General features: G+C 44.7%; 1 protein-coding gene and 1 long non-coding RNA gene across 3 annotated transcripts; one reads left to right on the forward strand and one right to left on the reverse strand.

Annotated features, from left to right (window-relative positions):
• The first annotated feature begins 21,486 nt into the window (after positions 1-21,486).
• LOC147869071 (uncharacterized) lies at positions 21,487-28,009 on the forward strand. Of its 2 annotated transcripts, none has more exons than XM_087326276.1 (12): positions 21,487-23,374; positions 23,452-23,626; positions 23,711-23,766; positions 23,851-23,911; positions 24,014-25,390; positions 25,487-26,053; positions 26,148-26,309; positions 26,415-26,683; positions 26,773-26,884; positions 26,967-27,224; positions 27,321-27,367; positions 27,448-28,009. In XM_087326276.1, exons 1-12 carry the CDS (start codon positions 22,398-22,400, stop codon positions 27,509-27,511), a joined length of 4,125 nt encoding a protein of 1,374 aa, XP_087182402.1. In that variant the 5' UTR covers positions 21,487-22,397; the 3' UTR covers positions 27,512-28,009. The 2 variants fall into 2 exon arrangements, with proteins under 2 accessions (XP_087182402.1, XP_087182408.1); XM_087326282.1 differs by having other exon boundaries at positions 23,464-23,626.
• A 2,632-nt stretch (positions 28,010-30,641) lies between these two features.
• LOC147869072 (uncharacterized) lies at positions 30,642-40,394 on the reverse strand. Its single transcript, XR_015531598.1, has 3 exons — positions 40,173-40,394; positions 30,843-30,879; positions 30,642-30,728 (listed from the first exon to the last, which is right to left on the reverse strand). It is a non-coding gene; the product is annotated as an uncharacterized LOC147869072 (long non-coding RNA).
• Between the last annotated feature and the right edge of the window lie 31,695 nt (positions 40,395-72,089).

Genomic DNA, 72,089 nt, shown 5'->3' on the forward strand with positions numbered 1-72,089 from the left:
GGAGGAGCTTGTCTATTTCTTCCTTGACGTTAGCCGCATAATTGGGGTTCATCCGGTATCATCTTTGCTGAATTGGCCGAGCGTCCGGGAGAAGGTGGATCTGGTGTTGGTAGTATTGTGGGTCCAAACTCTTCATATTCGTGTAAGACCATGCGAATACATCCTGGTAATCGGTGAGTAAGTGGATGAGGGATGCTCGTTCGCCGGCTGGTAAGTTATTAGCAATTTGTAGGGTCCGAGGGGTCTCGTCCGAACCGAGGTTCAGTGTTTCAACCGTTGATGCCTTCATGCGTTGGGAGATGGCGAGTTCACGTTCAAAAGTGTCCCGAGCGTGTCGTAATTCGGCAATGGTAATGGGATCAGGCTCATCCTGGGGAGGTGTATTCACCGTGACCTCCTCGTCTAGAGGTGTGCCGATGGCCGACATGGCGTCGATTTCAAAGAGAGGTATGATAGTGGGATGGTCTTCTAGGAAATCGTCCACCTCGTCATCGGCTAATCCGTCGAGCATGTGCACCCCTTCCGCGTATAACGGCGAGGTGTTGTGGGGCGTGGTTACGCGTTCTTCGGTTATGATCCGGACCTTGGTCATTCCTCGGCGAAACGAGATCATGTTGCGTTGCCAATGTTGTTTGATATTGGCTGTGCGCAACCATGGTCTGCCCAGTAACATTGGGTAAGCCCCTTGTGCTTCAAGTCGTAAGACAACGGCCGAGATAGTGAACATGTGGCCTCCTAGACTAAAGTCGAGGTGGCGGATTAATCCGATGGGGAGAACCGATCGTGTGTCGACCATCCAAAGCCAAAAGGGGCAAGGTTCCCATTGATTCAGTCCAAGTTTACAACAGGTAGCCTCGCTGATGACATTCACGCCAGAGCCGCCGTCTGTCATGATATGGCAAGAATCGAACCCATGACCTTATGGTATATAGGTCGAGCTCTTAACCATCACACCATTTATTGTAATTCATAGGATATTATTTTCATTTATGTTTTATTATAAGAAAGTAATGTATATTCCAGATTTCTCTGGAACATTCTAGAAGTTTCAGGGTTACTCCTGACAACACTATAAAAGAAGGCACTAGGCATTATGTGGAACCAAATTGGTTCAACGCCAGTCTTAAGCCTCTCAACCGCTTTGTACTTATCTTTTCACATAATATATTAGCTGTTGTCATCATCTTTCTCTCTCTCTCATCCTCGCTATCTCTCTCTCTCTCCTCTTCTCATTTCCTCTCTCAGGAATCTTACGCAATCCCGTCCTCTTAGTACTAATAGTATTGCTCTTCTTAGTACTAATTCCATCTCTGTTTTAGTACTATTCCTGACACCGTCGATTATGCACCCGTGCAGGTCCTTCCCTTTAATCATAATTTTTATGGCTGGATTCTACACATCCATGAGAGGTGGACCTATTCCTGGCTCAGTCAGGTGCACAGGTGGTGCGGTGGACTGGTTGTTGGCCATGAGTGAAGCTAAGGTGTCCCGAAAACGCAGCATGAGTGGTAAGAGTTTATGCAGAGGTAAGCATATCCTGGAATTGGTAAGGGCGTCCCACAACTGGTCATCTTCTGCCACCGTGGATGGAGCCGAGGACTATGTTGCTCCGATGGTCGCACCACATTGTTTTTGTTGGCCATATCCATCCATTCTTTGGCTGCTTGCCGAACTTAGTCTTGAACTTGCCATGGGGTAGCCTGGGCTTTGCTGCATGTTGTGACGTTTTGTACATCAGCCATAATACTATTCACGGTAGGAGCCTTTCTGCGGTCTGTTGTTGGGCATTGCGTAGCGTAGTGACCGGGTTGGTTGCACTTGAAGCAGGTAACGTCGGCCGAGTTGTTGGTGCTAGCCCGATCCGTGGGGTGCGGTTGATTCCCGGCCTCGTGTGTTTGTGGGTTGGTCTAGGGCGCGTTCGAGCATCGTGGTTCATTGTAAGGTGGATCCCGACGACGATTGTCGTTATTCCTTCGGTTATTGTGTGATCCTCGGTGAGAGTTGCGCCAATCATTACAGAAATTTATCTGATCGTAACGATCATCCCGATCCTCTCCATTCCGATCATAATCGTCGTTTGCCCGATACTAGTCATCGTGGTAGCGATCACGGCGGTCGTCCGATCTCCGTCGGTTGTCGTTTCGGTAACGGTCATCGTCCCGACGGTAATCGTCGTTACGGCGCCGTCTATCCGGCGATCACGTTCGTTGGTTATCCTGGTTCTGGTAGGATTGGCGTTCGTCCTAACGAGAGTATGTATCCCGAGGCTCGATCTGGCGAACCGGAGCCATCATTGTGCGGTTGAGCATATTGTATTCGCAGTGTTCGACAGTGTGGGATCGGGACTGGCAGATCGGACACTGTGGTCGGTGAGGACATTCGAGGGCCAGATTGCCCGATCCCGAACAAACTGTGCATTGGAGAGCGTGGCGGAAGCGATTGTCCTCCTAGGGAAGGGCGCTTTGTAGTGAACTCATAGTGAAAGTCGTGCTTTGCTGAGTTCGATCGAGGGTGAGGACGCGCGCTATGACTTGCTCGATCATTTGGTTATCAAAATTAGTAAGTTCAAGAGTCGTTCGTAGAGGCTCCCGTTGTCGCGTTGTTACGCGCGTGCGTGGAGAACAAGGCGGGACCACTGGGGTCTTGGACCGAGGAATAGGTGAGAAGAGGGAGAGAGAGAGCGAGCGAGAGAGAGAGAGAGAGACGCTCACACACGTATAGACAAAGAAGCGCACGGGGACGCGGCCTAACAACACAAGAGACACAAGTTGAGAACACTAGTGTATGTATATAAATGTATGCAGACGACTCGAACGGTTACACCCGACCAGGTCGGCGAGATGGATGTTGGCGCCTAATCACCCATGCACACAAGAGAGCAAGATGGAGATTCTGCCAGAAGCACACGGGCGTTCCACGGAGCAGGATCAACCTCCTGAGAACCTGCGCAAAAGAAAGCTATGGAGAACGACAGAGAAGAAGAGCTCGGTCCCAGTCCGACAGCACTTCGTCCCCTCTAGCGCGCGATACCTTCTCTCCCCTATCTCCCTCTCTTTTATAGCTCAAGGAGGGAGGCCGTTTCACCCGTTTACATCACATTAATTCTCTGTCCTTTCGGACAGAGATACTCCTCGATTTCCCCTATAGAATATTGCTACCTAGGATTTGACCTTTGTGCCTACCTATCTACTATACAACAAGGGGCGTGCCCACGTGTAAGGGCCGGTTTGCGCCTGGGGACGGTTTTCTTCACGACATCCGCCCCCACCTAACCGCGCATCCACCGGTATGCGCCAAAATTGGGTTCCTACGGGAGAAAACCGATCCTTGCTTTTATTCCTCGTTTACCGGTTCATCCTCCGCCTCGGGCTGCTCGTCGTTGTTGTCCATGGCCCCTAGCTCCGGCTCACCGTCGTGTCGTTTCTTGAACGCTTTGATCCTCTTCCCTGCTACCGGTATCTCCATTCTCATACCGTCGAGCTCCGCGAGATGGTACGTCCCATTGTCGTTGGCGCCTGTTACTACGTAAGGCCCGAACCACCTCCTCGCAAACTTCCGCGTGGCCATGTGCTGATTGTCGAGGCTGTTGTCGTAGACTAGCACCCAGTCGCCTTCCTCGATCTTCGGTCGGTCGAACCGGGCTTTGTTCCTTATCCTCGCTACCCGAAGTTTCTCCGCGGCTCGCTCTACGTCCTTCGGTCTCCACTCGAGCTGTCAAATCCGCGCCGCCAACAGTTCCTCCCGGCTCATCTCATCCCTCCAGTCAACCGTGGCCCACGAGGAGATCGTTCACTCTGTTGGCATGATCGGCTTCTGTCCGAACATAAGCTCGGCCGGCATGAACCCGGTTACCAAACTGTGCGTAGTCCGGTCCGCCCACAAGGCATAAGGTAGCAGTTGTGGCCAATTCTCGACTTGGCCTCCGCACACCCGTACTAGCGCTTTGACAATTGGCCCGTGTCCGCGCTCCACCTTCCCGTTCGCCTTCGGATTGTACGTTGTGGTGAGCAAAAGTTTGACTCCTAGCCGGTCGAACAACTCTTCGGCCTCTTCTGCGTCCAACTCACCACGGTCAGCCACGATCTTCCCTACGCACCCGTATCAGCATACCACGTCCTCAATCAAAAACCAGCATACGGCCTTCAACCTGGTTTGTTAGATCCTCCCGTGCCAGCACCAGATACCGCATCTGTCCTACCCCCATTGGCATCGTCACCAAATCCACCATCCACTTGAAGTGGACGGTCGGAGGGTAGGTCGGGTGAAGCTCGTCCCGGTGTTGGATCATGGAGTGCACCTGACAGCTTTCGCAAGTCGTCACGAACCGATGCATGTCCCGGTATAGTCCCGGCCACCAGTACTTCCCCTTTAGCTTTTCGAACGTGGCCCACGTTCCACGGTGTCTAGCCCAAGGACTATCGTGGTACGCAGCCAGCAAATCCTCCTGTTCCTCCTTCTTCGCCACCACTCGGAGCGGGATGTCGTTCCTCTTCTTCGGGTGCTTCCATATGTACCCGTCCCGGAGGAAGAATCGGTATGCTTTCTTCCGAATCTGATTGGCCTCATCCCTTATCCATGCCCCGTCCGGTGTCATCGTTTTCAGGAACCTGCCGATCTGCAGCCACTCCCCGTTGTACTTGCTCTCGTCGAAATCGTTAAGCGTTGGAGAGCATTCCCTGTCGGTTGTTACGTAAGCCGCCTCAAAGAAGTCAACGCCGACTTCCTCGTCCTCCGAAACCATGCCGCCCTCATTTTCGAACCTCGCCCTTGAAAGCATGTCGGCCATGGCATTGTCTTTCCCGGAAATGTGTCGTATTTCCGGATTCAGGAACTTGATGTATGCTATCCACCTGAGCATTGCCAGGTCCGGCGTCGCGCATCTGGAAACCATGCCAAGAATTGGCAGGCAGTCCGTCTCGATAATTACCTCTGTCCCGATTAGGTAGTCTTTATCGGCCTTTACCGCCGAAACGATACCCCAGAGCTCGCGTTTAACCTAGGCGTATCCTCGCTATCGCTCGCTGAGGACCTTCGCGCCGAACCAGATCGGGAAACGCATGTCGTCCTCGTCCTCTTGGTTGACGACCCATCCGATCCCGGTCGGACTCGTGTCTATCGTTACGTAAATTGGAGTGTCCTTTCCGTAGACAGCCTTTCGGAGTGCCGGAGCTGCGGCAAGTGCTTCCTTCATCTTTCGGATAGACTCCGTATGCTCATCTTTCCACTCGAATTTTCGCCCCTTTTTCAGCAACCCGTATAGCGGCTCCGCGACGTGGGCGTAATGCGGGATCCATATGTGGTAGAACGCGCATGCTCCCAAGAACCTCCGTGACCGACCTACAGTCGTGCTTCATCGCGGAGATGGCTTCTACCTTAGCTGGAGACGGTTTCCGGTCGTACGACCCGCATAGGTGTCCGACGACCATGATCTCTGATTGCCCGAAGGCCGATTTTCCCCCGGAGAAGGTGAGCCCCGCGCCCTCCAACCTCTGCAGCACCTTCTCACAGTCATCGATGTGCGTCGCCACGAATTTCCGGCACCCGTGCGGTCCGATCGTCTCGTCCCTTTCCTCCATCGGGCATCCCTTGATCGGGACGTCGTCCAAAAACAGCATGGTGATGTCCGGGATACAATCCCTCAGCACTTTGTTCATTGCGTTCACCATGTGAGCCACCGAGTTCATCCCTCCTTGCGGTAGGGTACACATCCGTACTGGGCCGAGAGGAGTTCGCATTGTCGTGATGTCTCTGCTCTCTATGGCTAGCTGGAATTGATCGTACCCCGAGTAGAGATCATCGATCGAGTAAATCGACCTTCCGGCGAAGGCCTCCGCGAACTCGTCTATTGTCGGTCCGATTCCTGCGTTTCGAATGGTCACCTTGTTGACCGGTTGCAGGTCTTGAATAAAGCGCAGCGTGCCGTCCTTCTTCGGCACAGTAAACCACAGATTCGAGTATGGGGCACTCAACGGTTCGAGGATTCCCATCTCGACCTTCTGCTTTAACAGCTCCATCAACTTCGGGATGTGAGCTCTGGGTACTGGAATCGGTTTGAGACTCCACGACACATGCGGTACCGTGAATATCACCATCGGTTCCACGACTGTCGGGTCTACGTACCCGATCTCCTCCGGTGAGAATGCGAAAGCCTTCCCGTGCCTTCCGAGCATTCCCCAAAACCGGCCCTCCTCCGCCGGCAGTAGGAAGCCGCCCCCACCGACCTTGAGCTCCCGTAGCGTTATGTCAATGAACGTGTGTCCTATGAGGGCCGAATTTCGTAAACTCGGGTCCGATGCAACCCCTTTTATTCGCAACTCGCTGCCCTCCGGCAAGGGAGCCGCGATTGGCCTCACCTTCCGGTCCACAGTCTTGTACCTCGTGTCCACCCGGGCCGTCCGATCCGAATCGAGCCCTCTACTGAAGTCCGCGATGACTTCGTACATCCTTTCCGAACATACCGGAATCGTCCGAAGCTCTTTAAGGACTCCTCCGACTACCTCTCGCAGCTCCCCCAAGGTATCGTCGAAAGAGACCGCCTCCACGGCTCCGTTGATTTCCTCTCCGAGGCCAAGGATACCACATGCCTGAAGTCGCTCCTCCGCCCTTTTCTTCTTCCGCCCAACAACGTCGACTATCGTACACCCTCCGTTGTCGGAGAACCAAAATTTCCTACTTATAGTACAGGTCTTCTTCGCTATCGTACACTTGTGGGGTTTTCCCGGAGTGTCCAGACTATCGCGGCCCCACACCTTGATAGCCCTCTCTAAAAATCCTCTCGGCTTTAGCCCCCGAGGGTCTCATGGTTCGGTCTCACCGTCAGGAACTGGACCGAGTGACACTCATCCTGGCTCTTGACCCTTGCATAGGCCGAGCTGTTGTCCAGCACCTTGGTCTCCATCCGTGTTGCCGTGATGTACGGTTCTCCTAGTATTACCGGATGTGATGACGTCTCCTGCACGAAGAAGTGTTGGTCAATCTCGACATCGCCGATCTTTACTCATACATTCGGGCAAGCTCCATGCAGTTCTTCGGTGGCACGCGTCGCTGCCCGTATTTTCCACCCGTGCTTGGTGTTGATCGGCCATTTCCCCTTCTTATAGAAGTCCATGGACATCAAATTGATTTCTGAACCGTGGTCCACCAACGCCACCACCGGTTCATGAACATCTCCGATCTTCACGGGGGTCTCCGTGGTCGCCCTGGCCTAGTGCGGCCTCGAATAGTGGCTCTCCGCCAACTCGTCTTCCAGCGCCATGTCCTCTATGTGCGTCGTCCGCACCTCCACCGGCTTCTCCGGTTCTGTCTCCGTCGACAGCCTCTTCCTCTTCACCAAGTCTACGATAGAGTCGTGGAACTCCTTCTTGGCGATCCCGAGCACTTCCCTTAGCGATAGTTCCACCTTGCTATCGAGGATTCGTTCTTCCAGGACCTTTCGCAGGTCCGTGGATCTTTCGATTTCTGTGCCCAGCCGATACCCGCCCCTCTTGGGATTATCCTGGGCGCCGGTTACACCGGCCTCATTTCGTCTTTGCCCAAATCGAGTTTCATATCGTTGTGAGGGCCCGGCCCCTCCGGTTTTCCCTACCCGCTTGTCCTCCACCAGAGCCTCGTAGTTTTGACAAGCGGCTTCGACGAAGCCCGTCTTTTCTTCCACCGGGTCACTCCACCGGGTCACCTCCCGGACCCGTTTTTCCGCGCGGTCCACCTCTTCTTTCCTTAATCGTGCGCCGGCGAGGCCTTCTAGCATCGTCCGCCAGAACCCGGTTTTGTTCGTCTTCGGGGCCTCGCCACCTCCGACCCAAATACCAACTGACGCCGAGTAGTGGACGGTCTCTGCGTGACGAGCCGCCACCTCCTCCATCAGCCTTTTCATACCCCCTCGCCCGACGTTCAAGTCTAGGGGCCTTCGGGTTTCACTGGCGTGCACCCAACCGTTCCACAGGTACACCACGTTGCTTCTCATCGCCTCGGCGAAGTCCCCGTAGTCCTTCCGGATGTGGCCAACCACGTCACACCACATGCACCTGTTTCCAGCCAGAGGTCGTCGGTCACGGCCCTGTTCACTACCGTCCCTTCGTGCCTGGGCGATCTGGAGATCCTTTACCATCCGCGTCAATTCCTCCAGAGCTGCTCCCCCGGACGAGCCCTTGACCATGCCGGTCGAAGCCGATCCGGTCTCGAGCCAATCTCGGGTCTCTTCCCTTCGCGTTGGTGGTGTTGGCTCGAGCTTCCTCGTTGTGACAGAGCCCGCCCCTATCGATCCTTTGTCAACCCATTCCCTCCGTTTGTCGAAACGGCCACAGACCCTTTTCACCACGGCCCAATCGGCCGTCAGCCCGTCATCAGTCTCCAATAGGAGGCCTACCTGCTCCCGATCCCGCTCATCAACTGACTTAACAAACAATAGGACACGGCTTGTGTCCAGAACGGTTCGGTCAAGCACCGAGAGGCGCGCGAAGCGTTCCTCAAACTCCCGGAGGAGCACTGACGCGTTCCTTCCTTTGTTGGGGGTCTCCACCCACTCCATGAAGTCCCGCTTCGAAAGTCGAAGCGCATCTTCAAGCCTGTATTTTTCGAGGAGTTGACCTTCGAACTCCTCCCAGGTCAGGCTCTCGGCCCGTACCTCGAGTACCTCCGTATGGATGCCCGACATTGCCACTCGAGGGAATCCGGCTAGACGCCTCTCTTCCGGAATGTCCCTCATTACCATCTCAGCCCGGTAGGACGCCAAGTAGCTCGTGGCATCCTTCCCACTAAACCGGCCGATCGTACCAACAACCGCCTCGATAGCCCTATCAAGGGCGTCGGTGCCTTCGCGCGCACTCACTATACGGTCTACAGCCGAAGCCATGGCTTCTGCAAGGTCCGACCCCCTCATCTTCTACTCCTCTGCCGCCTGTTCACGTCGGGTTCACCAAATATGTCGCGTTGTTACGCGCGTGCGTGGAGAACAAGGCGGGACCACTGGGGTCTTGGACCGAGGAATAGGTGAGAAGAGGGAGAGAGAGAGCGAGCGAGAGAGAGAGAGAGAGACGCTCACACATGTATAGACAAAGAAGCGCATGGGGACGTGGCCCAACAACACAGGAGACACGAGTTGAGAACACTAGCATATGTATATAAATGTATGCAGACGACTCGAACGGGTACAACCGACCAGGTCGGCGAGATGGATGTCGGTGCCTGATCACCCACACACACAAGAGAGCAAGATGGAGATTCTGCCAGAAGCACACGGGCGTTCCACGGAGCAGGATCAGCCTCCTGAGAACCTGCGCAAAAGAAAGCTATGGAGAACGACAGAGAAGAAGAGCTCGGTCCCAGTCCGACAGCACTTCGTCCCCTCTAGCGCGCGATACCTTCTCTCCCCCGTCTCCCTCTCTTTTATAGCTCAAGGAGGGAGGCCGTTTCACCCGTTTACATCACATTAATTCTCTGTCCTTTCGGACAGAGATACTCCTCGATTTCCCCTATAGAATATTGCTACCTAGGATTTGACCTTTGTGCCTACCTATCTACTATACAACAAGGGGCGTGCCCACGTGTAAGGGCCGGTTCACACACACTATACACGGTTTGCGCCTGGGGACGGTTTTCTTCACGACACCGTAGGTTGGACAGGAATGCGTCCGGAATTTGTTGTGCAAAGACATCGTTGGCCACTTGTCTGTAGAGATCCCGGAACCGGATTGTGAACTGTGCGACCGTCTCGTGCGGTTCTTGTCACATGGAGAAGAACTGCCGGAGCAATTCTCGTTTGGGCACCTCACGATGGAATAGTTCTAGGAAATGTGTGCGAACGTCGTGGAAGGTGCCAAACTCCCCTGTGTCGAGGCCAAAATACCATCGCGCAGCTGGTCCATCGAGGGATAGCGTAAACTCGGCAATTTTTGAGGCCTCGATTTCGGCAGGTGAGAGGCGTTGGGTTGAGTGGTTGGCCTGCCAGGTGGACATGAAGGCACGGACATGTGACTCCGTGTCGGGGCTGTCGGTGTATCGTGGGTAAGGATACGGCATGGTGTCGAATTCGGAGTCTTCTGGTAAAGTCGGAAAAGGGTTAGGGTTAGGGTGGGTGACCTCTGGAGGGTTTGGTGGGGAGGTTGGTGTGGACTCGACTCGCGACCAAGTAGCAGGTGGCGAGGATTGCAACCAGTGAGCCTCCGATGTTTCTGGGAAGGACTGGTCCATGACCGCCGAGTCGGAAGTGCCTTCGACTGGCTTAGGGCGTTGGCCAGATGGCCGAGATCGCTTGATGCGATTGGGCGCCGTAATGGCAGCTAAAGGTTGTCTTCAACGTAGTTCGCTGTGATCTCACAACTGTAACCGGGCATGCCAAATTGTGTTAACCGTTCTGCCGGAAACACCTTCGATATGCCTACAAGCTATCGGTATCAAGGGAAGTGTAATCGTGAAGACTGGTGCACGGAGGTGTCGTTAGGGGGAGAACACGGAGAGCATACCCAGAATAGAGCCTGGGTCGTATACGTAGTTGAGACCTTAAAAGTGACGACACATAGATGAAAACAACAAGAGTTATAGATATGTATTACTGCAATAGTTAGCGATGATTACAAAAGAACACGGCCCACAGCCGGTAGCCTTACAAAGCTCTTATAACTATGAACCGACCTCCCTTGGCTCTGGATATCTCTCCCTTGTTGAGGTACGCAGACCTCTGTTTATATACTTCTTTTCCTTCATACAGCGTCGAGCGGTCAGCTAACTGTGAGGCTCGAAACTCAGCGTTTTACCTAATTCTCCCTTACCTACTCGCCTTACTTCCGACGTATTATATTTAACTAATTTCTATTTTTGGCCTATGGACAATAGAAGATCAACGACATCATCAATCGGGTATTGATCATCGATATTGCCTAGACCAGCAACATGGTAATGGCATCGTTGCAGCGATCCCTACCAAAATATGACAAACTATGATTTCGCCAAGCAATACAGTGCAGGACTTGCCTGAACTCAGGCCATTCAGCCGTCGAATGCACTTTACGGATACATTGTCTGATCTGCCACTCGAGAGCTCATACACTCGAGTAGTGCGAATAAATTGTTGGGAATATAGAGTGGAATCGGGATGATTAAAATTTCAAACACAATTAACACTTGATAAACAATAGATGAAACCACAAGATGAAAATGAGAGAGTACACCGAGATTTAACGTGGAAAACCCAAAATTGGGAAAAATCACGGAAACCTTAGGTTCCAAAACAAATTCACTATTTTCTGAGTATACAAAGGTGTTGACAGCCTCTAGAGCTTACTCTAGAGATATGCACATATATTTCAAGGCTATCACCTTGGATACAATATTCACCCTACCAGATAGGATAAACAACAGAAAAAAAAACCAAAAACACAGAACAAATAAACTTGTTACAAGGGGACAAAATAGTTTCTATGACTCTTTTGGGTAGTCCAGACAGCACCTCGCTAGATCTCCGTCTTTACACTTGCAACGAGTTCTCGCTCTCAATCACCCTATTCTCAAGCTCTAACACTTGTTTATGTTTTCTTGCAGAAGCTTTGTTGTGTTTTTCTCACACACCTCTTCTTCTCGAATCTTTGTTTTTCTAGCCTTAGTTCTATTCACTCATGTGCAATTTTTCTCTGTAACGCGCTCTGTTTTCTCTGTCTTTCTCTCAGTTTTTCCCTCTGTGCGTTTTTTTTTCTATGCCTTCTTTTTATCAGCCTTTTTGGAGTAATGTCTCCTCTGTTTGTATCTACATTCACACATAGACATACAAAAAACATACACACACAAAAGAAGGAAAAAAGGACACATAAAAAACGTACATATATATATATATATTAATAAACATATAACTTTTTCCTTTCTTTAGCTCTAAGTCGATTCGGCGTCCAACTGAATAAACGCTCAACCTGAATCGGTACCTAGCCGATTCGACATTGAGTTGGTAGTTGGCTCTCAGCCAACTCCATGTCATGGGCTCCACTTGAGTGGATAGACCCAACATAAATCTGTTGAACTGAGTCGTAGCACCGGTTCAACAAATCGACCCGCAACGGAACAGACTTCGAGTAGACGACCGATTTCGGCACCCAACCAGATATAGGGATGAGGAGCAGCTCCGTTATGCTGAAAGACCACGACAAGAAGAGGATCGATTTGGGAAGAGGATTATAGGCGTGATCGGGACCCGTATGACTATGCATCCTGATACGGTTGCCGCTCGTCAACCAACAACCCGTGAGGCTTTGTTGAGTCGAGCACTTATGGGGAACCCCATAGGCCCCAAAACCAACGTTGCATGGACAACAACCAAGAGGAGTATCACCAACCACCGCCTATAAACAAACAGAGGGATAATCATAGACGGCCTCGACACACGCGGCCATATCAGTACAACCTTAGGATCCAAGAAGAGTTAGACAACTAGGCCACCACAAATGGCAGCAATAGAGCATGGGTAATCTAGCACGACGACAGGGCTTCATTGTTTTACCTGCCGACAACCTGGCCACTACGCAACATAGTGCCCTTGACGGAACAAGGGCAAGGAACTAGTCGTGAACACAATCACGGTCGAAGCCCAACAAGTCACCACACGAAGCAAACTGAAGCAGTCAGACTAGGAAGTGCAAGATGATGACTGGAAGGCGGTGAAAATATGGGTCGAAAAAGCGAACGGGGCCAACGCCCAAATGCAACAAGAGATGAAGGAAACTCCGATAATCAACTAATTGCCCTAGCCTCACTGTTGGCCGAAAACGAACCTCAGGACGCCTCGATTTGGCAAGCGCTTGCAGATTTCCGGATCACAATGACCATGAGCAAATTATTGATTCTGGGCAATGGTAACGAAAATGGTTTGGAATGAGGAAAGACCAACGCTACCAACTCACCTGGCTGAAATGACTAATGGACTGGTCGTCATGGACCCCCAGAACCCCACCATCACAACAATAATCAAGGGACAAGTAGCCCCCGGTTGCATAATCAATGCTAGATCGGGAGTCAACGTTGTCAGTAAAGCCACATGCAATCAACTAGGTATTAAGCAGTGGGAGGTCTGTCCATTCTAGCTCTGAATGGCTAACACAAGCTCTGTCCGCCCCCTGGGAATTATCCAGAATCTAGAACTCATCATCAGAGGTTACCCATTTGAGATTTCAGCAGTAGTTCTGCAATTGGACACACCATGTGTGTATCCCCTCTTGTTAGGACGACCGTGGTTGCAAACAACAAACATAAAACAAAACTAGCAACACAACAATATAAGCTTTCGAAGAGGGTTTAGGGTTTAGGGTTTAGGGTTTGTATCTCGTGTTAGGAAACACGTCCCTCCGGATGGTGCAGACCCGGTGAGAACCAGATGAGGAGTACCCGGCTACGGAGAGCCGGATGGTGCAGACCCGGTGAGAGCCGGATGAAGAGTACTCGGCTACGGAGAGCTGGATGGTGCAGACCCGGTGAGAACCGGATGACGAGTACCCGGAAACGGAAGACCCGGTGAGAACCAGATGAAGAGACATATTTGTAAATATGTTTCTGAGAGTCCATCGGGGCTATATTTGTAAATAGCCGAAAAGTCATATTAGTATAAATATGACTTAGGGCAAACAGAATATATAGTTGTTGTCATTCTTGTTGGTGCAAGACTTGAGAGTGTGTAACAGTGTATAGAGAGAGAGAGAGAGAGAGAGAGAGAGAGAGAGGAAGAGGTCATTGCCTCTGTTGTAACCGCCGCCTGTGGCGAAGATCGTGAGCACGAGGTCGTTGCCTCTGTGAGCTCACTATTGTACATTCTGATATAGTGATAGTTTGCAGTCTGTGGGCTTCCGTGGTTTTTTCCCAAGTTTGGGTTTTTCCACGCTAACATATTGTGTACTCCTCTCTCCATTGTGTCGTGCTTTCATTTCCCGTTTTTCTGTGTATGATTCTAAGCTCGGTTGTGGCCGAGCGTTGCGCATAGGGAGCGTGCAGTTCCTGTCAAAGTGGTATCAGAGTGAAACGACACAGAAAATGGACGATTCGTTGGGAGGCATGTTCAAGCTCACCGGCTCCAACTATTTGGTGTGGAAGTCGAAGATGAGGGACATGCTCGTGGTTAAAGATCTTTGGTTGCCGGTTCAATTTGGGGATAAGAGACTTAACAAAATCGACGCCACGATATGGGAGGTGATGCACATGAAGACAACAGCGTACATACGGTGCTTCATCGATATGAGCCTATACAACAACTTCAATGAAGAGAGCAAGGCTCATGAGCTCTGGGAGAAGATCGGCATTATGTTTCAAAACAAAAATGTTGTTAATCAGGTTTCGGTATTCCGGAAGCTAGTAAGACTTCGGTACCAAGATGGCTCCAGCATGGCGGAGCACATGAATGCCTTCCAGGGGCTGATCAACCAGGCAACATCATTGGAAGTACCTCTCGCCGATGAGGTACTAGTGCTACTCCTGCTCGGTTCCCTCCCGGATAGCTGGGAGATGTTGGTTGTCACCTTGGGCAACGTCGGGCCAGAAGGGAAACGGTTATCCCTAGCAAGAGTGAAGTCGAGCTTGCTAGATGAGGAGGCGCGTTGGAAAGATAAGGATACAAGCTCCGACTCCAAAGCGCTCCTTACCGAATCGGAACGTGGAAGACAAAGGAACCGTAGCCCCCAGAACCGGGAAAAGTCGGGGACGCAGTCTAAGTCAAGGGGGAGGCCTACTTGCTTCTATTGCGGCAAGCCGGGACACTTCCAGAAGAACTGTCGGCATTTCCGTAAAGACAAGGAAACTGACGGTACCGATTCGAAGCGGACACCAGACCGGAACGGTAAAGACCGGAGGGGGCCGGATCGGAAGGGAACGACGGCAATCGTGGCAAGCGAAGAAGAGTTGATGCTCATCACCGAGGAGAGTGAGATAAACTTTGCCAGCGACGAGATGACCTGGGTGGTCGACTCCGGAGCGTCATTCCACCTTACCCAGGATCGGAAATGCTTCTCGTCCTACTCAGCCGGTGATCACGGTTGTGTCCGGATGGGGAATGAAGGTACGTGCCGAATTGTCGGCATAGGAGACGTGTGGTTGACAACGCCAACCGGATGCAAGATGATGTTGAAGGATGTCCGACACGTTCCGGAGGTTCGTCTGAACCTGATATCAGCCGGTCGGCTAGATGATGAAGGCTACATGGGTAGCATCTGGAACGGTGTTATGAAGTTCATCAAAGGGAGCCTGATTGTGGCTCGGGCCTTGAAGGTAAACACATTGTACCTGATGAATGCCCGGTTATGTCCGGAGGAAGTGAACGTGGCATCCGACACTATCGGTGAGCTGTGGCACAAGAGGTTGTGTCACATGAGCGAGAAGGGGATGAAGAGGCTTGCAGACGACAACCTCATTCCAGTGAAGAACGTGCACTTGGAGAAGTGCACTGATTGTCTGGCTGGTAAGCAAAACCGGACCTCCTTCCGACCAAGGCCACCGATGAGACGTAATGCACCACTGGAGTTGGTGCATACTGACGTGTGTCAAGTGGACACGAAGTCACATGCAGGATCGCAGTACTTCGTGACGTTCATAGATGACCACAACCGAAAGCTGTGGGCCACACCGTTGAAGACGAAGGATCAGGTGCTATCCGTCTTCAAAGAGCTCCACGCAAGAGTGGAAAGAGAAACCGGCCGGAAGCTGAAGGCGGTTCGAGCAGATAATGGAGGTGAATACCGGGGGCAGTTCGAGGAGTATTGTCACTCGAAGGGAATCCGGCTTGAATTTATAGTGCCGAAGACGCCGGAACTAAACATAATGGAGAGGGTCCGGAGTATGCTGGCCGAGAGGATGAACCGAACCATAATGGAGAGGGTCCGGAGTATGCTGGCGCATGCAAAACTACCCAAGAAGTTTTGGGTTGAGGCACTGTCGACGGCGACATATGTGATAAACAGATCACCCTCAGTACCCTTGGACAGAGACACGCCACAGAGAGTCTGGACCGGTAAGGAAGTGTCCTACCGGCATCTGAAGGTGTTCGGGTGTCTCGCGTACGTGCATGTAGCTAAGGACCGGAGAGGAAAGTTAGATCCAAAGACCCGGCCATGCATATTCCTCGGTTACGGCAACGATGAGTTCGGCTACCGAGTGTGGGACCTGGTCGACAAGAAGGTATTCCGGAGTCGAGATATTATATTTATGGAGGACAAGACGCTCGCCGACTGGGAGTCGGAGAAGAAGATAATGAACTCCGAGTCGACCGGTAAGGATCGATTCTACGATGAGCAGTCCCAACCGGCAAGAGACCGGTTAGCACTCAAGGAACCAGCCAGTTACAATGAGGATACCGAACCAGCAGAAGAAGAAGTAGAGAAAGCTAAAACCGGAACCGGCCAAGATCCCGAATCGGATTCGGATGAAGAGCAAATGGAGGAGCTGGTTACCGAAGCCCAAAGACGGAGATATCCTCTTAGAGAGAGAAGGGCCCCCCAGAGATTTCCGGATGCAGAGCATGTGTTGCTAACCGATGAGGGGGAGCTAGAAAGCTTCGTAGAGGCGAAGGATGACACCCACAGCCGCAAATGGTTAAGTGCCATGCAGGATGAGATGGATTCCCTGCATGAGAACCATACGTATGAATTGGTGGAGTTGCCAAAAGGAAAGCGGGCACTCCGAAATAAGTGGGTGTACAAGTTGAAACCGGGAGATGCCGGCAACCCCCCGAGATACAAAGCTAGGATCGCGGTGAAGGGGTTCTAGCAGAAGAAGGGCGTGGACTTCGACGAGATATTTGCCCCAGTATTAAAGATGACCTCCATCCGGACGGTGCTGAGTATAGCGGCAAGCATGGACCTCGAGGTAGAGCAGCTGGACGTGAAGACGACATTCCTTCACGGCGACCTCGAAGAGGAGATCTACATGCAGCAACCGGAAGGATTCGTGGAGAAAGGGAAGGAGCACCTGGTATGCCGGTTGAAGAAGAGCATGTACGAACTGAAGCAGGCTCCCCGACAATGGTACCGGAAGTTCGACTCCTTCATGACCGATCAAGGGTACCACAAGACGCAGGCCGATCACTACGTGTTTGTGAAGAAGTTCGAAGGAGGCGACTTCCTGATACTCCTTCTGTACGTGGACGACATGTTGATCGTCAGATGGGACCAAGCCAAAATACGGATGCTGAAGAAGGCTCTCAACCGGACCTTCTCAATGAAGGACTTGGGTCCGGCAAGACAGATGTTGGGGATGCATATTATCCGGAACCGGCCATCGAAGCAATTGTGGCTGTCACAGGAGAAGTACGTGACAAAGGTGCTTCAGCGGTTCAACATGTCAGATGCGAAACCGGTTGGATGGACACTTCCGGCAAACTGCAGGTTATCCGGTAACCAAAGCCCGAAGACGAAAGCACAGAAGGCGGATATGATGAAGGTTCCATATGCCTCTACCGTCAAGAGCTTAATGTACGCAATGGTTTGTACCCGACCGGATATAGGATACGCAGTCGGAGTGGTGAGCCGGTTTATGAGCAATCCCGGCAAGGAGCACTAGAACGCGGTCAAATGGATACTCCGGTACTTGAAGGGCACTTCGAATATGTGTCTCCGATTCGGCTCCGGAAAACCTCAACTTGATGGTTTTACCGATTCGGACATGTCGGCTGATGTGGATACCAGCCGGTCCACATCCGGGTATATAATGACATATGCAGGGGGAGCTATTTCGTGGCAGTCGAGGCTGTAGAAGACAGTTGCGTTGTCAACCACGGAGGCGGAGTACATGGCGGTTGTGGAAGCCGGCAAGGAAATATTATGGATGAAGGACTTCATCGGAGAGCTCGGTATCCGGCAAGATGAATACCGGCTCTATTGCGACAGTCAAAGTGCCATCCACCTTGCTAAGAATGCAGCCTACCATTCCCGGACGAAGCATATCCAACGTAGGTATCACTGGATCCGGGAAAGAGTAGATGACCAGGAGTTTGCGCTAACGAAGGTCCACACGGCCGAGAACAGGTCAGATATGCTGACCAAAGTACTGATACTCGACAAGTTGGATGCATGCCAGAAGCAGATCGGACTAATAAGACATCCCATGTCGGAGTGAAGGGGGATTTTGTTAGGAAACAGGTCCCTCCAGATGGTGCAGACCCGGTGAGAACCGGATGAGGAGTACCCGGCTATGGAGAGCCGGATGGTGCAGACCCGGTGAGAACCGGATGAAGAGTACCCGGCTACGGAGAGCCGAATGGTGCAGACCCGGTGAGAACCGGATGATGAGTACCCGGAAACGGAAGACCCGGTGAGAACCAGATGAAGAGACATATTTGTAAATATGTTTCTGAGAGTCCATCGGGGCTATATTTGTAAATAGCCGAAAAGTCATATTAGTATAAATATGACTTAGGGCAAACAGAATATATAGTTGTTGTCATTCTTGTTGGTGCAAGACTTGAGAGCGTGTAACAATGTATAGAGAGAGAGAGAGAGGAAGAGGGCGTTGCCTTTGTTGTAACCGCCGCCTGTGGCGAAGATCGTGAGCACGAGGTCGTTGCCTCCGTGAGCTCACTATTGTACATTCTGATATAGTGATAGTTTGCAGTCTGTGGGCTTCCGTGGTTTTTTCCCAAGTTTGGGTTTTTCCACGCTAACATATTGTGTACTCCTCTCTCCATTGTGTCGTGCTTTCATTTCTCGTTTTTCTGTGTATGATTCTAAGCTCAGTTGTTCCTATCATCGCGTTACATAAGGATCTTGTTGTTCTTCAATACCTAAATGTTGTTTCTGTTTCCACATTGACGACCTCATCTCCAACACACTCGCAATATAAAATGAGGAAATTGTGCATTAAGAGTATGCTCTCGTCCCCATGTGGCATCATCAATAGGGTTATCCATCCATTGGATCTTGAATTGATGAATCTCTTTAGAATGTAAAAGTTTAGTTTGAGAGTCAAGAATTCATTTTGGAACATTTATAAATACGGTTGTTCATTTTTATCCCAATCAAGGTGAACAACACTAGTTACGAAATCACAATATCAATTATTCATTCACTCTCAATATCTTGTCTCCTATCGCAAATTCTTGTCTTCTCTTTTCGCTCTTCTCTAGCTATTTATGACATGCATGCCTCGATGAAGGATTGACTCTCGAGATGAAGGGAAGTAGAAGAGGAAGAGCGAGACCAACATTGGTAGGGTAATTTGGGCACACCCAATTTGACTCAACTACAACAAGTTGGAGGAAGACTTTTCAATTCTCAAAATTTTGAAGTCAAGGATAACCCCAACCGTGGATTGGCACCCATGATGAGACAAAAGACAAGGGAGATGGGTTAAGACCAACACAAGCTTGCCACTCAAACCAAAACCTTGGTCAAATATGCTCGACAAAAAGCCCTAGCACCCCAAGGTTTTTTATCGACATTTTTGGATCTACAAGGTCAACCTCTTCTTATTAAGATTTAATACAGAGAAGCAACATGAAGACCACAACCTAGAAGTTTGCACCAAGTCTTCAACTACACCAAGATAACTGAGCTTAACAAGACTAACAATTGACATTGAGGCGGAGTGTTGAAAATAAAGCTCAACTCATATGAACACGTGCTTATGGACTCGTACTCTGTGTGAACTATCTAGTTACAGAAAGATCATGATTATGACATATAGTTTGTTGTCGAGTATATATGTGGTCAAATAATATTAGATATTATTGTCAAAGAATTGTACTTGGGTGGATGTCTATGACTAGACTCCACCAAACACATTTTATGTGGTAGCCCCTTGAGGACTTCTATATAAAGTTCACATGGCCCATTATGTTTACTTGAGCACTTGTATATAAAGTTCACTTGGCCCATTATGTTTTTTTGTTGATGATTTTTCGTTGATCAGTATAGTTTTCTCTTTTATGTATAAGTTGTCATCCCCCTCCGATGTACATTTCATTTTCTAGTTGTTGTCTTTGATTCCTTCTCTTGCTCTCTCTCTCTCTCTCTCTCTCTCACACACACACACACACACACACACACACACACACACACACAGAGCGTTTCCTTACACTCAGACTCTACAAGAGTCAATATTCTTCACACCAACTTTACCACGAAGTTCTTAGCAATTTGGATACATTCCACTCTTCGTGATAACCATATACCATATTAATGTAGGCTTTGAAGAAAAATGTGTTAAAAGTTCTTAAAACTCAAGGACTCATTAAGTGCTTTAGCAAGCACAACAACTACACCACCAAAGCTTAATCCTCATTCTTATATTAAAGTTCTTAAACTTTTGGTCTTCTATAATGCTTTCACATGTGACATCCACTTAAAATTGAGGATGCATCCTATTCATCTACATTTTTTTTATTGTTCCTTGTTATTATCTAGGAAAGTACTCTAAATATCTTAAAAGTAAGCGATGTGCATGTTGGTTAGTAGCCATGCCAATGTCACCACTATCTTCTAAAATTGTCTTGTATGTTCTACTCTTGTGGCCACATTTAGAAAAGCATTACCAATAATCCATATTGCTTTAGCTTAAGGCATGGGGAAATACCTTTTTAAACTTTAGGAATTCTCAATCGCTTTATCAAGCAAGAGAACGTAATAATAGAGTTCAAAATGAGGACACCACGACAAATCTGATCATTGATTTCACATTAATCTAGGACAAATTGAAATATGATAAAAGGTTAAGGACTTCACCTTTGTTTTAGTTAGTAAGCCAAGTACATGCATCAAAACTTGAATAAGCTACAACACTTTTGAAACTGTTGCTTTTTCTATATTGATAGTTGACATCACATTAACTAGGGTTGAACAATGTACTCAAAAAATGCTTTAACAAGCTAAATAACTTCACTACTAAAGTTCAAACATGACCCAACTTGGTCTCATAAACAATATATCATTCACAATAACAATATATGATAGTTGGTAGGAGATTAAGCCAAAAGCCAAGTTGACAGCACATTAAGTTGAAGGTCGAGTTGATAATGCATTAAGCGAAATGGTGAGTTGATAGCGCATTAAGTTGAAGGTTGAGTTGATAGTGCATTAAGTCGAAGGTTGAGTGAAATACTCGAACTTAGGGACATCTCAACTATATTAGCAGGTTAATCACCCCAACCCAACTCATATCATGGTCATAAAACATATGGAAATACTCTGAACAAATAGATGCGGGATTACGTAGGCAACAAGACGGAAAGCCACTAACAATCACGGGTGGAATTGAAGCCTAATTGCTTATGGCACACACATGTGAAGGGTGAAAAGCTGAAATAAAGATAGATAATCAATCACTCGAAGGGAGACATAAAAAGGATGATATATTGTGTATGTATGTACTTAAGGCGAAGGCTTGGGCAGGCTGAGGCCAGGTCGGTTCAGGTTGGGTGATTTTCTTAAGCTTTAACTTAACCATGGTTAAGTTCCCGAAGAAGGGCTTTCTCTCTCTCTCTCTCTCTCTCTGTGTACAGAAAAAGGAAGCACAAAATCCATCCACAACCAAAGACATAAAGAAACCATAGAAGACGAAGACGAAGACGACGACGACGACGAAGAAGAAGAAGAAGAAGAAGAAGAAGAAGAACGACAACGAGAAGAACACTGGAGACGCAGAGGCTTCTCATCCCCAGAGCGTTTTTCTGCGACAACCCATTTCTTCCCCGCTCGTCTATTGTATTTGGGCACTTTTAGATCAAGCCTTTTTCATCCCCTTTACCTCGTTTTGGCCCAAGAAGAGGAAGAAATATCGGCGCTTTCTTGCCTTCTTTCTGTGGTTCAGATCCATCACAGAAGGCCATCCTTTCCTTCTGATTTATTTGGAGATCCAGGGGTTATTTCGATTTACGGTTTTATGTGATGAAGGGTATCCTGAAATTTTAGGGTTTCGGAGATCTAGTTTTTCATCGCACAGAGGTTTTGCAAGGTATTATAAGTCATAAAAGAAGTTCTTTTCTGGGTCCTTTTTGGAGATAGAAACAAAGAGCTTGAAAAAACTCGGCCAAGTTAACCGAAAACATGTATATGATACCGCTATAGACTACCTTTAGAAAGGATTAGTTGAGTTATTGGATTTTTTGGCCATATTTCTGTCCTTGATAGATGCGTTATTTGTTAAAGACCAAGACTTCATGGTTCGACGAAAGAAAGGACTTCAGTTACCGTATCAAGGCTCTGAGCTTCTTGTTCAGATGCGGTTGTTGAAGATAATACATGCATTAACATGTGTATCATTGCCTTTAAACTGAGAACGTGATTATGTTTTTTTTGCCTGTCGACTGAGAAAAAACATGTTCCCAACAACTATTGGTCAATGTACCTGTCAAATATGAAGCGGTGAAGTGGCAAAGAATTTTTGTATAATTTTGCTGATTGTATAGCCATCCATTTTGTTCATTTGACAGAGAAAAACGTAGTCATATTATGAGCATGATGGAGATCTCAACCAAGTTAGATCTTAATCGGGAAAACTATGATGAATTATTAGATCTTAATTGTGAAAATCCCAGTGAAGTAACTGATCCTCAAGAATATCTATGTGCCTTGGGACCTGAAGAGGTGGATATGTCAGGAATGATGAACAATGCTGAGATTGTTGATGAATTGCCAAACAATATAATGAAACAACCCTCTGATGATCAGCAGTCTGAAGAGCCAGAAGAAGGAGAGATTTCGGATGATAATGAGCAAGTTATTGGGGATCATGATGAATGTGTTGGTATTCCTTCTTCACTTGAAAAGGATGAATCTTCTTCAATGCAAAAAAAGGAATTTGATCCATCGTCCTCAAAATCATCTGCATCTGGTCCTTTTGTTAGATGGCCTAATGGGGATGCGATGAAGTTTTATCAACATGCATGGGCTCAAGGTGTGCAAGGTATCCTAAAAGAATCTCCAGGAGATTCTCCTCTTGAAGACACTGCTTCAATGAAGGGGAAGAAAAGTGGAGATTCTGATTCTCCCTCTGTCCCAACGGAAAGGTCAGCATCATGGTCGGGAAATAAGGACATGGACCATACAAAAGTTGGATTGATAATTGGTGATCATGGCATGGAATATGTAAACTTCTTGAGAAGTGATGATGGGTATATATATTTGCAAGATGGGGGGGAACGATTAGGTAAAGGGAAAGGAGATAAAACGATCTCTGAAAAACTTAAAGAATGCCAAAGATGGCAGGACAGCAATATGTACTCGAAAGAATCTGATAAGCAAGCAAAATGTATGAAGGACTGGGAGAGGAGATTGGAAGAACAGCCGTTTTTACAAGGAAATGCTAATCAAAGAAGTGACTATGATACTTCTGATCAATACGGCATCATGTCAGACTCACTGAAAGACAAGTTTCTCACTGAATGTAGGGCATTATTGAGCAATGTTACCATCAAAGATGCCCAGAAGTGAGTATCTTATGATCCATTCAGAAACCGTAAATACTCATGCATTCATTATATATCACATATTGAAGCTTTCTAAGTGATGTATGTAGGTCTTTTATCAGTGTTTGTAAACGTCTGCGAAGGTCACTCAAGATTCTTCGTGATCTCAATAAAAGACCTGGATCACAGTTTCAGCACCTTGAAGGATATCAATGGAAAGTTTTTGCTCTGACTAGGGACGCTTTTTCAGGAATAAGAGCAGCTTATGCTGTGGTAAGATGATTACCGCTATTTATTATGAAGAAATGTGAATCTTCTTTGGGGTCTTGACCTTCAAGAATGTTTTTGTCTCTCCAGGTTCGAAGCATTGACATTGGAAAAGAACATGAACAAAACACAGATGCATTTCTGAGGTTTAAAAAAGTTTATATGTTAAGCTTTGTTTGTGCTCATATTTCTTGCTAATTTATTCAATCTTTTCACAAAACAATGCATAGGTTATTAGACCTTGCGAGGAATAGATGTCAAAGTCTTTTCACGTCCAACCAAATCCAAGAGGTCAGAGTAAAATTTCATTTTATCATGAAGTGGTTAATATGTAGGATATTGCCATGATAAAATGTGTATTCTTTTTTCTCATTAGTTTTTCATGAACTGCAGCTTGATTCTTTGATGATGATGGTTGGGAATCAAAATAGGAATATCGGTGATTATATGTTAAAGCCATATATGAAAGGATATGAAAATGAGAGGGGAGAGGATAAAGACTCAATGTTTTTAGAGTCCTCGTGCAATACATCAGCAACAACTCAGCTAGAAAGTGACACTAGTACAGACATCTCTGCAAATTGTGGAGATGAAGCTGAGCAACCACCAAATCAAGCCTCTGAAATGCATCTTTCTGGTGGGATTTCAGCCAACAACTCTATCCATATATTAGACAACACTATGGCAGGGAATATGGGCCTTGGTGGTTGGTTTTCTTCTGTCCCTGAAGAGCTCAATGAAGATCAATCACATGTTTTTGCAAAAGAAATTGGCCCGAGTTCAATCCTGACAACAAATGAAACAATGGATTTTCAGGGTGACATGAATACAAATTCTCTACCACATTTTGTAGGGGGTGTGGTAGATACCAAAAAGATGAACTTTCCAGAGAGGGAGATACAAGTTCCTGCTCAGAGAAACCATGGATTTTCATCACACATGGATCCTGTCAAAGCTCTCTCTTCCTATCATGAAAGGTTTGCTGGTAAATCTCGCCCAGAATATACTCGACTTCCGAGTCCAACACCTGATGGTGAAGATGAAGATGAAACTGTGAAGGGCAAGCTTGAAACCTCTGCAACATTTGTGGATTCTAGAGAAGCACAGGGTGCTGGGAGGGAGGGTGAATCATCGCAAGATTCTCAACAAAATTTCTCAACTTCAGGTATTCCTCAGCCAGAACCACTCTCAAATGTTAAAGATAGTTCTGGGCTATTACAAGTGGAGGATCGGGAATCAGAGACAAACCAAGCAAACTTAATGCTTGCAAAAAAGAGTCGTGATCCAAGGAGAAGGCTGGGCAGTCAACCAATGGTCTTAGATCTCTTACAACCTACTGTAAAAAATGAAGGGTATAAAAATCTTTCTAATGGAACACTGGTCTCAAAGCAACAGGATGTTCTGCCCAAAGATGAACTAGTTTCGCTTCTATCATTACGAACGGGAGGAGGATGGTTAACGGAACCAGAATTGATACCTGGAACTAGTATATCTGGAACCTCAAGTATGGACATAGATAATGAAGCTTTGCAGATGACTGTGGAATCTTCCAATATATCTTCTGAACGGAAAAGGCAGTTTGAATTATTAAGCCAAGAAAACCCTGCAAAAAGGCACAAGTCTACAGAAGGTATTAAGGAAGGTGATGGGTTGTCGTTGCTGCAGATTACTGCGTTTGCTGATGATGCGAAACAGTTGCTTATGGATGAGAATACATCTTTAGTGAGAAGACCACAATCTAAGCTTTCTGATTCAGCTTTAGAATCCCCAGTGAGTTTTCTTTTCTGTGTTCTTTTTATGCTATATCTAAGGTAAATCAGACTTTGTGATGTCTTGTGTTGGGTGCCGTGACTCGGTTTTTTCTAGGCTGACTCATCCAAGCCGAAAATGAAGCCTAGGGATCCTCGACGACTGCTTCTTGGGAGTTCTCTTGGAAAGCTTAAATCTAATGAAGAGCTACCTGTGAGAGATAATGTTGCATCTCTACCCGTAATGGAGAACAATGGGATTCCTCAGTCAAAAGCTGAGGGAGCTACTAAGATGGGTTCAACAGCTGACAGAAAGCCTGTCTCTTATCCTAACAGAACAGACATATCAGCTGCATTCGTTGAAGATAAGGATTTGAATATAATAAACAATAAACCAGAAGATTTATTGAGGGTAAGCAAATCCATTGATATTGCCACGAAAGTTCCGGTTAACAAAATGGAGGTTAAGGTGGACACAAGTGCATCGATGGCAGCTCCTAAGCAAAGGGAAATTATTAACCACTGGGATAATTTGGAACCACTACTTGAAGGTCTTGAAGAGAAGCAAAAGCAAGCTGTTAGACAGGAAAGAGCGAGAAGAATAGATGAACAGAGTAGAATGTTTGCTGCTAGGAAGCTATGTCTTGTGCTTGATCTCGACCATACCCTTCTTAATTCAGCTAAGGTAGTACATAGATAACATGGGGCCTTTTAATTTTTCACTCTGTAGGTATTCTCTATATTTTCTTGTCTTTAGCCTTTTTATTTCTACTATTTAGTTTGCTGAAATTGAAGAGGAATGGGAGGCCAAATTACGAGCAAATGAAATAGCAGAGCGTGCTAAGTTTGCCAAGGAGGGCAACAAGAGGGAGCTTTACCGCTTCCCCCATATGGGCATGTGGACGAAGTTGCGACCTGGCATTTGGAACTTTTTGGCAAGGGTAAAAAGTCCATATTTGGTGGTTGTTTTGCTGCAAACAATGCACCGAAGTGTCTATTTCTGTCCATAGTTCTTGTTATCATTGATGAATTTCCTCATTTTGTAGGCTAGCCAACTATATGAGCTTCATGTATATACGATGGGTAACAAAGCATACGCAACGGAGATGGCAAAGCTTCTTGACCCCACAGGGGTTTTGTTTGCGGGGAGGGTGATTTCTAAGGGTGATGATGGAGATGTGGTAGATGGAGATGATAGACCTCCCAAGAGTAAGGACTTGGATGGTGTGCTGGGCATGGAGTCGGCTGTAGTCATCATAGATGATTCAGTGCGGGTTTGGCCCCACCATAGACATAACCTTATTGTTGTGGAAAGGTGAGTTATAATAGCTCCAACATAGCCTAACTGTTTTAGCCTCTGTTGAATGTTTGCTGAGGCTGAAATGTGGCGAGAAATCACTGCAGATACATGTACTTCCCTTGTAGTAGAAAGCAATTTGGGCTGCCTGGTCCATCATTGCTAGAAGTGGGTCATGATGAGAGAGAACAAGATGGGATGCTAGCATCAGCTTTGATGGTTTGATGTCTTGCTTATGGAAGCATTTTTGTTACCATTGTTTGGACACAATTGACTTCAAATGTCTTATATATTTGTTCAGGTGATCGAGAAGATTCATTACAACTTTTTCTCGAACCCAAGGCTATATGAAGTAGATGTGCGAGATATACTTGCAAAGGAGCAGCGGAAGGTTTTAATGGGCTGTAAGCTTATATTCAGTAGAGTTTTTCCACAGGGAGAGATTCAACCACATCTGCACCCTCTCTGGCAGCTTGCGGAACAATTCGGTGCAGTATGTTCCATGGCGATAGATGAAAGTGTTACGCATGTCGTGGCCATTTCTCTAGGGACCGACAAGGTAATGTGAATGCAGCCTTCAAAGGAAGAGAAAGAAAGAGGAGGATCAAGGTGCATCTGGTGATCTGATTTGGTTTTGGCATCATATGATTTGCAGGTGAATTGGGGCTTAACTACTGGCAGATTTGTCGTGAGGCCAGCTTGGTAAGTATATATGAATGCGACCAGTTCTTAATTTTATTTGTCCCTTTTGAGAACTTGTGAATCAATTGGTTATTGTCCAGGTTGGAGGCTTCAGCAATCCTATACCGACGAGCAAATGAGCGAGACTTCTTGGTTCTACCTTAGATTCTTTTCATAGCAAAAGCAAATCTGGTTTTTATTTAACATGCATTGCATATAGAAAAGAACCCATACGACACAAGCTCCAGTGCATCTGCTTGCATTGAAGCAGCCTCATCCCAGGGCGGTCATTCATCGTTCTTTTGAAATACAGAAGATCAGATGAAATATAGTTTTTGGTCATAATGCTAGATTGCTTCTAGTTTAGTTTAATGGTATCTTTGTCTCCATCCAAGATGGACGGCTGGAGTTGATGATACCATGCTTCCTCAAAAATGTGAGGGGTTCAAGGAATGAGTGTAAAGAGATTAAAAACTGTAAAGCGAAAAGGCCATTTTGAGCTTTTTTTGAGATCTCAAGGGACATAATCAAGATTTAGGAGACTTAGCAACTCTCCTGATAGTGCCCTTTGAGCTTTGCATGGAGGACTTCCTCTTCTAAGGTGTTGTTAATTTGGGGAGGGTTTGAAGCGAAGAGAGCATTGGCATTTAGTTACTCGTGATATATCCAAAGTTATCATACCACCACATGCGTCCTATTCAAATACGCGTAGTAATAGATGGTGATTCATATACAAGATAGCATAAAGACAAAAATGAAGAAACAACCCCCAAAACGTACAAACGAAATCAATGAATTCATACCAGTAACCTTGCTAATGACATTAATGAATGCAATTGCTATAAGGACAGTAAATTAAGCCTGGCAAATACTCCAGATATTCAGTAGGCTTGCATTATTCAAAGAAGATCGTGAGATGTGATGAACAATATATAGTTGATGGTTGCATCTAGTACTAGAATGGTTAATAAAATAGGAGCGTGACAACTTGAACTTGATAGTACTCATTAAAACTATGTGATAGTGCATTTATCATACATCTAGAAATAGCACATTCTATGCAGCTATGATTGTGTTGAATTGAAGGAGTTCAAAGATGGTGGTTACCTTTACTGTAAAATGCTGGAAAGGGTTTCTTGTCTCAAATTAGCGTGATCTCAATATATAGACTTTATGGTGGAAGGTTTGACCATTGGATTATATATAGAAATGCAATTATGTTGTGCACTTTGATTGCCATAATTGTTGACAATTTTAGCATCAAAATCTTTGCAATGGTTAGAATGCTAGTTCTTGTTTTTAATACGTCTTGTGTGGAAAATAAGGAAAAGGGGCAAGGTTTGAAGATTTGATTTAGGAAAGGTACATATATCATAGTAGAAGCAATTGGTTGTTGAAAGTTTCTAGCCTAATTGCAAATGTGAAATGATGCTTGTTATGTTTGAGTGCATGAGGTGAAACTTGTATTTGAGCATTGAGATGAGCAAACTTGAAAAACAACGAAAGGAAATAGTTTACAATGGGGTAGGAAATAATGAACAGAGGAAGCAAAAGCAAAAGCAAAAGCAAAAGCAAAATGTGAATTAGTGGGTTTGGTGTGGCAATACCTAAGACAACAATAAGAAAAAACAAGAGCAAGAATGAGAGTGAACCTCAAATAACAGTGCAATATTGATTTTAGTCTAATATGAGCTCAAAGTTCTTGTTTGGACAAAGCTACGAATTGAGACAAAAATTTATTGCATAAACCAAGCTAAGATGATCAACATATGGAATAAGGATGATGAAATTTCCATCTTCAGCCTTCTTGGTGTACAAACACACATTTTCATCATGATGAAGGTAGTCATTGGATTGCATGTGTTAGTGGAGCTACATATATCATTCTAAGGGAAATGCTCGAGCCCATGAAGACTCTTTTTCAGCATGCAATGGAATGTTCCTTTTGGGGAAAGATGGAATCGCAACACATTGAATATAAAATTTGTCATAAACATCATCATGAAAGAAGAAGCATTTTACATCAAGTTTGTCAAACTTCCATATAATAACAATCGAAAGGAAACACCAAATGGTGGAAAATTTGACAACAAAATATTTTGTCCAAGTTAGTACCATGCTAATGCTTAAAGCTTCATGTAATGACATGTGCTTGTAGTTAGGCTTTTCATTTGGACCGATTGTTATTGTGGGGGAAGTTCACAAGCTCATGTGCATTGTTTTGAAATATGGGCTTAATCTTCAATTCCATCACCAATTTCCAGGTCAATCTATATGTCATCTTCATATTTTTTGATGAAGCATGAGAGTTCACAAACCTATAGCCCATGTCACCTTTTGGGACTAAAGAAAAATAAGACCAACTTTTTCACCCTTCGGAAACTATGGGAAATGAAACCTCACATCCTTCGCTTGATGTTTGAGATTACACCAAAGATAATTCAATGCATGGACATAAGATTCACATGGAAGGACTCAAAGATGGTAAAAAAAGGAAAAGTAGTTCAAGAGTTTGCAAGGATTCTTGTGCTGAGCAATGTGTATGGGATGAATCACCGTTTGCATGTTTTACTCCAAAATGGTGAAAGGTTAGCTTTTCCAATGACTCCTCCATCAAGAAGGTACCTGCTAGATGTGGACATAAGCGTTACATTCAAACACGTGAAGATAATATAGTTGTAAGAGAGCCCTTCCATTCCAAAAACATTCTCTACCTCCTTCATTGAATGATAACATGGGTGTAGTTGATAAGATGAGCCCCCATTTGCACACAACCCTAAAGTACAAGAATTTATGCATACAAAGTTGGTGACACTTCTTGGATGGTCTAAAAATATTGAAGTTGATTGGCGGAAGATCTAGTACAATTATCACTATCCAAACATTAAATAAAAAAAATTGGATCAATTTCAACTTATTTAATCCATTCGAAAACAACTAAAGTATTGATATACCTAGTCAAGGCACAAATGTTGGAATTTACCTAAGCTTAAATAGAAGTTTATGTAAAAATGAATGCAAATTAGCACACAAAAATATATGAAATGAATGTTGAAAATAACTTTAATTTAAAATAGAAACTAATTAGTTAGGAAGCATTATCTAAAAATAGGAGTGACTGTTACAACTACAACAAACACATTTTAGATGTATTTAAATCACTACAATACCACATATTTGTGGGTGAGTTCATCAAAGAATACATGTACAAGTTTATACGTTAATTCCAATATTTAGTTTTTAATCTCTTTCCTCTTCATCTCTGTCCTAATCTCTGTCTGTCGAAGTTATAATCCTTACATGGTATCAAAGCAGAGTTTTGATAAAAAACCTGAAAGTTATCCTCTTGAGCCATATATCTCTAAACCATTAGTCATAATCCCTGCACACTCAAAGTTATCCACAATCAATATGACTACATCAAGTAGGAAATACGTCTTAGATAAGCTAACGGAGAAAAACTTCAAAAATTGGAAGTCGAAGATAGAATTGGTACTAGATATTGAAGGGCTTCTCGAGGTTGTGAATGGCACCTAGGAAGAACCAATAGATAAAACATAAGAAGAATGTAAAACATGGAAGGCTCGAGACAAAATGGCACGCTTAGAAATTCTACTACACGTAGATGACAAGCAAGCAGACATTATCCGAAGACTCACCACGACTGTTGCAATGTGGACAAAACTGAAAGAGCTGTACGAGCCACATGATGGTACGGCTAAGCTACATACATTAGGTGCATTTTTCAATAGGTGGCTGGGTTGCTGAAGCTACATGTCTGTTCAACAGGTAAAAACTTAAATATGTTGCAATATTCATTGTAATACTGGACTATTTTGTAGATTGTCTTCTTTAAATACCAATGGAGGATATTTTTTTTGGAAAAAAACAAAACAAAGTGGAAGCTTCAAGGTGACATGTAGGTATTGTAAAAAGGATGGACACACAAAAAGAGTGCGTCGATTCAAGCAAGTTGATCTAAATAAAGCAAGTTGGCCACAAGCACATTGTGTGGAGATTCCAGAAGGTAATGATGATAAATTTGAATACTCTTCGGATAATGGAGAAGAACAGAATGAAGAAGTTATACATCCAAGCATATCACATCAATACTAATGGAGGGGGAAATAAACGAGATCATGATACTTGGTTTCTCGATACGGGTGCTACACACCATCTTACTTATCGGAAGGATTGGTTGGAGGAGTATCAAGAACTACCAACCCTACTTAGGGTTGTATTCGAAGACAATGGATAGAAACTAGAAGTGGGAAAAGGTAACATTTGTTTGATAATGGAAAATGATAATCACATAAAAATTACAGATGTGTATTATGTACCTGGAGTGGCAAAACACTTATTGTCAGTTGGACAAGCTACCAACAATGGGCTCACTATCGAATTCACTAAGAACCAAGCCATGATACATCTCCATAAAGGCAAGAGCAAAGCTATAATATGTCCCAAGCAAGGCCATCTGTTACGGGCATGACCATATAATATCCCGTGGTAAGAATTTACCGTAGTATTCTATACACGTGGATAAGTGTGAGGGTTAAACGAGAGTGTAAAGAAGGGGAGGATTACTTTTAATCCTCGGGATTGAGACAACCCATTAGGTCAAGTGTGAACTTGCCTGGGGGCCTTGGGTATCGCTATAAATAAGAGGCCTAGCTACCCTCATTGGATCATCTTTTTGACTACATCGAGACTCTGCTCGTGTGGTGGGTCAACTCTTGTAGCGAGCGCGCCAGCACCAGGTACGACTCGACGCCACGGCGGTGGTATGGGACGCCGATCGAGGCTCGAGTCCGTCTCGATCCCTTCGCTCGGGGGTGGTCGGGTGGATCGGCACCCTTCTTTCTCTTTCTCCTTTCTATCTTTCATTTCTTTATCCTTATCTTAAGCTTACTTTAGTACCTAGATCTATAATATTTGGTATCAGATTTTTGTACTAATGTTTCTTTGTTTTTCATTTGTCTTTTGATTGATGCTGATCGACCGTTGTGCGGTTGGCCTTGATCTAGACAACGATCAACAAAGAACTTCGGTAACTCTTTCCATAATTTTTCTTTCTATTCTCTCTTGTCCCATCTAATCATGTGTTTAGTTTATATGTAATTTTTTTCATTAAGTCAATGATGTTGTAGTGGTCTTTAATTGATTATCTAAAACGTTTACATATGTGCACGAGGTCAATACCTCGTTTGACATATTAATAATATGTGATGAGTGTCGTATGCGTACGAGGTTAATACCTCAATTACGTATTACTTTCACGAACATATGTTACGTTTGCGTATGATTTTAATACCTTGATTTGTTGTAAACGATATGCGGTTGGTCTCGTATTCGTAAGAGGTCAATACCTCAATTGCGTATTACGATGATCTCTTATTTGTGGATGTTTCGTGTGCGTAGAGGTATATACCTCGATTACGTATCTCGATCACATCATTTGTGGCTATTTAATATAACGATATGTTTAATATAGGCATATGTGGTCACATATATACGTATTTGATCGTATATATGTGAAAAGTAAACATATGTGTATATTCGTTATTACGTGATTATGTCGAAAGTTGTCATGGTCGGGAAAAGGATGTTGGTGGCCGTCCTCACATTTTTGTGAGAATGGCGTTGTCACCATCCCTTTTTCAACAATTTTTTATTGTTGATAACCCCGTTGATGACCTCGATTTCGTTACGTAAAGAAACGCAAATAGCCATAATGATGTTGAGTACGTAGGGCTTGACCCACTTCAAGTGAGGTCGCTCCAATGACGCACGTATCCAACATCCCTCCCTCGTTACATGGATACGATGCCACCATGAGCTCGTTCTTACGAGAGGCATTCGTAATGATGTGACCATGTGATGGCCCAAGTGAGCCTACTACGAAACAAGGGCTCATTTGGCTTCACCATTAGGTTGCACTTTGGCGTATGCCATCGTAATTACGAGACTTGAGGATAGGTAACGTACCAACATAGTTTTGGTAAATGAGGGCGAAATAAGGACCCTTGACATATATGTTCTTTGAAAAAAAACATATATGATCTCGCATATCTCTTATACGCATCAAACATTAAGCATTCGAGAAGAGCAACTTACTTGGTTGGCTCAAGTGTTTAATGTATTTGTTCTCGAGGTCTCGAGTTCAAATATGACCAAGACCATACAACATCCTTGATACATATGACTATAACACATGTTTAGACTTAAGGTCTAAGTGCACCTCGGGGTCCTCGTAATAGGACTTAAAGAGCCGAAACCACATATGTGGGCACCGAAACATAGTTTATTGTTAACATTTTTTTCGTGTATAAACTATTCATGACGCGAACATACATGGTTGAGCCTCGGGGAGCCACCATGAAAAAATCGATATAGAGATCAGGGAAAGACATTTATTTGTCACCCCCATGGTTTTTAAAACACCTTTGTGTTACCATAGTAACCTGATCTTGAACCTCATCTCATACGTCTAGAGGGGTATTGACGTGAGATCATGATATCGATTAATGTTTGCCCATGATATGTTTACATCACGACATGATGTTATGACTATCTCTCTGACCTTATCCTATTTCTTTTCCAGAAATAATCTTTAATGGCTCAAATTAACGACCCCATGTCATCCGCTCAAGCGGAAGGAACTCAAGGGAATCCTCCTGGACAAATGTCCACTGAGATGTATTTGGCACAAATAACCCAATACCTTAGTTTCACCGCTCAACAGATGACCGAACTTCGGCAATCTCAGAGTGCTCTTGAGGCACGTGTCATTAGTCTACAACGTGAGACTAATAGACCTGATGAGTGACAAGGTGAACCATCATTTGTCGTTAAGCCATTTACCGGAGACAAAAAGGAAAGAACCGAAGAAGCAATCTGCACATGGCTAGGACGATGGGAGTCTCATTTTGAGCTCTATCCCACGCCAAATAGTACGAAGATTGCATATGTCGGCCGAGAACTCGGGGGTAAGGCCGCCGCCTGGTGGCGTGGCCTCCGTACTATGGGGAAATTGCCCGATACCTGGACAGATTTTGTCACGGTTTTTAAGGGCCAATTTCTGCAACCTCCCTCTCGAACCGAGGCAGCACAAGCTTTAATGAACCTCTCTAGCAGGAAATTTTCCTCGCTAGAAGACTATGTTCACCATGCTAGAACCCAAATCCAAAAATCGGGTCTAGAAGGGGACAATTGGTTGATAGCTTGTTTTGTCAATGGCATCCCCAATTCGGACTATCACTGGATAGTGCACGATAAGGATCCAAAATCCTTCGAAGAGGCCGTTGAAATAGTTCTTCGCTATCAACGCACTTTGAAGAAGGACCATAACAAACCCAACGAAGTGCCCGGGACTAAGCAGTTGCAATTTGTTGGGAAACGCAAGACACCCAACGAATTCCTGGATCGCGATTGTAAGCGACAACATCCTTTTTGTGTATTCTGCAAAAAGAAGGGTCATACAAAAGATCAATGTCGAAAGCTCCAACGGAAAGAGCACGACAACAAAGCTAAAGCTGCAGACCATAAAGGTCAGATTCCTAATGTCCTTCAGGTCTATACACATCATTTAAGTAATTGTGAATGTTCTTTCCCTCACTATGTATTGGGTCCCAATGATTTACTACGTGCAAACGGGTATATCAATAGATCTCCCGTACAATTTTTATTTGATTCGGGAAGCTCACACAATTTTGTGAATGATCGTTTGGTTCAGATATGGGGAATCCAACCCACCGTAAGTGATCACACCTACACGGTGCACTTGGCTGATGGAAGAGTACAATACATCAACGGGGCGATTCATTCATTAGGAATTTCTATTGATACTTATATAGAGGAAGTAGACTTCCATGTAATGAATCTTTGTACCACCGATGTAATACTGGGTTATCCCTGGTTTTATAATAAAAACTCTTCTTTATTTATTGATTGGGTTCGTCATTCCATTTCTTTTGTACTGAACGATTGTACGCATTTTATTCAATGTGTAAAAAAACAATCCCTCTCGATTGTTTCCTCGTGTCCATCAATATCCGAGTTGTCTTGTTCTACGTTATTTTATTGTGTACTTGATCCGGACATTCACGTTTACAATATTGATAATGTCCCGATTCAATTAACATATTTTGAACAACAACAACTTGATGAAATCTTAAATGATTTTCATGATGTTTTTCCAAGTGAACTACCTAATGGGTTACCTCCTAAATGTAATATAGACCATCGTATAGATATTGTACCTGGTGTTGCACCAATAAGTATACCTCCGTATCGCTTAAGTCGATCCGAAGAAGATGAGGTATCTAAGCAACTCAAGGACTATTTACGAATGGGTTATATACGTTATAGTAAATCTCCATGGGGTGCACCAGTTCTCTTGGTTAAAAAGAAAGAGGGCACATGGCGTATGTGTATTAATTACCGACGCTTGAATAAAGTGACGATCAAGAATTCGTATCCATTGCCCCGGGCTGACGATCTAATTGACCGTCTCCAGGGAGCTCGGTATTTTACAAAACTTGATCTCCGTACTGGCTACCATCAAATACGAATAAGTGAGGACGATGTTCCTAAAACGGCATTTCGTACGCGCTATGGCCATTACGAGTTTTTGGTTATGCCTTTTGGTTTGGCCAATGCTCCGGCTACTTTTCAACAAGAAATGAATGACATTTTCCGAGAACAACTTGGAAAATTTGTCGTTATTTTCTTGGATGATATTTTAGTTTATAGCCGTACATTACAAGAACATGCTAGACATGTCCGCTTTGTTTTACAAACATTGCGTGACAAACAATTTTATGCGAAGATCTCAAAATGTGAGTTCTTCAAGAAATCAATTACTTATCTAGGACATCTCATAACCGAACGAGGAGTTGAAATTGATCCTTCTCGCATTGAGAAAATCAAGCTTTGGCCCACTCTTCGGAAGTTCGATCATTCCTTGGTTTTGTGGGGTTTTTGCGAAAGTCTCTTCGTAATTACTCCCAATTGACGACGCCGTTTACTGATCTTTTAAAAGGTCAAACTCGTAAGTCTACAAAACCTATTGTGTGGAATGCTACACTAGACCTCGCCTTTAAGGAACTGAAGGACCTGGTTTGCAAGGCTCCTTCACTTCTTTTACCTGATCCTTCAAAACCTTTTGAGGTTGAAACCGATGCAAGCGATTATGCTATAGGTGCTGTCTTGTATCAAGATGGTAAACCAATAGCATTCGAGAGTAAGAAACTTGATTCTGCTCAATGTCGGTATACCGTTCAAGAAAAGGAATTATTTGCAGTTATACATGCGCTCAAAACATGGCGCCATTATCTTTATGGAAATCACTTTGTGGTAACTACGGACCACGAGTCCTTGAAATATTTTTGTGACCAACAAGACCTGAAAGGTCGTAAGGCACGATGGGTTGATCTCATCCAGGACTTTGATTTTTCCATACGATATCGTAAAGGTTCCATGAACACTGTCGCTGATGCACTAAGTCGCATCCGTGAAGTTAACACGCTTAGCTTCACTGAAATATCATCAGATCTTTATGATCACCTTCGAGGAAAGTATCCTGATGACAGTTATTTCGCAAAATACTGGGCAAGAGTTGAGTCTGGAACAGACACCACCACATCCTCGAAGGAATACTTCCACATTGCTAACGGTTTGCTCTACCGTAATGGGAAGGTTTGTGTTCCAGATTTACCCGAGGTCAAAAAGAGGATTCTTTTTGAATGCCATGATGCACCCTCAGCAGGGCACCCTGGAATACATCGCACACTCGTTCTCATCTCCACTCAATTTTATTGGCCTAAGATGCGTCCTGACATACATAGCTATGTGACTAAATGTCACCAGTGTCAGGTTAACAAAGCCGAGCGACTTAAAGCCGCAGGACTTTTACATCCCTTGGACATTCCCAATAATAAGTGGGAAAGTATATCCATGGATTTTATTGTTAGCCTTCCTCGCACCCAAAAAGGTCATGATGCCATCTGGGTTGTCGTTGATCGACTAACTAAAATGGCCAGATTTATTGCTACTAAAACCACGGTAACAGCTCCTGAATTGGCTTACCAATTCGTTGACGAATTGTTTCGTTTTTATGGGTTACCGATGGATATCGTGAGTGATCGAGATCCAAAGTTTACTAGTGACTTCTGGACACAAGTCTTTAAGAAGTTAGAAACTACGTTGAGCATGAGCTCCACGGATCATGCTCAATCCGATGGACAGACAGAACGAGTAAATCAAATTATTGAGGACATGCTTCGAGCATACGTTGGTGCAAAACCAACAAAATGGGAACGTTATCTCCCAATTTTGGAGTTTGCTTATAACAGCTCCAAGCATACGTCGACGGCATATAGTCCTTTTATGTTGATGTATGGTTTTTAGCCATGAGCCCCGATTGATGTTAATATACATCATGATGAGTTGCGAAGTACGCAAAACTTTCTTCGGGATATGCAAGATATGTTGCATATTGCACGAGATAATATAAAAACAGCTCAAGATAGAGCGCGTTTTTATGCCGATCATCATAGGCAACCTCGTGTATTCAACCCTGGACAGAAGGTATTTTTACGTGTACCTCACAATTCTAAGACATTGTCTACGGGTAAGTGCGCTAAGTTAGCCCCACGGTTTTGTGGACCTTTTACAGTCCTCAAACGCATTGGGTCATCAGCCTATCGTCTCGCTCTTCCCGATGGTGTCGGAATTCATCCAGTCTTTCATGTGAGTCGTCTAAAAGAACTTCTAGGTTCTGGCGACAATACAGTTACGACTGAAACTTTGGTTACTTCTGAAGAATTATCTTCTAAACCACATGTACCAGAAAGAATTCTCGATGTTAAAGCAAAAAAATTACGTACTAAAGAAATCCGAGAATTTAAAATAAAATGGATGGATAAATCAATAAAAGATGCCACATGGGAACGCGAAAATACTCTTAGAACTAACTTCCCTAACTTTCCATTGCAAGAGTGCAATGTTTTAAAGAGGGGGAGTATGTTACGGGCATGACCATATAATATCCCGTGGTAAGAATTTACCGTAGTATTCTATACACGTGGATAAGTGTGAGGGTTAAACGAGAGTGTAAAGAAGGGGAGGATTACTTTTAATCCTCGGGATTGAGACAACCCATTAGGTCAAGTGTGAACTTGCCTGGGGGCCTTGGGTATCGCTATAAATAAGAGGCCTAGCTACCCTCATTGGATCATCTTTTTGACTACATCGAGACTCTGCTCGTGTGGTGGGTCAACTCTTGTAGCGAGCGCGCCAGCACCAGGTACGACTCGACGCCACGGCGGTGGTATGGGACGCCGATCGAGGCTCGAGTCCGTCTCGATCCCTTCGCTCGGGGGTGGTCGGGTGGATCGGCACCCTTCTTTCTCTTTCTCCTTTCTATCTTTCATTTCTTTATCCTTATCTTAAGCTTACTTTAGTACCTAGATCTATAATACCATCTATATCCTATTGCAGCAAAACAAATAGAGGCATTGTCAACAGAGGTATGTCAAAACCATAATCAAGATAATGTTTCTTCCACATACCTATGTCATTGCAGGCTTGGACACATACATATACGAGCACTACGAGAATGTCAAAAACAAAAATCTGTAAGAGGCCTGCCAACTGTAAGTTTCGAAACCCTCAAGGTATGTGAAGGCTGTCTCTACGGAAAGATGTCACATAAATCATTCTCACCAAGTAGCACAAACACGACTAAGCCACTACAATTAGTACATTTGGATCTATGTGGTCCATCTTCTATTCCATCTATGTTTGGTGCAAAATATTTCATTACATTCATAGACAACACTACAAGATTCACAATAGTCAGTTTCTTGAAGCATAAGGCACAAGCATTTTCAACATTTAAAAGCCTTTTAGAAAACCAAACGAATCAATACAATCAAAGTCATCCGTAGTGACAATGGAGGGGAATTTACTTCAGAGAGTGGGAATTTACTTCAGTTTTGCCAACAACATGGAATCCTTCATAAAAAATCAGTGCCATACACCCCTCAACAAAATGGTGTCGCTGAAAGGAAAAACCGAACACTTCTTAATGCTGCTAGAAGCATGCTAGCAACTAGCAAAATGCACCACCGATTTTGGGAAGATGTAGTGGCAACAACGTGCTATCGGCAAAATAGGACTCCTCACCGTGCTCTACAAGGAGCTATACCATTCACACTATGGTATGGCCAATCTCATGATGTTCCACATCTCAAAGTCTTTGGAACAGTAGCATATACCTACATACAATCAAAGAACAAGTCAAAGCTAGAGAATCATTGCACCAAAGGGAGGTTTATTGGATATGGAGACCCCTATGGAGTAAAAGCCTACAAGATTTATCTCCCTTAGTCAGGTAAACTTGTGTTTAGTCGATTTGTCAAGTTTGATGAAGAATTTGTGATTTGTGGTTAGGTTGGAAGATCAGAGACCTCATCCTTGGAGGGCATCTCATGTGACATCTTCCAAGACATGGCAACCACAAGGGAAAAAGAAATAAACACTAGTGGATGCGGATTACAAAGGAAAACTTTAAAACAAGCACACACTGATGCAAACATGGGCGACGAAGTCGACTCAATGGGAGACCTTGAGGAGGAAAATAAAGTTTGTAGAAAATTTGATGAAGAACCCCAATATACTATCAAGACACGCAATAGAACCCATCAAGAAAGCCAAGCAAACCCAGTACCATCAGACTCTACGGCAAAATGTGCCGCAGGCATGGGCATCAACAATAAAATCAAGACATACAATAAACAAATTCATCATGGAAACCCTTTACTTGAAGCTGCAACCAGGTCTAAGAAGGAGATCCCTGCCTCGATGAGCTTGGATGATGTGGAAAGGAAGGGGATAGCATAACTCGAGCACCACATGAAAGCTGCAACGAAGTCCTCGACACCATCATCGACCGATGGGGCTGTTGGGAGATGCAAAGAACCTGCAAATAACAGGGAACGAGTTCAACCAACAAAATAAAATAAAAGAAAGGAGGCAAACCTGATACAATCAGTGGAGCAGAGGGTATATTTAGTAATTCAACAATCCAAAACTGCATTAGATCAGAAGACAAAGATTCAGATGATGAACATTGTAACAAAGATGAGGCGTTAGAAAACAATAAAAAAGGGGGCAAGAAAAAAGTAAAACTGTTAAGTGACATATATAACACCATAAAAGAGCTCTCAAATCACTTCATTGTTGAAATCGAATCTGACATATTAACTTTTATAGCAGACATGAAAGATGAAGGAGGGGATCTTGCACCGATCATTAATCTTAAGCAAGCGCTCCGGAGCACAGAAAACGAATCTTGGATAGATGTTATGCAGACGGAGGCAGTTGCTCTTACTAAAAACAAGACATGAACTCTTGTCCCTCGACCGCCTAACTCCAACATTGTCAGTTGCAAATGGCTTTTTACCAATTGAAGTATGATGCTCATGGGACTCCAATTCAATTCAAAGCTCGATTGGTAGCTCGAGGCTTTTCACAAATTCCCGGCATCGACTATCATGAAACTTTCTCACCTACATTGAGAATCACATCCCTTTGTCTTTTGCTTGCAATATTAGCATACCTCAAATTGGAAGTACATCATGCAGATATCGAAACAACATTTCTTCATGGAGATTTAGAAGAAACTATCTACATGGAACAACCCAAAATGATGAAAAATGAAAAGTATCCTGACTATGTATGCAAGCTACACAAGCCATTGTATGGATTAAAACAATCTCCAAGACAATGGTATGCCAAGCTACATAAGTTCTTGCTCAATGCCAACTTCACACGGCTTTACTCTAAACCAAACCTATATGTACGGAAGACAAAATCAGAATTCATCATATTAGGAGTTTATGTGGATGACTTGCCCATAGTAGGAACTTCTAAAAAATAGATACTAGAGGTGATCAAGGAGCTACAACATCATTTTCCGCTCAAGCATCTTGGGCCATTGGAGCATTTTCTTGGAATTCATGTACAGAGGAATCAGAGCCTAGGGATACTATCACTTTCACAAGCAAAGTATGTGGACAACATCTTGAATAAATTCGACATGGTTGAATGCTCTCCGATATCCACACCACTCACTGTACCATGTAAGCTATCATCTCGAGACTCTCCTCAAAATGATGAAGAAGCATGTGTTATGAAGACCATTCCCTATCGCCAAGTATTAGGGAGCCTTCGATACTTGGTGAGTTGCACAAGACCAGATTTGTCATTTTCAACTGGTTTTCTCTCAAGATTTATGGAAAAACCAGGTCTTAATCATTGGCCTGCACTCAAACAAGTACTACGGTACTTAAAGTACACTTGAAATATGGTACTCACTTATAAGGCATATTTTGGGGCAACATGGTTGTCAACACCACTACAAGGATGGACTCATGCAGATTGGGGAGGATATGCTGATTCTTCTAGCTCCACATCAGGTTTTTTGTTTACTTTTGCAAGAGGAGCAATTGCATGGCGTACAAAAAAGCAATCCACTGTCGCCCACTCCTCTACTGAAGCTGAATATATCACAACCACGCTTACACCTAAAGAAGGTCTTTGGCTTCGATCGATAATCCAAGAATTAGATATTTTAAAAATTTCCAAATTTAGGTTATGGTGTGACAATTAGTCATGTGTCAAGATCACCAAGAACCCAAAAATCACCGATCAAAATAAACATATTCGGGCCCGATACCACTTTATAACAGAATTGGTCGAAGAACATAACCTCGACATAAACTATACCCCTACTCCAGACATGTGGGCCGATTTCTTAACGAAGCCAGTTCCAAGTATTAAACATTGGAATTGTTGCAAAAATATTGGGTTGAGTCTCTCTCAATAACCTATAGGAATTAGAGTTAAGGGGGGGTGTTGAAAATAACTCTAATTTTAAATAGAAACTAATTAGTTAGGAAGCATTATCTAAAAATAGGAGTGACTGTTACAATTGCAACAATCACATTTTAGATGTATTTAAATTACTACAATACCACATATTTGTGGGTTAGTTCATCAAAGAATACATGTACAAGTTTATATGTTAATTCCAATATTTAGTTTGTAATCTCTTACCTCTTCATCTCTGTCCTAATCTCTGTCCTTCGAAGTTATAATCCTTACAATGAAATGGGAGGGATGCATACAAGTTAGATTTCTCATATTTGTTTTTGAGGACGAAAACTATTTGTGCAAGGAGGCAATAATGTGAAGGCTATAATGGTTCAATATGACAATCATATAGGCCTAGGGGTTTGTATATAAAACACCCATCTCTCAAAACTAGGACATGGTGAGAGATGACTATAGATTGAAGTGTTGGAAGGAGATTCAATGTCATGTTGTAGTCATCGTTTGTAGGTCGATGATTACACACATCATGGTGTCCTCAACATTGTCACCTCATAAGTATGGAGACCCACAAAAGGCTAGGTATTATAGAATGGAATGCCAACACCATTTTGGGTATAGATGGCTGGCTGACCAGAGAGCAGTTAGACCAGAAGCATTAATCCACAATCTAACAAGTTGGACCAGAGGATACTTGTTTGGGATTGGAGTTGTTGACTTGAAGTTAGGGAGAAATGCTTACCCTACCTACCCTATGCTATTTTGAAGACCCTAGCTCAGAGGAGCCAGAATCAAGTAGAATTGGTTTAAGGATGTAGTTACCTTTCGACCATGGCGGAAGAAGGTCCACACTAAACACATCCAGACAGAAGAAACTATCATCCATGTTGCGACCGCTACATTTAGGAGGCCTGAACATGGTTGATGAACAATGATGATGAAAGTGACAAATTATAATGACTTGAGGATCCTTAGTATTGACATGTGAAATTGATGTACTAAAGGTAGCCCAAAAATATGTGATCATTAGTCAAGACAAAGACATATGTATAGGAAAGAGTTTAAACCAATGAAAGCAAAAGCAAAAGCAAAAGGCCATGTGCAGGAAAATAGCCCAGAAGAACAAGAAGGAATCAACATTATACTACTTGCAAATGATGCATGGGAGTGTGGGATGAAGGTGATGCAAAGGGTTCAAGAATCAGAACTGAAGGAGATCGATGTAACATCTGAACCAGAATCGCTTGAGATAACAAAGGACCTCCGAAAAGAATTTTGAACCAAGTTAAGTTGGTCAAAGTACTAGAAGAGTACCAAGATGTGTTTGCATGAACCTATACGGGTATGCGAGAACTCTATCCTAGCTTCTATCAACACATGATCTCATTGTAGGATGATATGGCACCGATTTGATAACAAAGGTACTAGATGAAACCTTAAATCACATAGCACTTCTAAAAGAAGAAATTGACAAATTACTGAAAGTTGGGTTCCACCAAACCGGCTAAGAGAGTGATGTTGTCATCGTGCCAAAAGAAAATGCAAACTCCAAAGTTTTGTGGATTACATAAAATTACATGAAACTACCATCTCAAATCCATTCCCTTACATTTATTGATGAAGTTCTCGATGACTTGGTTGGCCATGAGCTGTACTCATTTACGGATGGATCGAGTGGCCAAGCGTAAACCCAACCAAATTTGCTTTTGTTGTGTCAAGTGGAATGCTGCTTGGACACATTGTCAGCAAGAATGGAATTATGTAATTGACCCAACAAGGTTACCAGTAATTATGGAAGCACCAAGCCCTAACAATGCTAGAGATCTTGGTAGGTTTTTGGGAAAAGTGCATTGGCCTAGTTGAGTATTGCAATATGTGGCAGATGTAGCGAGTCCCCTACATTTAGCTACCCACAAAGAAAAATTTGAATGGATAGAAGAATGCACGAAAGACGCCCACATCTTTGTACATCAGATATTGCCATCGGTAGCATATTGTACCTCATTTAAAGAGCAATCAATTCAACACTATTTCGATTCGTATACAACCTAGATGTGTCAACAACAAAAGAAATAGTTTGACATTCTACCTACCAAAATTTTATCCAAATCTTAGATAATGTCTTGAAGTCCATGCAAGTATAATTGTATCACCAATCATTTTACATACTATGAAAATCATACCCCACTGAATAAGTGACTTCTGCTAATTTAGTCACTTCATTTTACATTATATCAAAATCATACCCCATTAAATAAGTGGCTTCTGCTAATTTTGTCCATATATTTATATAAAAAACATCTTAAGGAAATTGTGAAGGTTTTAGTTATGAGATACTATTATGTCGAGAGAAGTATTCCAATGACACATGACACATGACACTGTCAATGTGGAAAGAACCCATACACAATAACTTGCCAATTATATTAACAAATGTCAAAGTATACTTTTAGATTCAAGAATACTCCAAACAAGAATGGAGACCAAAGGCAACATGCACACATACTAATTATACTTAAACTTTAAGTTCAACAAGACTTACAACGCTTTATACATAAACTCAAATTGTATATTAAAGGAGACTTTTACAATTAGTCATGTTCAAAAGCCATATGCATTTAATCTAATAGTAAGTCTGGTAAGGGGGGCTCTTCAAGATTAGTTATTTGTTCAAGATTATCCTTGTTGGCATCTTTTGTATTCTCAGTAGAATCATGTGTATGTTTGTGTTGGAGACAAGGTCGTCTATGCGGAAGATTAAGAAGCACTCGATTCTGTTCTGTACCTGCGTATGACAGTTTCTAGGTCGTTGCACAGAGATAGAGAGAGAGAGAGAGAGGCACAAAAGACTCTTTATTCCATAAAGCAAATAATACAACACCCAACCTTACAAAGAGGTTACTAGGTCACTTTATATAGTGACCGACTTAGGGCAACTACCCTTTACGCTAATTACACAAATGGCCCAAACTAGAGCTATACAAGGGATAGTGTGAATACGTCCATTATACACTTGTATTCGACACTCCCCCGTAATGGGCGTATACATGGGTTATCTAAGATTACAGGTATGAACCTAGGTTCTCGGACATATCAGTTTTGTTCGAGTCGGCAGGGTCCGAAGGCAGAAGACCGGACTGGTCGGGTCGGAAGAGTTGACGCCGATCATTAAGGAACTGATGTCGGTTGTCGGAAACCATCCTGCGCTATGTCCGGCTCTAACCGGACTGGTTTGTCGTTACGCCCATCTGATGCCGAAGGGACCGAAAGCGGTCTGCCGAAAGACACTTGGTCATTCCATCTGCGACATTGTCGGTTGTGGATATTTTCTCTAGACCGATTTTCCCTGAAATGACGCAGTCCCGAACGAAGTGATATCGAACGTCGATATGTTTGGAGGCGTTGTGGTGAACCGGATTTTTCGACAAGGCAACAACACCTTGACTGTCGCTGTAGACAACTGGAGCCGAGTCATGGTCGACTTGCCGAAACGTGTGCGCCAGCCGGCCGAGCCACAAAGCTTCTTTTGCAGCGTCGGACGCAGCTACATATTCAGCTTCAGTCGTTGAGGTCGCTGTGCACTCCTGAAGTTTCGACTTCCACGAAATTGCTCCATTGCCGAATTTGAAGCAGTATCCGGTTGTTGATTTCCGACTGTCTATACAGCCGGCGAAGTCCGAGTCGGTGTAACCGACTACGCCTGAGGTTGAGTTCGGGCCGAAAAGAATGCCGTGGTCTTTTGTGCCAGCTAGATATTTGAACACATGCTTGACTGCGTTCCAATGCGATCGGCCAGGATTGTGCATAAATCTGCTAACGACTCCTACGGCATGAGAAATATCAGGCCGTGTCGCGACCATCAGGTACATAAGGGAGCCGACTGCCGGTGCATACGGTACCGACTTCATATCTTCCCCCTCCGGACCGGATGTCGGGCAGTCTCGCTGAGAGAGCCGAAGATTCATGGGGAGCGGGGTTGAAGCAGATTTGGCTGATTGCATGTTGAAGCGTTCCAAGACACGTCCGATATAGTCGGTCTGAGACAAAAAAAGATGTCGTTGATCGCGATGCCGACTAATCTTCATGCCAAGTATGTGTCGTGCCGGACCGAGGTCCTTCATGGCAAACTTCAACCGCAGTTGCCGAATGAGATCGACAAGTTCGCCCGCGTGGCGTCCAGAGATTAGCATGTCGTCCACGTAAATGATGAGGAAGATGGGTGATCCATCTTGAGCTGTGTTGGTAAAAAGACAATGGTCCTCATCGCTTTTTGAGAAGCCGATCGATTGGATGAAGTCATCGAACTTCTTGTACCATTGTCGCGGTGCCTGTTTGAGGCCGTATAGACTCTTCCTGAGTCGGCAGACTAGATGTTCTTGGCCAGTGGCCACGAAGCCTTTTGGCTGCTCCATATAAATTTCCTCTTCAAGATCACCATGGAGGAAGGCTGTTTTGACATCTAGCTGAATCAGCTCCAAGTTGTCGGCTGCCACTACGCCGAGTAGAAAACGAAGGGTTGTCATTTTCACCACTGGTGAAAAAATCTCGTCGAAGTCGACGCCATATTCTTGTCGGAAGCCCTTCGCAACTAATCTGGCCTTGTACTTTGGGGTGGTCGAATCAGACGTCTCTTTTAGTCGATAAACCCACTTGCAAGGAAGAGCACGTCGGTTCCTAGGTAATTCGACCAGATCCCAAGTCTTGTTTGCCCGAATGGAGTGCATTTCCGACTCCATCGCCAGATGCCAGGTGGCGGAATCGACAGATGTCGATGCTTCTTCGTAAGACGTCGGTTCGCCGGCGTCGGTGAAGAAAATTCCAGGAGAATACCTCTCCGGTGGTTGCGACAGTCTCTCGGATCGTCGAGGTATGATTGGACTGGTCGCATCGGGTATCGAGGTCGGATGATCCGAAAGCGAATTATTCTGCTGTGCCGAGTCGGAGTTGTCCGAGTCGGTAGTGGAAGGTTCAGCTACCCGTGAAGCTGACCGTGTGTTAAGAGCGGGGCCTTCTTGAAGGGTCGGCACATCGGAAAATGTGACCCTTCGGACTTCGATCGGTGTTTTGACTGATGGATTCATAGCCGACTCGTTGAACACAACGTCCGAACTTCGGACGATTTGTCTGCGTTCGGGATCCCAGAGTCAGTATCCCATTTCGCCGTCGGATCCATATCCAAGGAAAATGCATTTCCTGGACCGAGGTGCAAGTTTTCGGCGATCATCTTTCAGAATAAGGGCGTACGCCTCGCATCCGAAGATCCTCAGCTTGTCGTAATTCGGCTTACTGCCGATCCATAGTTCCTGAGGAATTTGAAGTCCTAGAGGTCTGCTTGGCGACATATTGATTATGTGTACTGCCGTGAGTAGAGCCTCTGCCCAGAAGCCATCCGACAGTCCGGAGTGTTGGAGCATGGAAACTATCCGTTCTTGGATTGTCCGATTCATGCGTTCGGCAATCCCGTTTTGCTCCGGACTGTGTGGTGCCGTAAATTCACGTCGGATGCCGCGTTGTCGGCAGAATTTGACGAATTCTTCTGATTTGAACTCTCCCCCATTGTCGGTCCGAAAGCATTTCAGTTTGCGGTCGGTTTGATTTTCTACCATAGCGAGCCAATCGGAGAAGATCGAGAAGACACGATCTTTGGTGCGAATTGGATAAGCCCACACCTTTCGAGTCGAATCGTCAATAAAACTGACGAAGTAAGAGGCACCGCCGAGAGACTGATGCGGCATTGGGCCACAGACGTCCGAGTGGACCAAATCGAGAGGTCTCGTTTCTCTTGGTGCTGATGTCGGGTGTGATGCGGCTACTTGTTTGCCATACTGGTAATGCTCGCAGAATTGATGGTCGGAGAAGGAGAGTTTAGGGATGTATCCGGCTCTAGATAGATGCGTAATGCCGGCCTTGCTGAGGTGTCCTAATCTTCTGTGCCATAGTGATGACACAGGAATATCCACCAAAAACAGGTTACCCTCTCTGAGCGTAACATGTAACGGATACAGTGAGTGTATCTTGGGTCCTCTAGCAAGCAGGAGGTTCCCCCTGTGGAGTGTCCACCCTCCCGAAGAAAAACCGGCACGAATGCCGTCTTCATCTAGTTGTCCGACTGAGATCAATGGCCTTGAGAGCTCGGGTACATGTCGGACATTGTGAAGTACAAGTGTAGAGCCACCTGCAAGGTTGAGCTCTACTGTGCCGATTCCAATGATGTCACAGTGTTGCGAGTTACCGACTCGAACTGAGTCGGAGTGACGGATCGTATATTGCCGAAATTGGGATCGATGAGGAGTCACGTGAAATGACGCGCCCGAATCTAAGAGCCATGTGCTCGATTCTTCAGTCGTGAGCAGAACTTCTGATCCGACTGGATTTTCGATTGATAGTATATTCGGGTCGTTTGGTAGCACATCAGCTGAGAAGTTGACGTAATTGATCTCCTCATGCCGGCCACTCTTCTTGTCTGATCTCTGAGACTTGTCGTTCTTGTTCTTGAGTGCGAGGCAGTCGGCTTTGATGTGTCCGGGTTTCTTGCAATAGTTGCAGATTCGATTATCCCGTGACTGGCTCCGTCTTCGCTGATTGTTCGGCGGCCGTGAGGAATCTCTTCCTCGTATGTTCGATCGGTCTGTCGAACCTTGTACTACGTAAGCGTCGTCTGTTGAGTCTTTGGCGAAAGACTTTCTCCGAGCTGCTTCGGTCAGGATTGCGCTCGTGACTTCGGAGTATTTAACAGCCGTGGTTGACGCGTTGCACACGGTTGTGACGAAAGTTTCCCATGATGAGGGAAGGCTGCTCATGAGTATCATTGCTCTGAGTTCATCCTCGATTGCCGTCCCCTGTGACGAGATTTGGGAGCTTATGCTTTCGTACTCATTGAGGTGTGCTTGAACCGAATCGGATTCTTTCATCCGCAAGTTGTAGAGGCGCCGGATCAGAAACATCTTCGTTGCAGCGACCTTCTTTTCGTAGGTGTCCGACAGTGTTTTCCACAGTTCGAATGCTGTCGTACACGATTGCACTGTAAAGTATACCGATTCCGATAGGTGCATCCGAATCGTGGCGCGGACGATTCTGTCCAGCTTCTGCCACTCAATTGGTTTGTATCCTTCTGGAGGTTCTTCATTTTCGATGGGATCGATTTGCCCCTTGACTATGAGATAGTCCTGCATTTACTCCTTCCAGAAGTTGAAGTTCGATCCATCGAACTTTCGTAGACTCATTTCTGACGAGCCGGATGTTGATGCCATCAGATTTGGTTTCGGTTGACGAAGCTCGGTTCGGAGTTGACTACGAACCTTGTTGGAGTGCAGCCGGTTGGCTCACCCGATATCGTTCTAGTCGGATTTGAACCCGAGTCGGTTCGGCTTCGGATATATGTATTGTTGAACTTGCTCGAATTGACTCCGGTAACTTGAGGGACAGAACCGACTGGTCTTCCCGAATGTTGCCGAGTCGGAGTGAGCCCGGTTCGCTTCCGAATATATATGCCAAATACCGATTATTGAAACCGATTGTCTGGACCGATTCTGCTTCGGGTGGCTGCAGCGACGAGAGAGACGGATCCAACTGATCCTCCCGAATGTCGATCAGCCGGATGAAACACGAATTTGGGTTGTTGTCCTTGAAGTCGTCGTTGTGCAGGAAGCCCACCTCAAGCAGTTACGATCAGGGAAGTAGAGTACAGCCGACTGGCTTACTCCGAGTGATGATCTAACGCAGCGAGATTCAAGCTTGTGTTTGCCTACTTTCTTTTTCTTCTCTCTTCTTCGAATGACGCAGGAAACCGAATGCTGTGCAGGCTGAGACGACGTCCGACAGCGGATTGAGGGACCGAATACTGTGCAGGCTCTGATACCAGATGTTGGAGACAAGGTCGTCTATGCGGAAGATTAAGAAGCACTCGATTCTGTTCTGTACCTGCGTATGACAGTTTCTAGGTCGTTGCACAGAGATAGAGAGAGAGAGAGAGAGGCACAAAAGACTCTTTATTCCATAAAGCAAATAATACAACACCCAACCTTACAAAGAGGTTACTAGGTCACTTTATATAGTGACCGACTTAGGGCAACTACCCTTTACGCTAATTACACAAATGGCCCAAACTAGAGCTATACAAGGGATAGTGTGAATACGTCCATTATACACTTGTATTCGACAGTTTGGACTCTGAAACGTCTTCTAAGTCCACAAGGTCCCCTATTTCATCATCAATAGGTTCCATTGGTTCTCTTGAAGTCATCTGGAACATCTCTATTTCATTTATATGTTTTTCCTCGACTTCTTGGTCTTGATCGGGACAATCCCAGATACCTTGGATCCTCATTTTGATGAAGTTCACTTGCTCAGGGTCCTTCTCCAAAGCAACAAAGTTCCTGAACATCTTTAATGCACATATTGTAGTAGTACCTGATAATAAAATGAAATTGTACATGTTTAAATAAACTGAATGATGCATTATACGTTAGTTAATCCAAATTAATGATATAAGTTATATTATATACATGTGCTAGAGAACAAATCTAAAACCCAATCATCAGGGTTTGAAATAGCTCGATTAGCCGATTAATCAATCTTTGTGGTTTTCGGTAGGGGTTCACCAAAATCTTATCGCAATATACATGGTGTGGCTGTTGGCATAAAAGGCCGACTCCTTCCACTTTGTATCCTAGTGTGAACTCGTCCACATAGTTAGGGCTTAGTATATAAGCAATAACCTAACGTTGTAAAGGCCCATCTTCTTGATCATATATCGTAAATTGATTCTCTGAGAGAGAGACACAGAGAACATAATAGAGCTTCCATTAAAGCTTCAATATGTGTATATCTTTGCTTCTCTTTCTGTGTTGTTTTCTGAGTACTAACTGAGACAGATCGTCATACGTTTCCGCATATACTTACACTTCAGTAGCTTCTTTGTCACCGTTGGGCACATGATATAGTTCACAACATTTCTTTCATTTACATGTGCCTGAACTTTCTTCTTTGTAATTGCATCATAGTACCCCACACAAAGATGTTCTATGGCACTCACCATTTGATCTCTAGGGCTATGTGTGATATTTGTTTTAATAATATTAAACATCATACATTCATGTTAAAAATACATTTTGCAACATATAAAAAGAACATATACAATAGTAAATGAAAACAAATGTAGCTTATCAATGCATATGTTCTACCGCATGATATCTAGACTTCAAAGCATTTGTGATTGATAATGATTGCCCCATGCAATGAAATATGATGATCCTCCACAATGGTGCAAGGGTCAATTCTGCGAAGTCTTTCACCATTTTCTTGATCTAGGGATATTTATATCACACATCACCATTCATGGATCCTGTGATTTGGAATCCATGCGGAATGTCAGCGATAAGTAAAGTATAGTGCCTCTTGGGTAATATGTTTAGCACATTACCCACTTCCCCATTAAATACACTATAATACAATTGACAAAAAGGGTCGGTTCTGTGTAAAAAACTTTTGAAAGTCTCAGAATCTTCAGGCACTTCCAACTCCTTTCCTTTCGTCATTCTCTTTTCATACTTCGCTCATTCTAAATGCGTTGTCGTGAAGATCCGTCACTACGCGCGGATCGTGAGGCGGAACCGCCGGGGTTCTGGACCGGAAGGATTCAAAGTCGGTACAAGTTTTGGCGCAAGCTTTAGCGAGAAAGTACTTAAGATAGATTGGGAAAGAGAGAAGTTGAGATTACACGATTGAGAGAGATTGACTGAACTTTTAACTTTAGATTTAAGAAACAAGTTACACGATCAATTTGATAACGAATTTCTTCCTCTTAATTTTCATAAAAAATAACGTGTTTTTTCTCCTCCCCCTTCCTTCTTTTATAGATGCTCTCATGCATATGATGCATGTGAGGGTACAAGACATACATAAATTGCATGTTTGCCATTTGGCGCTTACGTATTACATGTGGTGCATGATAACCATGTCACTCATTTTAGCTCTCATGTATGAGAATTTACATGTAAAAGTACAATGATAGAAATATAATTACAACTAAATAGCATGGCTTAATGGTAATCCAATTGACTCCTAACTTGGAGGTGCAAGGTTCGAATCCTTACTTGCCCTCCTTGTATATGTAAATATGTATATATATTTATATATTTATTTATCTAGTCGCCGGACGCCGGTTCGCCGGATGCCGTCATCGGTTGCCGCCGGATACCCGTGCCGTCGCCGGATGCCGTCGGTTACCGCCGGATACCGTCGTCTCACCGGCGCCGGATACCGGTGCTGCCGCCGGATACCGTCGTCTCACCGGCGCCAGATACTGGTGCCGTCGCCGGTTGCCGCCGGATACCGGCGCCGCCGTCTCACCGGTGGATACCGGTGCCGGATACTGGTTGCCGCCGGATCACCGGCTCCATCGCCGGTCTGGTTTTGGTTGGCCAAAACCCTTTACGAGTAGTTAGCCCACCTCTACTCTTAGTTCAAGTTACCTTGAACTCTCTATGCTCCACACATAGACACAAAGATAATATCTTTTGCTCTACCTTATATATGATGAGAGCCGTATTTGTCGTGCCTATGTGGGATATCTCACAATTTTCTCTTTTCCTTTCACAAACTTTATACCCTCATATATTGACATTTAGTTGTCCGTTTCTCGTGTAATAAAGTGCATTCGAAACCTCCATCATTTTGTACTTAGATATTAAATTTATTTAAAATGTTATCTTCACAATTATTGTATTATGTGATTCATACTCGATTTCGTATGTTTTATGGGATTTTCACAGTATTGCTGAAAATCTTCACGACAACGTAATAAACGAGCTTTGTATACCTTCTTTTCTCCAACTTTTTGGAGTGAGTCTGTTTTTGCAATTATGTATTTGATTAGAGAAAATCACTATAAACAGTTCAATTAAAAGTTTAAAGACACATACCCATTCTCTAAATACAATAAAGAATTCCATTCACTAGGCATGCTTGTTCTACCTCCTCCCATGTAGGTAGGGATAGTTTCTTCATCATCAACTCCTAAATCTTCATGTACACTTTATGGCTACAAACCAAAAAAATCACTGGTCAATCATCAAAGCAAAACAAGAAGCTAACAATTTCAATAACCTATCAATATACTTCTAAAACTCAGTAACCATCTCTTCCAAGCTAAACTCCTTGGCAGTTACTCGTGAAAGTACAGATATTAATAACCTCTCGTCTTTAATGCCTTGTAAAGACCGCCAAGGGAGTAACTTAATGTCTTCGGGGAGCTCCTCGATTATCAAATCACTTTTATGTGATTTTGATTTCATCTCCACGTGTGGATCCACTTTTGGCTTCTTTGACCGTCGACCTTTCACCTCTTTCCGCTCCCACATACTAAATATTTTATCTTGCAAATCCCACACCTCCCCTGTTCTAAAAGTTACCTAAAACCACGAATCATATTTCCTCAATCCTTCTAACTTTGTGCGTTCATCTATAGCTATCCCCACCTCCAATAAACATTGGAGATGCAGTCCAAGATGTGGCCCGGGACCATATCTTTGTAATGCATCAAGGTACTCGTGATGAAAGAATCTTATGCGTTCTATACAAGACATGTTTTTGTTTGTAATCATTGTCATTATTATGGTCCCAGGCAAATAACTTTGCCTCTTCATGAGTTAGACCTGTGTACACCTTACATTCTGCGTACTTGAAGAATGGGGTTAGCAAATATTCTTTGAAAAGTTGATGTCTCGCTTCTACTGAATGAGATCCTCCTATGACATAGTATGTATAATCATCACCAGAACTATACTTGAAATCTGCAGTTGTGGGGCATTGTTGCATGGGGATTGATCTTCATTTTACTTTTTTGATTTTGGACGTGGGCGGCATGGGGCTCTTGGATTTCAAGTGGGCGTCTTCTGGTCACAAGATCCATTGGAGGCCTTTGAATCGAACAGATTGGCAAGTGAAAATGCAGGCCTTTATGTACTAGCATTGTCTTTACAATATTCTCTCTTATTCGATTTTTCTCTAAGGTTAGTATTCTTGATGACATTTGTCCTCCCGGAGGTGAAATTTCGAGCTGTTGCTCCTCATCCTCCTCCACGAACTCCACTACGTCTAGTTCGTCGTCATCAAGTTTTGGTCGTTTTTTTTACTTTTTCTATTCTAGTTTTGACTTCCGAGATTTCTTTGGAGGTGTCTCTGCCTCTACAATCATTAGCTTCCGTGTAACGTAAGGACGAAGAGCCATTATTATATTATTTTTAGTTTGAATATCTTTTCGTAAAACTTAGGAGTGCAGCACTCTGCCACCAAGTTGCCTTCATCAAGTAGAACATGTCTAGCACCCCCGGAGCTTTCTACATCAAGGATAAAATTAGGAGAATCACAATTTTCGTACTCAATATTTTGGAGTTTTCCATATGTGAAGGTCTTGCCTAACTCCAATTTGCCTTTTCCTGGAGACATTGCGAAAATGAGTAGTAGCACCCCATCTTCCTCCACGTAAACCAAATTCCATTCGAGGTCTGCTTAGTTTTTCACTTTTAGCTCTTGGGAATTTTCTTCCAACAACTTCATTGTATTCCCTATGGAAGATTTTGAAGTGCCGTCACCGCCAGACTTGAAGAGCGTCTTGCGGGACTTGTCTTGTAAGATGTTGTTCGAGCCCCTTTTAATTAGGGACCGTATCTTTAGCTTGAAGGCTGAGACTTCTTGATGTGGCTCACTAAAATAAAATAAAATATTTAAGGAATTACTTAAAATAGAGAAAATTGTATAATTTTTGTAAAAATATATGTCTATATATAGAAAATAGGATATATTTTTGTCTTAAAATTGAGTTATTTTAATGTTATTTTCAATGGGAATCTGATGAAGTGCATTGGACCCCCGTTGAATGCTAATGGAAAACTGATGCACTGCATCGAATCCCCAACAAATATACGGGAAGCCGATGCAGTGCATCAAATTCCTATTGAAAGGCGTCGGTTTTAACAAGAATCCGATGCGGTTATTGAACTATACTAAAGATTTAACAATTTATTGGACACCCCTGCTTTCAACCACAATCCGATGCACTACAAGCAATTTTCTTTCCCTTGTTCATGCTTGCAAACTTGTGACGACGTGTACGAGATGGCTGAAAACGAGAGTGCTTGAATGTCTGTGCTCCTAAGCTCTTGGACTTCTTCAACGCGATAATGACAATGAGGCGAAGACATTCCTTTATATAGTAACTTTTAAAAGAATTATTTTATAAAATAAAAATAAAAATAATTTCAAAAATGTTAAAAAGTTTCAAAATATATTATGCATGTTTATATTCGTATTTTTGAATATGTGGTGTATTTCCAAGATATTCTATTACTAAAATTACCAATTCAAGCTCATCTAACCTAGTCAAAATGTCCTCATCTTCGAGTAGAATATCTTTTTTTTCTGTGGACCCTTTTACATAATCCAACAACTCGTTATTCTCAGCCAATGAGTAAAAATACCTAGGTGTTAAAAACGGGGAACATCAAAGGTCGAATTGTGATGTTATCAATAGATCAAATTCAATTATCTCCATTGAGCCTTTGAACTCAAGTGGTAGTGAAATGAGCAAACGGTGTGTATTGAATGAAAAGGTTGATATGTCTATTGACGAGGCTTGTGTAAATCAACCTCTCACTTTTAGAAGAATTCCTCGGCAAGTCAGTGTCAAAAGATTTAACTTTTTGACTTCCGAACAACAAATTGCATTAGATACAAGTAAGTCGTGCTGTGGGAGTCTTTGCTTTTCTAAATTTGGCAAGGCAAACTAAGGGGATTGTGGCAGTAGTATTTATTTTTAAATCGTGACGAACAGGATACTTTTCTGATTTCACATAGGCAATTAGTTCTAGATGACACAGGAGGGGCTATTTCAATGCATGTTGAATATTACCTTGCACTATGTACTAAGTGTTGTCAAGTTGCTTTCAAAATTGCTTATAGCATTGGGAACATTAGGCTCCAGAGAACTCAACTATGACTAGCAAAGGGATCATGGTTCCTTTTTGCTATAATGCATTTGAAAGTAAGGGTCTGATTGGATGCCATGCTGTTAGGTGGATGGAGATGTATTTCTCAAAACAATGTGATATTATGCCTACGACTGGAAGATTACATTTGTCAGATAGCTTCACTCGTCGTGAGGTATGTTACACCCTCCTGGAGAACACCTTTGATTACTCCTCCTAAGTAATCGGGTTAAAGAATCGTGGTGCATAGGGACTAGGGGTCAGATCTTACGACCGATTTAGATTGACACTTTGACAATCGTCTATAACCGATTGGTACATAAGCAAAAGCAAGTAATGATAGATTGAAAATGATAAAAATGATGAGATAGACATAGAGATTAACCAACAAGTATATATGTATTCGATTACTGCAACATACAATAAAGATACAGATACAATGACCGAGTAGAATTGGTATCGCTCACTCACTTAGTACCAATTTAGAACTAGGCTTAGTTGGCTCTGGGGACTCCTATTTTGTATGTGCTCTGGTATCGACTCCCTTCTGTGTTCGCCCCTTCTCGATTATATAGCTACCTCCTACCTTGGCGCGTTCCAACTACTCCCTCTTGATATTCGACTTGTACCTTCGGTTGTTAGTGTTCGGCTTCTTTTGGCCCTTCCACATTTGTCCCCATGATCTTTTCCTATTTGTCCTTTGGGATCCGTGCACACTTTGGTCCCTTCTGTCCCATGGATAACACCTGGCATGCCTGTGGGACAGTGCCTTGCACATCGAACTCGAAAAATAGACCAAAATCGAAGTTTGAAAAAAATCGAAACTATTGCACCCAAACAATCGAAAAAACTTCTATGGTACATTAGTCTTCCTCCAAAATTGATGTGATGCTGTCCATTTGCTCCGTCTCATCTGGTTTGAGGTTGGTGGAGAGATCGACCCTTTGCTCGTGCACGTCACTTTCTGGGATGGTTGCTTGTGTTGGTTCGTCCTATTGGGGGGCTTCTTGGTCTTGCAGAATATTCTCTTTTGTAGAGTCCTTTTCTTGTTCCGGCCCTGTCTCCTGCTCTGGTTCTGCCTCTTGCTCTGGCACCGACTCTTGCTCCTTATCTTGGCCTTGCCTTTCCTCGGTTTTCAACTCATCAATGTGCAGCTCATGTGTTGCGTTTTCGGGCAAGACTCCCATCGTTGCTTGTGTGGAGGCCAATGCTTCCTTCTCGGCTTGGAGGCGCTCACGTTTGTACCCATCCACTTCAATGGCGAGAAGGAGTTGATCGTCCTTGAATTCCTCTAGGAGGGTCCCAATCACTGTGGTGTGCGTTTGAGCCAGGGCTTGGAACTCCTCGATGAGGTCTTCTCTAAGCACCTGTATGCTATTCTCGTCCATTTTGAAGAATCCACGATCCTCCTTCCGATTCTCGGCATCTGCTTAGAATATCTGTAACTCGCTTGCTTGAGCCGACCACACATTCCAACCGCGAGCTAGTGCCTCTTCAACCTTCTAATTCCGCTTCCGTCGGTGTTTTGACACTAAAGCCTTCACTACTCTTCACCCATTTCATACTTGACATGGAGAGTGTTCATTGCCTCTTTGGCGGTTGCGGTGTCGAGTTCGTGCTAGACTTTCGCGAGTTGGTACGAAGTGCTTATTCCTTCAACCTTTTTCTCCACAACCTCCGCATGTTGTTCATATTTTCGGATGATTCGAGTCTTTACCTCTTCCATCTCCTTCTCGTACGAATCCCGGTCTCTTTGCACTGTGGTCTGCAGCTTATGGAGGGATTCTGTCAATGCGTACTTTTCGCTCTCCAACTCACGCAGTAGCTGGTGCTATCGAAATGTTGTTGTAGTTCAGTGTGCTCGTTTCGGATAATCAGGAGTTGGTCGTTTTGTATGGTGTAAGCCCGTTGATATCATTCCTCTATCTCATGGATCTTGGCAACTGATATCTCATTGGCTGCCTGAAGAGAAGACGCACCCTGTGCTTCCATATCATGGAGCTTGGCCGCGGATTTGTCGTTGGCAGCCTTAAGAGTAGTTGCAACTTTTTCTTCCATCTCTTAGAGAGTTTTCGTATATTCGGCCGTCCCTGTGTCGAGTTGGTGCTATAATTCGGCTTCTTGGTTTTGAGCCTGCTCATGGATACGGTCGATTTCCTCCTTGGCCTCTTGATATCTTTCCTTGGCCTTCTCGACAATCGTCGTTTGGGTTGCCAATTCTTCTTCATAGTGTGGTGGCGGGGCCGTTGTCGTGTCAGAGGTAAGGGTGTGTTGTGTTCGGTGGCAGTGCTCAAAACGAGAGTTTCTTCGTCTTGGTGGATAGGTGGACTAACCTGTGTAGAAGCAACCGCTTGAGTAGGGTTGGGAGGTGGGAGGGCAAGAGGGTCGTTTTGCCCTAAGCTTCTGCTTTCCTGGAGCTTCCGTTCGAGCTCGACTATTCGGTTTTCCAAAGCCTGCCACATTTCCATCACCGTCTTTGCTTGCGCGCTGCTTTGCTACATATGGCTATATCCTTGGCCTCGCAGGTCGTTTTGTCCAATCGTTGGAAGGTTTCTACCAGGGCCATGTTTAATTCCGATAGTGCGATGAGGAGGTGGTTGGTCTTACTTTGCCGTTTTTGGCCGATTTTCTGCAACGCCAGTTCTTCGTCCGACTCAAGTTCTCCTGGGAGAGCTCGCTAGATCATCTGCTTCTCTATATGTTCGTAGGCCATGCGTGCCGCTGCTGTGACCTGGAGTCGAGCGAGGAAATCTATGAGCTCGTATGAAATACCATGCCGCAAAATTGCACCGAGATCATAAGCCTCGGTCGGCAAGTCCTTATAGGCCAACACTTCATCTTCTGAGATTTGGGACGCTTGGCCCTTCTCTAAATTTCCTATCAAGGACAGAGCCTGTCGGGGACGATGGCTACGGTTTTGGTCGGTGCGATGAACATCTGTACTGTGTCCGCCGAGGAGTGGTCCCTTTCTTAATCTTTGTTGCGTCTATGTAGTCGGTGACGCTTCTTAGCCGGGCTTGGTTGTGCTGACGCCTTCTGTGCATCACACGAATCCTCTCTTGGCTGTTTAGGCCGATCACCCAAGGGTTGTTTCTTGTTTTCGACAGAGGGTTTCCGGGTCTCCTCCCGGAGTTCTCGTCGAGGGATTTGCAATGTTGGCGTGGGCTTCTCCACCGGGACTACTGGTTTGGGTTTTTAGCCCCCCTCGGATGGTGATATCTTCTACCGGCTCTTGAGCCGGCTCTTGGGATGTCGGGGTTTGTGCAGGAATGATGTCTTGCCATTCTTCTTGGCCAAACTATAAAGCCTTTTGTCTCTTAGTTTGGGTAGGCAGGGCAAGGAGGGCGAGGTTTTGTCAGGTGCAGTCATGGAATGGGGTGGGTAGAGCACAAATAGGTAGTGTGCTAAGGCATGGATTAACTTCTTTCCTACTTGCAAGGCCAAAAGGCCGGCTCTGACACCTTCCTCGGTAATGAACCCCCAATCGAGCATGCCACCTCTAGAGGCGGTGATGATGATGATGATCACTGCCTTCTTTTTCGGCATTCCATAGACGGTGGCGTGCACGCAGGTGATTTCCAGGAGAAAGCTGGCCAGGTTGTTGAAAAACTTGTTTGGCACTCCTTGCATCCAATAGGCTTTTGCTAACACTGAATATTCCCTGAAATGGGCCTCGAGGACGTGTTGACGCGGGAGCTCGATCTCTTGATGGCCACCGCGTTTTAGTCCCAACACAGATTATATAGTGATGGGAGAGTCTAAGTTTACCACATGCAAGCATCATGCCTTTTCTAACTCTAGTGTACATGCACACTACATGTCCATGATTAACTTTTCCCATCATGCTTTTCCTTTAACGCAAGTGTTCATGCACACCACGTGTGCATGATTAGCTTTTCTATCATACTTTTTCATTTAACTCGAGTGTGTATGGATGAATAACTTTTTCTATCATGCTTATCTCAAGTATTTACATGGCATAAAGTTTAGTTATATTAACTTTAATATTCATAATGTGCTAGTACAATGGTAAGGCTTGAAATCGTTAACATGGAGGTACATGGTTCAAATCTTGCCCTATGCATGTAACATAATTATTTTAGTATTTTCTCCTATTTCTTTATACTTAGTCGATTGGGTACACCAAACATATTTTACATAGTGTACAAAGTACACTACGACATCGTAGAAAGAAAGAAAGAAAGAAAGATATATTAATGTCTTCTAAGGCCAAATTTGGCCCATGAGACAAATGGTTTACAAAAAATGGGATATTTACCCATTCATCGTTCAAAGTAAAAAATCAAAATAAGATAAAAAATAGTTCAAAGAAAAACATGTTCTACAATGAAAAGATGTTATACTAGGCCTAATTTCATTTCCATCCAAGTCTCTCGAAGAGAAGTGGGAGGTCAAAGGGTTGCGATGTGCATGTGGCCCATGGTCCCAATGTAAAAGGTACCCCAACCATAGCTTCTAGTCGACGTAGCTCACATTCCCTTATCTTCTTAATCTTTTCTACTCCACGTTGACGTGTTTTGAAGCCCAAGATCCGAGGGCGTTTGGTTATTCTTTGTTTTTTTGCTTCCTCAAGGGAGAGGCCGAGTGGCGTAATTTTATCCACATTCATCGTCTCCCCTTGTTCCTGAAAAATTACACTAGTTACATGTTGATGAATTGTAAAAGGGTTATGATTAACACTTTGTAATTTATTCTCCCTATGTTGTTTTCGCTCTAAGATATACCTACCTAGTCTTTTTACACTCGGGGTATCTAATAGTTTGGAGAGGGTGGGAGAGGGTCCTAATAGAGAGAGAGCTTGAGGGTTGTGTGTGTTATGTGCTTTTGTGCGTATGTGAGTTCTTTGCTTGTGTTGCCCCTCCTTTTGTAAATGCTTCGTTTCCCAAGCCATGGCCTTGTGCCCTAGATTTATAATATTTCCTGTCATTATTAGGTTTTAAGGCCACGTGTCAGGAATCATTTCTACTTGCTTTTTTCGTTCTTCGTGCATGCTCTTTAAATACTTAACTTGGTGGGTTTGTTTTTTTCTTTCACTTAATATATATATTCAGGTAGGTGGGGTAGTTACCGTAATTGGGGTGACATACCCTCGTGGGTCACCATGACACCTACCTCAGGCCGACCGAGGTCGTGCCATCTGTCCGAAAATGGGTTGGGTGGGGTATGGTAGAAATATGGCTTTAATTGGAACCCATTGACCCATTTTGGCATGATATCTCCAGCTAATGTCCCGAGTTGAAAGGTTCCATTTCCAGAACGAACTTGTCCATCGAAACCGGAGCTTCCCTGGCATTGAGCCGAACCGAGTTTGAAATACCAGAACAACCTTGCCAATTCGTAATGATTTCTCGTTCCCTTTTTGATGACAAGCGATGAACGCTTTATGCCAGCGTTGACCGTGCTCCAGATATCTGAGACTAGCAAGCCAATCTTCCCCGAGTTCGAGTAGTTGTTTAAGTCGTTTTTGTTCTAACCCGGTTTCGGGGAGTCGTTCCGAGATCTGCACGCATAAGCTTGGCACCTGGAATTCGATCATTGTGATGGGTTCTAATTGAATGCCAACCGAAAAGGCATGGACTTAATCCTAGTCTTGAAGGTTGTGCGATTAGCCCAAAGTGCGCTGTGTAGCTTCTCGTCCCAGTTGGTGCGATTCTCGTTCACGATTTTCTTGAGGAATGGTCTGAAGCATTTTATTTGTCGACTTGGCTAGGCCATTTGCTTGTAGATAGTAAGGCGTGCTTTTCTTATGTACCACCTCGTAGTGTGTTGTGAGCTCCCAAATAATGTTGTTGATGAAATGTCCACCCTGATCTCTTATCAACTCGATTGGGTAGCTGAATCGGCACTAGAGGCATTCGTAAACAAATTTCAATGTATTGATTACCAGTTCAGGCTGCGGCCGGCTTGAATGGGTCGGCGAATCCAACCCCCACTTCTGGAATGGCTTGAGTGGAAGGATTGGCTAGTGGGGCATTCATGCTCGCTCGGTAGGTTGACCCATGCATTGGTAGAGGTCGCATTGCTAACAGAATTCGTGAGCATTTTTCTGTGTTGTCAGCCACCATAAGCTGCTTTGCCAAACTTTTCTAGTTGTTGCATCACCTATGTAATGTCCCCTAGTGATTCCATAATGGGTTCCTCGGAGGATGGCGTCTTTTTCGAATGTCCGAATTGCTCGATGCCTGATTCCGTCTGAGCCTTTGTGGTATAGTGTATTGGTGATGAGGTAGAAGTTTCGACTTCGGACAGACAACCACTTCTTTGCATCGAGGGGCAAGTAATCGGGTGGAAGACCAATGCTTAGGAAGTATACCATTTCTTCTATCCATCCATCTTTGGATTCTGGATTCGACAGTGTGGGGTCAATTTTGAAAATGTCGGCATTTGGGAGATCGTCGTAAACGCTTTCGCTTGGTTCTCCCGATTCGAGTCGATTGAGGTGGTCAGCCACCGCATGTTGTACCCTAGGGCGATGATGTATATCGAATTCAAATTCTTGTAAGAGAAACTTCCATCTAGCTAGTCTTCCGATCAACAACTCCTTTGTTACCAAGTATAAAAGAGTCGAGTGATCGACATGGAATGTGAATTTTCGACCGAGAAGATAGTGCCAAAACTTGATAATGATGCAGATCATGCCGAGCGCGTCTCTCTCCATGGTCGAATAATTTCTTTCCGTAGTTGAGAGACATCGGCTAGCATAGTAGACGGGTTGGTACGAATTTGGAGGTGTCATCTGCATTAAAGCACTCCCGATGGCCATGTAGGATGTGTCAACGAAAACGTGGAAGAGTTGTGACCAATCAGGTGGTTGCACAACTGGTGTGTGAGACAACATGATCTTAAGGGCCTTGTAAGCTTCATCTTCTAGTGCCGTCCAACGGAAAGGAGTTTTGTGAACCACCACAAGTAGCGGCATCGCGAAATCGGCCAAGTATCATAGCATTTGGCTATGCCACCGAATTTGTCCTAAAAACCGGCTAAGAGCCTTCGCGGTGGTTAGAGCCGGGGTGGCCAGGATGGTATTTACTTTGTCTGGGTCCATTGTTATCCCCTCTCGGGTCACGATATGCCCAAGTAGGGCACTACTCAATATGTTAAAGGAACATTTTGTCGCATTAAGGCTTAACCTGGGTTGCCGACATTGTTCCAAACAGAGGCATAACTAGTCGAGATGCTTCAGTTGTCGTCCATAAACAACAAAATCATCTAGAAATACTTGCATGAAGGCCGGAATATACTTACTGAAAATCTCAATGATGATACGTTGGAATGTGGCCGACGCTGTATTAAGCCTGAACATCACGACAACTGCCACAAATGTTGTCTTTTCATGGTCCTCGAGGTGCATTCAGATTTGATTATATCCACTAGACGCATCCAGAAAGTTGTACCTTTCGTGGCCAGCCATTGCATCCAATACGCCGTTTATAAAAGGAAGAGGAAATATGTCGGTAATGGTCTCTGCATTCAGTTTCCAATAATCGACACACATTTGAATTTTTGTCACGAATGGGTAGACCAGGACATGGATAAGTGGGCGAGCTAAATATTAAGAGAGAGCGAAAGATAGATATATAGATAGAGAGAGAGAGCATAGACAAGAGAGCAAGAGAGAGAGAAGGTAGACAAAAGAGCAATAACTAAATTATGCTTCCGTAACTGGTGTTGTTCACCTTGATTGTAATGAAGGTGCACCGAAGTATTTATACAAGAATGTGGTGGTATGCATGCAAGCTAGGAAACATCTAGAGAGTGCATGAAGATGCATTCTCTAGAAGTTTCTTGAAAGTTCTAGTGATTAACATAGAATGTAATAAGTTGAAACTTATACAATACAATAATGTATAGATAGATGTAGCTCAATTGGTAAGGTTGCTCAATAAGATTAGGAGATCATAGGTTTAACCCTTACATTCCATCGTGTATATGAAAAATTTGCCATTTTTCTTCGGAACAATGATGATTAGGCTAAACCACGTGGTTCATTTTATAGGCTGAATGAACCCAACTCGGAGGGGTTTGTCGATTCCTTCTTTGACCTTTGCCACGTAATTGGGGTTCATCCTATATCGGCGATGTTGTAGTGTTCTGACATCTTGTTTATGATGGATTTGATGTTGGTATTATTGAGGATCTAAACGTTTCATGTCGTTATACGACCAAGAAAAAACGTTGTAATCTGAGAGCAAGCTTAGCAAAGCCGATCACTCGTCGTGTGCGAGTTCTTTCACTATTTTTAACAGTCGTGGGTCCTTGCTTGTGCTGAGGTTTATGTCTTTGAGTGTCGACGCCTTTACTCATTGTGAAATCGCCAATTCTCGCTCGAGAGCTTCTATGGCAGGTTGTAACTCTTCCACCGATTTCAGGTTAGGTTTCTGAACAATGTCCTGATCACCCTCCGCTGGTTTGGAAACGTACAGGCTGATGCCTTCCATGATATCGATGTCGAATAGAGGGACGATCCTCGGGTGATCCTCGAGTGATCCTCGAGAAAGCTGTCGACTTTGTCATCTGTTAAGCCATCTAGTATATGGGCACCTTCGGCATACAAAGGGGTGGTGTCCTTCAGTGTGGGGACTCGCTCTTCCGTGGCGACGCGAACCTTGGTCTTCCCTCGGCAGGAAGAGATCATGTTGTGCTGCTAGTGTTCACATTGCGTAACCAGGGGCGGCCAAGCAACATTGGGTAAGCACCGGGTGCATCCAGTCGTAAAACCATAGCCGAGATTGTGAGGGTGTGGCTGCCGAGGACGAAATCAAGTTTTTGAATCAGGCTGAGAGGTCGGACGAAATGGGTATCCGCCATACGCAACCAAAATGGGCAAGGTTCCCATTGTGTAAGGTCGAGAGATCTGTAGATTGCCTCGCTAATCACGTTGACTTCAGATCCTGTATCGACTATGCACCCACTTATCTCACATCCTTTGATTACTAATTTGATAGTGGGGTTATGTGCATCCATTACCGGTGGACCTTCACTGGCTTCGGCAAGGTGGATCGGCACGTTCGGTTGTGCCTTGCCGGTAGTCAAGGATACCACCACATCCTTGAAGCGTGGCAGTAAATGAAGCAACTTACTCGGGGGCATTGATATCTGGCAATTGGTGAGCGCTTGCCAAGTCGGATCCTCGTCAAGAAGTTCGGTGGGTGCCGAGGATGAAGACACGTCGATTGTGATGTCCTTAATTTTGGTATTCATTCGACCAAGTTCACATTCTTGGCCTTTTCAATCCATTCTTTGGTGGCCTGGCGAACCTCATCCTGCAGTTCTGACTATGTCTGTTGCGCCTTGCTCTACACCGTGACTTGGTGTACCTCGACCATGATGAAGTTCACTGCAGGACCTTTTCTATGATCTTTTGTTAGACATTGGGTAGCATAGTGTCCCAGTTGATTACAGTTGAAACAAATGACTAAAGCGGATGTGTTGGATTCGCCTTGCTCGAAGTGAGCCGATTGAGCTTGCCGGGGAGGGTTGTTTCGGGGTGGCATCTCATATTGTTGTGTGCGTCATTGATCATCCCGTCGTTCGGTGTGGGGAGCAATGCGACAATTATTTGCCCGATGATGATCGAGGCGCCGATTATTGCCTTGTTGGCAATTATTGGAACCATGATTATTATGGGGAAGCTGTCGAATACGAGTGTATAATGGCCGTATTCACACTGTCCCTTTGGATAGCCCAAGTTTGGGCTATTTCTGTAAATAGCATAAAGGGCAGTTACCCTAGGATAGTCACTATATATAGTGACTTTGTAACCTTTAGTAAAGGTTGGTTGGTTGTCATGGTGTAACTGTTGATATTGAGGAATATAACATTCTTCTTTGTGCCTCTCTCTCTCTCTCTCTATGTATCTAGTTTTCGTTCTCATACACAGGTTCTTCTTCATCACGAATGTTGCTTGCACTTCCGCATTGATGACCTTGTCCCCAACATTTGGTATCGGAGCGTTGAAGGTTCTTCAACCCGCTGCCGACCGTCATCGTACACCACAACATTCTATTTATTTGTAACTTCTTGAAGAACAAAGAAGAGAGAAGACAAACAAGAAGTTTGCATCTCACTGTGTTAAATTACTAATTGGAGTAAGCTAGCCGGTTGTACTTTGTTCCTGTGATTGTAATCACTTGAGGTGAGCTCCTTGTGCAACACTCGACCCAATCATGCTTCATTCAGTTAAACGACATCCGAATAGGTCACCAGACGTTGTCGGGCCTCTCGGCGCCGGATCGTTACGTGAGTCGGGTGGGAACCGCTGGGGTTTTGGACTACGAGAAAGGAGATCGTGAGATAGAGATTAATTATAAGTAGATAGTAAAGAGAAAGATAAGAAACTCGTGAATCACACGAGTATACTATATTAATTAGTACTTAGGTTGTTAAGAAAGAAGTAGGTGCATAAATCGTGAATCCCACGAATAATTTTTATATTGATCAATACTTAATCCAAAAAAATAACCAACCCTTATACATCTTTTTCTCCTCCTTATATAAGGACGGGAGAGGCTAAGCATAGCTTCTTGCTTTTCTAAAGTGTTCATGCTCTCTAAATTTGCATGCCTTACTTTTCCCACTATGATTTCCTAAATTTAGCATTCATGCCCGCTAGATGTGCACGCGTAATTTTATTAGTGTGCATATAAATAAAGTTTTCACGCATTCTAAAAATGCATGACTTACCTTTTAATAAAGGTAGGCGAAAATAAAGGTTTTATACGTATTAAATCTATATTTAAAACACTCACAATAAGTTAGTATAATGGTAAGGTTGGAGTTTCTTTGTGTGGAGGTGCAAGGTTCAAATCTTGGCCTATGCACGCAACAAAATTTTTAATGTTTCTTTTATTTACAATTGTGTCTCTTCATCCCGTAAGAGACTCTCACCGGCCTTCTTCATCCGGCTCTTCCTTGCCGATTCCTCCTTGCCGGTTTGCTGTTTCTTCCTTGCCGGTCCCTCTTCGTCTGGTTCTCACCGGGTATTTCATTTTCTATCCGAATGGAAAAAATGCAATTTCCACGTAGTGTGTGAATTACACTACGACACTCATCCCCTCTAAACCTGCACATCCCCCGGTATGTGCCGAAGTTCCCGATGTTCCATATTCGCCTCCATCCGTATCGCTCTCCAAATCTTCCCTTATGTCGACTACGAGTTGAATTCCACTTTCTTCGCTATCCGCATCACCGCGAACTTTGTCCGGTTGCTCCTCATTGTCGGTCTTGTCTATGGCTACATAAGATTCGTTGTTAGTCCGCTTCTTGAAGATCTTCGCCCGTTTCCCTGCTATAGGCACTCGCAGTATCATTCCATCCAACTCACTTAGTCGGTAAGTTCCGTTGTCGAAAACTTTCCGAACCTCATATGGCCCGAACCACCTTTTCGTGAACTTCCGCATCGTTGTATGTTGATGATCCAAACTATTCTCGTAGACAATCACCCAATCTCCTTCTTCAATCTTCCGCGGTCGTAGTCGGTGCTTTGTGTCGAACCGGCTTTTATTCCGGAATTACGCTTCTTGTTGTCGGCGTATTGCTTCCGCTATGTCTTCCGGTCTTCCCTCCAGTTGTCGTATCCGGACCGCTAGTAGTTCTTCCCGGATCATCTCTTCCTTCCACAATAGCATTGTCCATGTCGTGATTGCGGTTTCCGTCGACATTACCGGTGCTTGTCCGGTCATAAGTTTTGTCGGCATATAACCGGTTAAGGAGCTATGCGTCATCCGATCCGCCCATAGTGCATACGGGAGCATCTGCGGCCAATCCATCACCCTTCCGTCGCATGCTTTGGCAAGTGCTTTGACGATCGAACTATGTCCTCGCTCGACCTTTCCGTTGGCTTCCGGATTGTATGCCATTGTTAGTGTTAACCGAACTCCATGTTTGGCGAAGAATCCCCTAGCTTTATCAGAGTCAAGTTCTCCCCGATCCGCAATCACTTGTCCTACGCACCCGTACCTGCAAAACACTTCTTCCAGAAGAAACTGACATACCGCAGAACACGTTTTTCTTCGTAGCGCCCGACCTTCTACTTGATTTGTGAGATCTTCCCGAGCTAACACCAAATACTTCTTTTGTCCAATCCCGGTTGGCATGGCTACAATGTCGACCATCCATTTGAAGTTGATTGTCAGTGAGAATGTCGGATGTAACTCATCTCGGTGTCGAACTCCGAAGTAGATTTGACACTTCTCGCAGCTTTCCGTGAACTCCGCGACATCTTTGTACATATTCTTCCACCAATATCTTTGCTTGATCTTCCCAAATGTTGCCCATGTTCCCCGATGTCCAGCCCAATCAGATTCGTGAAATTCAGACATTACCTGGTTTCGTTGCTATTTCGTCCCGACTACTAGAAGTGGTATGCCACCCGGTCTTTTCGGCTCCTTCCATAAAAATCCATTTTTCAAGAAGAACTTTCGGACTTGCCGTTTCTTACTTTGGATCTCGACTCTCTTCTCTTTATTGTCCGATGATTCCTCGATTTCTTGTAGCATTTTCCCGATCAACAAGCTTTCTCCCTCGTATTCTTCTTCCCAGAATTCTTGGATTACATCCACCCGGCATATGGGCTCCGAAGCAAAGTAGTATTCGGAAACTTTTTCATTATCGGATTCGGTTATGTCATCTCCGAACCGCGCCCTTGATAGCATATCCGCTACAACATTGTCCTTTTCGGAGATGTGTCTTACCTCCGGATTAAGTTACTTAACATATGCAATCCACCTTAGCATAGCCACATCCGGTACCGTGCAACACCGCATCATCCCGAGTATCGGAAGACAATCCGTTTCGATCACTACTTCGGCTCCGATCAAATAATCTCGATCCGATTTGATTGCCGACATGACTCCCCATAATTCTCTTTTAACTTGTGCATATCCACATTGCCTTTCGTTGAGAACCTTTGCTCCGAATCGGATCGGATATTGCGAACCTTCCGAGTCGATTTGATTGATGACCCATCCGATTCCGGTTGGACTTGTATCAACCGTTACTAGAACCGGTCGGTTATAGTTCGGCTTCTTTAGAGCTTTAGCCCTCCGCAGTGTTTTCTTGAGCTTCCTCATGACTTCGGTGTGTTCCGGTTTCCATTCGAACTTCTTCCCCTTCTGCAACAAGTGATAGAGCGGGTCCGCAATATGTGCGTAGTGCGGAATCCATATGTGATAGAATGCACATGCTCCAAGAAACCTTCGGACTTCGGATTGTGACTCGCATACTTCTTTCATAGCTTGAATCGCATCAATCTTGGTTGGTGACGGTCTTCGGCCATAGGGCCCACATAGATGTCCGACTACCAATATTTCTTCTTGTCCGAATGCTGATTTCTCTCCGGAAAGTGTTAGATGCACATCTTCTAACTTCCGTAACACTTTCTCACAATCTAGGATATGGTTGACTACGAACCTTCGACATCCGCGTTCATCCATAACTTCATCTTTTTCTTCCACCGCACACCCTTTCATCGGAATGTCATCTAGGAACGACATCGTTATCTCCGGTATGCAATCCCCTAGCACCTTGTTCATCGCATTCATCATATGTGTGACTGAGTTCGTCGCGCCTTGTGGTTGTGGTAGCGTACACATCTGGACTAATCCTATCGGTGTCCACATGGTAGTGATGCCTCGGCTCTCCATGGCTAGTTGGAATTGGTCATATCCGGAGTATAGGTCTCCGATGGAGTATATCGCGCGACCGGCAAATGCTTCCGCAAATTCGTCCACTATCGGACCGACTCCGGAATTCCGAATCGTGACCTTGTTCACCAGTTGCAAGTCTTGAATAAATCGGAGTGACCCATTCTTCTTCGGAACCGTAAACCATTGATTTGAGTACGGAGCATTTGATGGCTCTAGAATCCCCATCGCCACCTTCTCCTTGAGCAAGTCGATGATTTTGGGAATATGCGCCTGTGGCACCGGAATCGGCTTCAGGTTCCATGGCACATGGTCAATCGTGAAGATCACCAACCGGATTCGGAAGAAAGCATACCGATTCTTTCTCCGGGACGGATACATATGGAAGCACCCGAAGAAGAGGAACGATATCCCGCTCCGAGTGGTGGCGAAGAAGGAGGAACAGGAGGATTTGTTGGCGGCGTACCACGATAGCCCGTGGGCTGGACACCGTGGAACATGGGCCACGTTCGAAAAGCTAAAGGGGAAGTACTGGTGGCCGGGACTATACTGGGACGTGCATCGGTTCGTGATGACTTACGAAAGTTGTCAGGTGCACTCCATGATCCGACATCGGGACGAGCTTCACCCAACCTACCGTCCGACCGTCCACTTCAAGTGGATGGTGGATTTGGTGACGATGCCAATGGGGGTAGGACAGATGCGGTATCTGGTGTTGGCTTGGGAAGATCTAACGAACCAGGTTGAAGGCCGAGCCCTGCAGAACAAGACGATGGCAACTCTGTGCCAGTTTTTAATTGAGGACGTAGTATGCCGATACGGGTGCGTAGGGAAGATCGTGGCTGACCGTGGTGAGTTGGACGCAAAAGAGGCCGAAGAGCTATTCGACCGGCTAGGAGTCAAAATTTCGCTCACCACAGCGTATAATCCGGAGGCGAACGGGAAGGTGGAGCGCGGACACGGGCCAATTGTCAAAGCACTAGTACGGGCGTGCGGAGGCTGAGTCGGGGACTGGCCACGGCTGCTACCTTATGCCTTGTGGGCGGACCGGACTACGCACAGTTCGGTAACCGGGTTTATGCCGGCCGAGCTGATGTTCGGACAGAAGCCGATCATGCCAACAGAGCGAACGATCTCCTCGTGGGCCATGGTGGACTGGAGGGATGAGATGAGCCGGGAGGAATTGTTGGCGGCACGGATTTGACAGCTCGAGCGGAGGCCGGAGGACGTAGAGCGAGCTACGGAGAAACTTCGGGTAGCGAGGATAAGGAACAAAGCCCGGTTCGACCGAACACACTGGTTTAGGCCAAGGAAGATCGAGGAAGGCGACTGGGTGCTAGTCTACGACAGCATCCTCAACAATCAGCATAGGGCCACGCGGAAGTTCGCGAGGAGGTGGTTCGGGCCTTACGTAGTAACAGGCGCCAACGGAAATGGGACGTACCATCTCGCGGAGCTCGACGGTACGAGAATGGCAACACCGGTAGCGGGGAAGAGGATCAAAGCGTTCAAGAAACGACACGACGGGGAGCCGGGGCTAGGGGGAATGGACATCGACAACGAGCAGCCCGAGGTGGAGGATGAACCGGTAAACGAGGAATAACGCAAGGATCGGTTTTCTCCCATAGAAACCCAATTATGACGCATACCGGTGGACTGGGACCGAGCTCTTCTTCTCTGTCGTTCTCCATAGCTTTCTTTTGGGTAGGTTCTCAGGAGGCTGATTCTGCTCCGTGGAACGCCCGTGTGCTTCCGGCAGAATCTCCATCTTGCTCTCCTGTGTGCGTGGGTGATCAGGCGTCGGCATCCACCTTGCCGACCTGGTCGGCTGTAACCGTTCAAGTCGTCTGCATACATACTAATACATGCCTATATTTACATACATACTCTAGTGTTCTCAACTCGCGTCTCCTGTGTTGTTGTGCCGCGTCCCCGTGTGCTTCTTTGTCTATAAGTGAGTGAGCGTCTCTTTCTCTCTCTCTTTTTTTTTCCTCACCTATTCCTCGGTCCAAGACCCCAGTGGTCCCGCCTTATTCTCCACGCACGTGCGTAACAATGCGACAACGCGTTTGCTCCCGACGACTCACCCACACTTATTCCCGCAGTTGTCGCATAATTACCTTTTGCCGCTATTTCCTCCTCTAGATCCTTCTTCATACCGCCTTTCCAGAAGTTTGGTCGGAGTGGCTTCCGAGA

The sequence above is a fragment of the Azolla caroliniana genome, unplaced genomic scaffold, assembly GCF_043228905.1.
Source record: "Azolla caroliniana isolate FFs.n. ecotype wild unplaced genomic scaffold, voAzoCaro1.0.p SCAF_1, whole genome shotgun sequence".
NCBI lineage: Eukaryota > Viridiplantae > Streptophyta > Polypodiopsida > Salviniales > Salviniaceae > Azolla > Azolla caroliniana.

Bases quoted from the DNA above. Each gene is read 5' to 3' on its own strand.
- LOC147869071 (XM_087326276.1), top strand. From the start codon at position 22,398: ATGAGCATGATGGAGATCTCAACCAAGTTAGATCTTAATCGGGAAAAC. The intron at 26,054-26,147 runs GTAGTACATAGA...TCTACTATTTAG, and splicing joins CCCTTCTTAATTCAGCTAAG to TTTGCTGAAATTGAAGAGGA. The intron at 26,310-26,414 runs GTAAAAAGTCCA...CTCATTTTGTAG, and splicing joins TTTGGAACTTTTTGGCAAGG to GCTAGCCAACTATATGAGCT.